Raw genomic sequence first — 72,089 nt, forward strand, 5'->3', positions numbered from 1 at the left:
AATAGCAGAGTTTCTTTAATATTTTACATTAAATTGAATTTCAGATAGTTCCTTTTATATTCAACTGTGCCTATGAAGCTGGGCCTCTCCATGAATCTCTGAAGGGACATGGGGAAGGTGGTTCCTGCTGTTAGCCACCAGCACCACCCCGCTAGGAGGAGCAGGACTTTCTGCCACCCACTGGGTGCCATGCTCCTTCTCCACAGCCTCATCCCTTTCACAGGGTTCCTTCTATATATGCTTCGTGCTCTTGCAGGGCCCAAACTTTCTCAACCGACTTGGTGGTTTGTTACTAAACCTACTGGTCTAACACAAAGGTGGCCTCCTCTGTGAGTCTTGGAATGGTATGGTGGTCTCATTTACATTGGGAAGGGGAGGAGGAAGGCCATGTCAAGTTTAAGAGGATGTAAAAGAGGGGTAATAAACTATTACCACATGCTAGGAGCCAAACCCAAAGCAGCACAGTCTACTACACAGATCAGGGCAACTGGGGAGCCAATGGATGTGTCTTGCACTTCAGGAATTGGGTGGCAATCAGGGAAATCATAGGAGCTAATTAGAGGGATTGTTTTCCAGATCTTCCCTGGGACGGTGTTTAAAGGGTTGTGGTGGACCTGCGGTCCTAGGCTGAGATGGCTTCCGCCCACCAGCTGGGGAGGGGCCGAGTCCACAGACCCTATTTCTTCTACTCCTCTGGCATATTTTTGGAAACAAGCATGAGGCCTGTGTCCTGTGCCAGGATGTTTTGAAGCAATGGTGCTTGGAACCATTTCCTAATGCTTTGGGAGGCAGAATTGGACCCATTCCCCCAAAGTAGGAACTGCAAGAAATTGCAGAGAAAGGGTGTGTCAAAGCTCCACAGGCTCAGCCAAGAGCAGCTAAGCCTGGCATCAGCAGGAAGCCAAGGAGGGGAGAAGAGGACACTGGCTTTGTCCCACAGGTTTTGTCCTGCAGGACTGGAATTGAGAAATAGCAGGAAGTCCAAAAGGCTGCAGAGTCCCCAGATCACTTTATTTGATGGTGGAGTTCCTGGCAATAGTTTCCCTTCCTAATTCTATTATTTTTTGTTTAGTTCATATTTAAATAAACATTTCCCAAGGAGATGCCACTGAACAGCCCCAGAAGCTGCCCTTGGTGTGTGAGGGCTGGGCACTCCCTAGGGAGCAGGCTGCCCAAGCAGTGTTCACAAGTGGAGAGGAAGAACCCTGGTAGGGAACAGAAACAAGGTCCTGTGGACCTTCCTGCTCTCAGGCCCTGAGGGCTCTCACCCCAAGGTCCCTCCCAGCTCACCCTCACCCTGCCCTCAGCCCAGAGCCTGGCCTCTCAGGACTGTACCCTGCCATCTCCCTAAAAGGGTTGCAAATTTAAAGCCCTGAGTGACAACCTCAGGTCCCTGAATCTGAACCCAGTGCTCTTGTTTTTCACAACTGTGTCCATTCCCCTGACAGGCTGGTGGCAGCTAACTGGACCAACTCCCTAATGGACTGGATCATGTGGCATCACCAATAGGTGAAGTTCTTGCTATAAGGCAGCACGAAACCCATTCCTGAGTATTAGACACTCATCCAGGGATACAGAGGTTTCTTCCTGTGCAACCAGGCCAGCTCCAGTCACTGCAGAGCTGAGGGTCCTTCCACCAGACTGCCAGGTTGTCTCCAGTCTATTCCTAACACAAGGACTATAGCAGCAAAACCAGGAATCAGGCTCCTCTGCTGAGGCTCAGGTGACGGATGGGGCACCTCATGTCCACACAGCACCTACAGAATGGGAGTAACACGAGGCTGCTCTTCACCAGGAGACTGTCCTAGTCAGGCCAGGACCAGCTCCCACAGCTCTGCGAAGGGCCATGAGGCAGGTCCAGCCAATGTCAGCCAGTTCTCCAGAGCCAGTGCTGAGATGTGCAGTGGGGCCTACAGCATGAATTGGGGATCAACTCCTGTGAAAGGGAGAGGAAGCAGGAGTGGATAGAGAGCACAAAGCCCACTCCAGCTCTGCAGAGAGCCTGGGAAAACTGTGGCTGGCTGACTTGTCCTCTTTCAGGGGCAAAAGGCCTAGTCTTCATATACAGTCTCACCAGACACAGCTGCCCCTGGAAAGGCACAACCATGGCTCTGTAGGAGATGCTAGTTGGTAGCTGCCAGCTGACCACACACCCCAGCCACTGGGCAGCAGAGGACTCCAGAAAGGCCCATGCCTGGTTCTACCACTGCAGCATTATCCTTGCTCTGCAGGTGAGAGAACAGAGGTAGAAAGATATTGTCCACTGCTCCCAGGTTTGCTCAGCTGGGTAGCAAGAGCCCCAGGACCCCCAGGATCCCCAGAGTGAGCTCTTGCTCCACCCTGTACATCACGCTGTTCTGTGAATGTCACATGATTCAAACAAGACGGTGCCTGAAAAGACTTATCCTCCTGGTGCAGTTCAGCAGTGCTCCTTATAAATATCATTGTCAGTGACCATGCAGGAGAGGGGTAGAAACAACACCACAGAGGACACCGCATAGGAGGGCATCCATTGGCCATTACAGGAGAATCCTTAATCTGCCTACATGCTCCCATATAAAACAAGGTCAGACCTGGCCCCTGAGCCCCAATGTCCAGATGCTCTGGTCCTGTCATGCCCATGGGGACCAGCCTAGTTATATGGTGAGCTAGAAGATTGGTTCCCCAAAGGGAAAAGCACCCCCTGGCAAGGGTTCTGGAGTCCAGACCTGGCACAGCCCTCCCCTGACACCAGCTGTCTCATTAATGTCATAGCCTCCAGGGGCTGTCAGCAGTACCCCAGAAGATGAAGGACATGGGAGCCACACTAGACTTCACCTGCACCCAGTGTTGACACCTGCCTCAGCTGGAACTGAAAGAGCCTGCGCAGGGAAGCCCAAGCCACTGTTGGTGCACTCTGAGAAAGCACAGAGGATGGACTCCGTGCCTCCTGCAGAAGTGCCACCACTCTTGGAGGAAGAGTCTGGAAACCAGGGACTGGTGAACTGATATGGTCACTCAGCTCCGAATTCCTGGCAGGATTCTGGACCAGGGTGAGCAGATGAGCCCTCCAGGTCTGTGAGTAAATGCACTGATGGCCAGGATGGCAGGGCTGTCCTTGCTGATTGCACCAAAGAGGAGGAATGTCATCACTTCAGTCACCTTCATTTATAAAGCAGTAGCTGTGGGGATGGCAAGAGCCGAGCACCTGGATTGGGGTGGTGGTGGAACCAGCTCTACTGCTCTGTGGATCCCAAGTGCATCTTGCCTGTTTAGGAGTTGGGGGTGGGGGCAGCCCCACGGTGCAGCCTGGCTCCATGATCTTACTGCTGTCCCCCATCCTGCAGACACAGCCTTCTCAGGTTGGAATTGTCTTCTCCATTTCACAGACTTGAACATGGAGACTCAGCAATCCTAAGATCTTGAACTTGCTCAATGTTATGCAGTCAAAATTGGTGGAATTGAGAGGATAAAGCTGACCACAAAGCAGAGCCAAGAGGAGCTGCCAAGAGTGAGCAACTGAAGGAGGAGTGGAGACCCACACAGTGAGCCTGGCAGCTGCAGAGAAGGAGAAGCACATCTCCAGCCAGGTGGGACATCCTGAGGACAAGATGTGCCTTAGACTGAGACAAGATGTGCCACCTCCTTCAGCATGTCCACAGGGGTGGGGAGAGAGTTGGCCCTGCTTAAATGACCAGGGAGAGAGAAAAATGAGGCCATTCCTGTATCCATTTTACAAACAAGAAAATAAAGTCAGCAGTCTACCCGAACTTGAGATGGAATTCTGGGTCCAAAACCAAGGTCTTTGTCTCTTGTTAATTAAATTGGAACTATAGGGCAGGGTCCACTTACCTCATGGTGGTATTTTAAGTATTCTGAAAAGTTGCATATGCAAATGAACAGATGGGAGATTGTGAGCTGGGCCCAGCACAGTGATGGGGACTTGTCACTGGTTAAGCAGTGCTAATCAGTGAGGTCATCTCCACCTAGGAGACAGGCCTGATGTGTTGCTGCTGCATGGTTCTTCACTCCCCCTGACCTGTAGATCATTCCAGGCACTTGAGGTATCAAGCTCAGAGGCCAGGCAGCTCGCAGGGCTGTGCTATGGTGCTCAGTTACAGCATGGGGCTCACAAAGAGCCAGCCAGGGTGAGTGACATGAAACCAAATAAAATCCAGCAGGATGCATGAAAAGCTCTGTATCCACCTCAGGCCAGGGGGCCCCTGCAGTGGGAAGTGTGGTCCCAAAGAGCTCCCCTTGGGACTGGCCAAGGTGGCCCTGTGGCCCAAGGGTGCCCAGCATCAGACATTGCATCTGCAGAAACAGCCTACTCCATCCCATCTCCAGCCTGAGTCCTGGCTTCACTTTGGGCCTTACTGGCAAGCAGGAAGTTTGCAGGCCACCATTGGGAGAGGCCAATGGGTGTGAGTGGCTCCCAGGCTAATCACCCACCAGTCAGCACCGAGCACACAGACCCTGTAAGTGTCTATGGTACTGGCCTCGCCTCAGTGCTGGCAAGAAACAAGGAAAAGCACCCAGCACCTGGCCTCTGGGTGGACTTTAAGAAAACACAGCAATGGAGGTAAGAGAGATATGCATGTAAGGGGCTTATTTATTTTAGCTACTCCTTGTTTGTTTAGATATAATTGGGGCCAATTACCTACTTACTTGGCATATTTGAGACTGGAGACATGTTTATCTTGGAGTTGGCTGTCCTGTTGCCTCACCTGCGAGATGGGACTCCTTGGCATTCCTTTCCACTTACACTCATGGACTCTGCACTTTCTAACTGAAACCACCCTGATGAAGGGACAGGGGAAGATGTTGGAATGAGTTGACTCTCAGTTTAAATTCCCTAGGGAGCTCAATCCCTCAGTGACACTTGCAAGATGAAAGGAGACAGAAAGAATGAAGAGCCCACTTCTGCTAAGTCCTAAATAGTAGAAAGAATGAAGAGTTCCAAAACAGTCAGGTGCCTGGCACATGATGTGATAAACACAGGGCTGCCTCTTTCAGCCTGGTCACAACCCACTGTGGCCATTCTTGGCAGTGGCAGCCCCAGGGTATGCAGGACTCTGCACAGACATGGCCACTTGATTTCAAGAACAGTCTTGGGGAAGAAGTGAAATTTGCAACAGCCCTTGGAAGAGAGGTAGGTCCACATGGGGTAGGCATGAGGAAGGGCATGGGAGGACCTGAGAACAGCTGGGCTTTGGAGGCCTGGAAGGATGAGCATTCAGGGAAGGGCCACAACACAGCCCAGAGCCACACAGAACTGGAACCATTGGAGCTAAGAAGAGAAGAGGTTAAATGGGGATTAGGGATGGTCCCCTCTGCTCTGTTCAGTAGACTGACCTTAATCCCATAGACCCTGGGGAGCCATGGAAGGCTTTACAGTAGGAGGAGGGCATGAAGCAATCTCACCTACATACCAAAGGCATGCAGACTGCGGACTTCAGAGACAATTCAGTCAGAAATGAAGACGATTTGCTCACAGAGAGGGTTGTAAATGCTCATGTCCTGTGTCAAATGCCTTGATTTAAAATCCAAAACTCTGAAAGTTGGCAGCCCCAGGACTGTTGCCAGCCAGCGTCAGGGGCACCCTTTCCTTTGAAGCTTCCCCCCATCTTGCTCATAACTCTAACAGCCACACTTGTTGGTGGGCTTTGTCTTCTTTCCCAGACCTTTCACATGGGGGACAGGTTTAAATAAAATAATTCCTCTTGCTTCTTACAGATTAGACTTGATTAAATATTCCACTGATAAAGATAAGCAAATGTCAGCTCTGATATCATAAAAAGAGAAATGAGAGTCCATACAAGCAGCAAAGCAAACACTCCATTTTCATGCTTTATTAGAAACATTTATTGCCATAATGACTACATTATATTAAGCAAGCAGGTGGAAAGATATTCTGCATGTGCTATCTTGAAATATCTTTATTTTGAAGATCTTATCTCTCTAGCATTTAGACAGATGTTTTACTCTCTCTAGGAGAGGGGAGTTCAGGATGCAGAGCTTTAGCTCAGGAAGCAGGTGGGGATCATGGCCTCTGGTGCTTGCCCCACTGGGGCCCGCTGACCCCACCCCTGCTCTGCACAGCCTGAGGGGTACTGGGCAGAGACATCACAACTCACAGACCCTGGCCCACTGCCCCAATGTCCTTCTCCATCTTTTCAACCCCTCTAATTTGATAGTCGTTTAGTTCTGACCTGGAATCTACAGTCAAATGATAAAGAATGGCTAATATTTTTCCTCTAGAAAGTGCACCCCTTTGAAAAACATTGGTGGATTATCTGAAAGAAGAGTTTGTGAAGGCTTCCCTCCTCTGCCAGCAGTTACCTGTGGTGGTGTACCAGCACTGCCATTGACTTGGTCGCTTGGTGCAACACACAATTATTATCTCACAATTTCCATGGGTGTGGATTCACTGTGTCCTCTGCAGGCTGAGTTCTCATCTGCAGGCTCAACTGGGGAAGGGTGAAGCATAAATTTCCTGGTGGCTGAAGGACCAAGGGGCTCAGTTACCAGCTGAATCTGGGTCAGAGGCTGCCTGCCTCCCCACCACACCCCCTCCCCACAAGGTCCTCCCACCAGGATGACTTGCTCTTCAAAGTCAGCAGGGAAGAGAGGCTCCCAGCAAAGCAGACATCCCAGTCTTGTGTGGTGTATTCCCCTGCATAAAATACCCCCTACGTATTCCCAGGGTAGACTGTGTCATGGCCCCACCCCACTCTGAGGAGGGCATCTTCAGACAGGCAAACCCAGGAGGGGGTCTATCTGCCATGCCTGCCTTGACTCTGTTAATGTCCAGTAGAACACCTGGGGCAGGGAGCGTTCATGGTAACCACAGTGGCCTTTCACAGAACTGAGTCCCTTCCAAATTTTGCCAAATGTATAAAAAGACCTATATAGTGAAATAAACCATTTCTTCCTTTAATGTTATAAATTCAGATTTCCCCTCTAGCATATTAAAATTCCCAGTCTGCATGATTTACAATTTTTTAATTTCTGCTTTTCTTTAGCAAACAGAAGTGACTGTATCAGAGATTCTCATCAGGAGACAACGTGGTGTATTTGGACTCCTCCCCACAGCAAATATTTATTGAGCACTTGCCAAAACCTCTGCAGAGTGCCCTGGAAAACAGAACAGAGGGACAGACAGGACAAGGCCTCTGCCTCAAGAGTGGGGAATGATATTGGAACTGAGATGAGTCTAGGCATTGATTGACTCTGCAGCTTCTTAGATTTTGAGCAAGTATCTAGAGACAGAACTTTTGTTCAAAGACCACCCTGCACATACTGAAGGCAAAACCATGTTAGTTTGGAGCAGGTAAGCATACACAGGGACAGCCAGCCCTTCCCCTGTAGGCAGGAAGGAGGTTTAGAAAGAAGACCCCCCATACACCCTAAAGAACCAGAGCCATCATCAAGTATAATTGCAAATACATCATGGAGCCACAGAAACTTAAGAAAGTAGTCAGATTGTTCAAAATATGAGCTATGGAGTGGGGAGAGGAGGAAGTAGCAGGTAAGAAATGTGCTCATGTGAAGGGCTGACCCCATGTGCCAGCATCAGCACCACAGCAAACACGGGCACAATGGAGGTGCTGGAACTGGTGCCACAGGTGTGGGCTGAGATGCTCGGACCAGGCTCAAAGTGGTCCATGTCATGGGCAGCTCCCAGCTCCTGGCCTAGGCAAAATGAAGTGAACATCTCCTATGCAGAAAAATAGGCTCAGTTTTAGGCCACCAGAATTATCAATGAATCACGTCTATCATATTCTAGTTCAGGCCCAAGTTTTCTCTATAAACAAGGAAATTAGTCACCAAGTGGCACAAAAAACCTTACAGGCTTGGTGTCACATAGGTGGGCAAAGGAGTCATAGGAGTGCCTGTCACAGCACACTGAAGTTACAAGCCAACAACCAGAAACAGCACTTCCCTTGTAGGTAAGAAAGGGCTAGAAATACAAAAGGCCCCACACCCAAAGCAACCACTGCTCATCATTAAGCACTTGGGAAAATTTGCCCTACATTCAGGAAACTGGAAAGATGATTCTTAGTGACTCATTTATAAAAAAAAATCATCAAGAAATATTTCAAATTTTGGGGAAATCATGTCATCTAAAAACAAGTGCGATGTAGAAAAGCAGTAAGAAGAAGGAAATGCACAAGCCTGCAGTTCCTGCACATGGGAAAGAGGAAGTACTGCAGAGAGTGTGGAGCAGAGAAGTAAAGCAGAAAGGAAGTGCAGACTTCCAAAGACAGTGCCTTGCAACTAAAGTGAAGCAGACAGAACTCTAGTAATATGTTTTAAATGCAAAAGACACAGCGATATCAGAAATAAAATGGATGCCAGAGTGAAGATTTCAAAAATGTTTACAAGTTATTATTAAACTACTGTAAACCATTTTATGTAACTAAACTTATAAACCTCAAAAGATAAAATAAGAATATTTCTAGAAAAAAAAATCCCTAACCAAAATTGACTTAAGAAATAGAAAGGTTGAAAGCACTTCACTCTCTAAAGATTAAAATGTTTGAAAATATGCTTAAAAAATAATTCTTAAAAAAGTAAACAATTGGGCTGGGGTTGTGCTAAGTGGTAGAGCACTTGCCTAGCAAGTGTGAGGCACTGGGTTTGATCCTCAGCACCACATAAAAAATAAATAAATAAAATAAAGGTATTGTGTCAAAAACCACATTGTATCATTAAATAAATAAATGAAAATTGATAGACAATAGACCCAGATGATTTTCCTGCAAGTCTCACCAAGAAAGAGATCAATTTAGTGTCAGAGGAACTCTACAAGAGAATAGGGACAAGAAAACACTGTTCTACTCACTCAATGAGACTAGAGAGTTTCTAGACCCTGGTCTCTAGTCCAGGATCCAAAAAGGGAAGCCATGGTCAATCGCCCTCATGGGCATGCACACAACTACACAAAACATAGTACCCCAAAGTCAAAGAGATATTTTGCCACAACTCAGATGGGTCCAAGAAAAGGCAGGGTTAATAAAATTTTAAAAATCTGATGATACTGTTTATCATACTACTAAATTTTAATATTGAAATCATGTGAGTATATCAATTGATGCATACAAGTTTGGCAAACTCCAACACAGATTCACTTTTTTTTAGAAAATAAGAGAAGATTTTATTAATGTTTTACTTCTTGACTGGATTAATGATTGATAGAAGAAATATGTAATTGCAAAGTCCTTCTTGCAATCAGAGACATTATAGTAGTAGGCAAAAGTACAGATTCCAGAGTCAGATAAAAATAGGTGTGGATGAAAAATTAATCTTAAGACAGAAAGGAAAATAAGAACTTTTTATTCAATGCCTATCACGTGTAAAGCCTAAGATATTTGCTATGTTTCTATTTATTCATTTAATCCAAAAAATGTGAAATAGATATTAATAATGTCATTTTAGTGGTTAAAATATACCTCAGAGAAGTTAACTTATTTCCTCTAAACCAATTAGTAGTCTAGAAAATAGTCAGACAACACAGATTCACTTTTTAGTCATTTGGTAGGAGATTGTACAAAGTCAAAGCAAATATTAGATGTTAATTATTTTTATTATGGACATTTCTAAACACAGAGAAATATGTATAATAAACTTCCAGGTACAAAACTACTAGATATATTGCAGACTTAAACATAAAGGGCAAAGATAAAAATCTTCCAGTCAGTAGCACAATAGAATATCTCCATGAATTTGACTTCCACGAAGATTTTTAAAGCAAAATGAGTAGAATCAGGACAGTAAGTCTCTCTGCCTGGGCTAAAGCATTGACATGTTGGGAGCCACACCAAGTGTGGATTTTATACACCAAAACCACATTGATGGAGCAGAAAAGCAAGCCACTGAGACCTGAACAAGACTTGAAAATCAACAAAGCATCCATGTCTAGACTGTATGAAGAATTCCTTTGAGTCAAAGAGACAAAGACAGAAAACTAGGCAAGAAATTCGAATGGGCATTTTACAAAAGAATAGTCCAAATAGTAAGGATAGAAAAATTTCTCAATCGCATTGCTGAGCATAAGTTTGAATTAAAGCCCAATAAGGAGCCCACACACCAGGCAAAATGGTCTAAGTTAGAAGAGACAACAATGCCAACTGGGGGTGAGGTTACAGAGGAAGGGGAAGCTCGCACTTTTTGGAGAGGAGAGTCAATTGATTCTTCACTTTGAAAAACTGTTCTGCATTATCTATCAATTAAATACAGACACACTCCTTGATCCAGCCATTTCATCTTGGCAGAGTTCCAACAGAAATGACTGCACATGTGCACCAAAGAATTTATGTACACAAATGTCACAGTAGCAATGTCTGTGCAAACCAAGAGCCCACCAAAGGAACATGCATAAACAAATGGGGCATACTCATTCTGTGGGTGCTTCAGCTTTGAAAAATCAACAAAATGTAGCCAGATTCATAAATTCAATGTGCTATGACTTTGAAAATTAGCTTGGCACAAAGCATGAACAGATACTTTTCAGACGTATGAGTGGCATGCACTAATTGTACAGGTGTGAGATTGTCAATCAGATCTTTCCTGTTAACTTCTCCTCGTATGCTCTTGAATAAAACGTGTTAAATAATGAGTACTTCTATTTAGATGTTCACCCAAAGTCACTGTCAACTAGCTCAATTTGTTTTTCCTTTTTAAATTTTTAACTGTGGTAATATACATGTAACATAAAATTCACCATTTTTTCCTTCCTTTTTTTCCTTCCTTCCTTCCTTCCTTCCTTCCTTCCTTCCTTCCTTCCTTCCTTCCTTCCTTCTTTTCTTTTCTTTTCTTTCTTCTTTCTTCTTTTCTTTCTTTCTTTCTTTCTTTCTTTCTTTCTTTCTTTCTTTTCTTTCTTTCTTTCTTTCTTTCTTTCCTTTCTTTCTTTCTTCTTTTTGAAATTCACCATTTTAATCATTCTTAAGGTGCATAAAGGTCAGTGGCATTAAGTGCACTCAGATTGCTATGCAGCCATCACAGCATCCCATCCCAGACTCTTCATCTGGCAGACCTGAAACTGTCCCCATTGAACATCTCCTCCTCGTTCTCTCCTTCTCCTAGTCCCTGGAAACTACCATCCTACATTCTGTGACTGAATATGACTACTATGGCCTTCGTGTGAGTGACATCATGCAGTATGTGATCTTCTGTGACTGGCTCACTCCACCAACCATCATATCTTGAGATTCATCCCTATTGCAACATGTGGAATGTCCTTCCCTTTCCAGGCTAGGTAATACACACTGTAGATCTGTAGCACATTCTGCTTATTCTCTCATCCTTTGATGGATACTTGAGTTGCTTCCACCTTTTGGTGATTGGGATGCTGCTACTTTGAAGGTGGTTGTACCTGTTTGAGATCCTGTTTTCTACATTATTGCGTGTGCTCACAAGTAGAATTGTTAGATTGTATGGTAATTCTCTTTGATGTTTTGAGAAATCATATTGTTTTCCATAGAAACTAAACAATTTTTGTTTCTTTTGATATAGGGTTGACAATTTCTCAAGAGTGCCATGAGCATCACCATCATCACCATCATCACCACTACCATGACAGGAAACAATTCTTAGTATTTCATTCGCCCTTATCCTTACTTCAATCTTTGCAGTTTGTTCAGCCACATGTAAAATGTCCATCACTTATTTAGAATGGCAACACTTATCAAAAATTTGACTTTCTTTGGACCTATTCCATCATTAATCATCTTTAAATGAGTTGTGCAGAACAGAATTAAAAACTTCCTGTAATAAAACACAGTGTGGTTGAAGAGCTATTTCCAACTGCTTCCCTAACTCTGCTAAAAAATAGTCAGATGCAAAAATCTTGGCAAAATCTAGGCATTATCAGGTAAAAACACTGTCCTATGGTTGCTAAATTCAGTTAGTCCTCAACATGTGCTTTGTATGATTACTGCCTAAAAAAGTTCAGAAAACATTTGCAAAATGAAATTATAGCAAAGAGAGCCTAGAATATGTTGAAAGGAATTTTACCATATTTGTGGAAAAATTAAGAATTAGAAAGCATAAGATCATTTTATAGAACTTTAGTTTCCTTGAAAATGACAACATTGAAGGTCTGAACTGGGGAAGGGGGACTATAAAAACATGATGCCTGCCTACCAGTTGCATAAATGCTGTGTTCACTTGCTGTGTAGCAGGTCCCTCGGCAACTTCGCATTTGTTTTCTGGAATCCTTATGATGGCCTTTCAGATGAGATTATCTCACTTTACAGAGGAGAAAACCAAGGCTATAGGAGGCTCAACAGCCTGCAGAAAGGACTATGCTTCCTTAAAGGCTGGATCAACAGAATATGATCTGCTTATTCAGGCTTCTTTTCTGGATTCTCCCTTCTTAGTTATTTATCCAGAGCAGGTCTAGAGACAGCAAACTTGGTGGATCCTCTAGGCAAAATAAATGCCTTTATTTTGCTGTGATATCAGATGCTATTTTGGCTGGGTATATAATTCTAGGGCTAAAATACTTCGTCCTCAGAATTCTGAGAATATTATTCCAGTGTTTTCTACTTTTTAGTGTTGCTGCTGAGAAGATTCAAGTCAATACAACTCTTGACTATCATCCTTTCTCTCAAAGCTGTTCACCAATTCTCTTTGCCCTTAGGACTCAGAGATTCAACCATAATGAAACAGGATATCCATCTTTTCGCTCAGCTGCTCCATAGTCCACCTTCAATCAGAAGACTGGATGTTCCTTCAGTTCTGACAAATACTCCCCCCTTGCTTCTTGCTTAATGACTCGCCTCTGCTCCCTCTGCTCTCCTGTGCATTGGTTGGGGCTCTCCTGAGACCGTACCTGTCTGACTCTAGCTTCCCACCCTCTGCTCTGTCTGGGCAACATCAATGCTGTGCTATGCTCTGCACTGGGTGGGGAATGGGATTTGGTCAGCCCAGCTCTGGCAGAGGCTGCTCTTCAACAACTACTCTGTGACAGTTTCTGTAGCCCCCAGACCCTCAAGTGCTGCTGGTTTCCATCCAGAGCCTTCTCCTCCTGCTTTTCTGGATCAGGCCTCTTCTTTCAATCCTCCACTCTTTCTGTCTCACTGAGATTGCATTAAATTTCTGGTCCACTATTCTTGTTTCTCTTCCCAGTGATTTCCTGGATTGCGTTTTACATTTTTAGGCTATTTCATGGCATTTGTGGCTGTCTCCTGGTTGTAGAAAGGATGTGCTCAGTCCATCACATGGCCCTTACTTAATTCAGTTGGTGTTTTCACTGTTGATGTATCACAGGGGACAAAGCACCAATGTTCAGTAAGTTACTGCTGAGGCCAGTTCTTTTTATGTGACCCTGCTGAAGCCCTACAGAAACCTGGAGCATTCTAGATGGATAACTCAGTGTCAGGTAGTTCAGGCTTTTATGTCATGCTACATTGACAGCAAATTTTTCATGGATGGGTCAGAAATAAGATGAATTTGCTCCTTTTCCCTGTCCTTTGGAATACAAATCTCAGTAGCACAAGGTGACCTAACCATCCAGGACCATTTCTGGTAACCAAGCAATGGTGCACCATGGAGCTATGACTATAGAATTAAGTTTTTACTTTCAGCACAGTTTTATTTTTCCCTGTGATGTTTAATACAATTTCAGTAGAGTCAAAGATGTGTGTGAAAACTGATGCCATTCACCCTCGTTTATGATTCCAAAGGAGTGTGTGTGTGTGTGTGTGTGGTGTGTATGTATGGATGGATGTGAAGTTTGTAAATTGGATCCCATCAATAAATTTTACCATTACATAATAGTTTTACCATTACATGTTTTGTTTACTGTTAAATCTAATCAGCTTGTCAAATAAACTCTGTCCATTATATTATTGTAATTAGTAAGACCAAAATGTAAGGGTGGCAAACCAAACAATGATTATTTCCAACACTCCGTGGCATTTTGAGGCTGCCTTTGTCTGCTCCGTAGCATGGACCCCTGTCCCCAAAAGGGGATGAGAAGATGATGTTCCCAGAATGTGTGTACCTTTTACAATTCATGTGACTTTTCCATTCAGAGATGGCTTGGACTGGCTCACACTTCTTCAGAGGGTGATTAGTTCTCCATCTGTCCAGTGCCCCACATGGCCGTGACGAGAGACAGGAGAGGGGCCAGGTAAGAAAAGAGCTGGGGTGCCAGCAATCCCATGTTCCCCAGAGGCACATTCTATGCCAGGGCGGCAGTGTCCTGTGGCTGCTGTAACAGAGTACCACAGACCAGGTCATGTGCATGTGCACAGTTAGCCTCCTACAGCTCCAAGGTCAAGTCTGCAATTAGAGCATCTGAATGCTCTGTGAGTGAAGACTGTACTTCTGAGTCACCAGCATTCCTCCACTGCCCCCTCATCACTTCATCTAACTGCTGCCTTGTCCCCTCTGTGGCTACTAGCACAGAGCTTTCTGGCCCCTCTCCCAAAGACCCCCATGACTCACCAGGTGCTCCCTGAAAATGCAGGATGGTCTACCACCTGTACCAGCAAAGTCCCCTCTTCTAGCAAGGGCCATGTTCAGGCACTAAGAGGGACATATCAAGTGTTATTTAACCTAGCCAAGTTAGTTTCCCCTTAACCAAAAAATCCGGGACTTCAAAGTAAAAGCAATACCCCCACCTGCTTCCTCCCTTGGCCAACAGGGCCAGAATTGAGACCCTGGGCCCCAGTCTGAGTGCCCAGCTTTTCAGGACCCCATCCTCACCAGAGACCTTCACTGCTGAGGTCTGAGGAGGACAGAGTTGGGTGGGCCAGGGGGCCACAGAAGGCAGGCCCTGGCATTGTGAGCCTGGTGCACCATGAGGGGCCCACAACACCACAACATGCAGCCGGGGAGTCACAGAGAACACGCTCCCCACAGACAGGGCAGCTGCATCCTGGTTCTGGACAGCAAGGCTGGCCTTCCTAGGTTTCTCCTGAAGGAAGGAGGGGCATGTGGCTTCCCGTTTTGCCACCTGCATCCCATGGCATTGGTGAGCTGGGTTTGTTGGGCCCAGCATGGGGCCACATTCAGGATCTGATTATCCCCCAGTCATGTCCCTCACCTCTGGTGGCATGCTTCATGGAATAGGGAGCAAGGGGTTCCTGCCCTGACTAAAAAAATAGATTATGGAGACAGCCACTTATTTGTCATCTTGCCAAAGGAAGGTGGCTCTGAGATTCTGAGAACTGAGAGGAGGTTCAAATGCACAGCCATGAGGTAACAGCATATATCCCACGCCTTTGCCATTCTGCGCTGATGCTCCAGGAGAATGAGGAACCAGCCCCAAGCTCCTGGACCATAGGATGGGTCCTGGAATCTGGGACCTGCTTACCTAGAGCCAGATAACAACCCAGGAGAAGGGCAAACTGGTTCCAAACCTTAACTACAAATCCACTTTCCATTTCCCTTGTGCTTTATTTTCTTTCTCTTTTCCCTTTTTCTTCTTTTGCACAAAAGTTGATCCTTTACAAGAATGCTTGTTGGACTTGGTTTGTTCTCATGTGTATAGCACATGATGTTTAAGTTCTCCTCCAATGCTCTATGAGTTACGGAGGCGTTAGAAGTGAACACCTGTGTGTGCGAATCACATTATTTGAAGAGGGTAAAATGAAAGGTTTGCGGTCTCTGCCTGTCTTCCAAGAATGCTTAAAATTATGTTCAAAAAATTAAAAATAAATGTAGAAACAGAGAAATGAATGGAGCCCTTCCCCGCACAGACCAGATCAATGTTTGGCGGCTAATGCACACAGCATGCCCATGTCCCTGTGATGGGGAACACAGTGGGCTCCTCCAGCCCTGTGGCAAACTATCCCCAGTGTCCTGACCTCCTTCCTCCAGAGTTGGCACTGTAGCCATGACAAGTGGCCAACTCAGCAATCTGGTGGTGACCCAGAGAGCAGTAGGCTCCGCGGGAGCATCCGTTGAGCTGGTCCTGGCCCCAGTTCAGCCCTCCGTGGCAGGACCTTTGCTACCAGCCATGAGACTCGACATCTCCAGGCAGTCCCCGGCTGAGCCCTGGAGGGGGAGGAGAGGAGGCCCCACTGAGCCTGCTCACTCCCACTCTCCTCCCCAGTTTTTTTTTTTTTTTTATGAATGTACAAATTTGCATTTATAGCACATCTCAGGGCACATTACTTAGTATTCACAATTTATCATAAGTCATTAGCAAACCACAAAAATAAAAACCATTAACCAGATAACACACACAACACTAAGGGATCCTTACAATTAGGTCTTTAGCTGCATTGGACAGTTCATAAATTTGGCCATTCATGGTAGTTTCTGGAATGTGGCCTACAGAGTTCACACTGGTCACTTATCTATGGAAAGCAATCTCTTACTGTGTTCCTTTTAGGGCCAGTGATATTTTACACCTTCCCCCATTTAAAAGAGTCTATTCAATATATAGGTAGTTTAATACAAATTCTGTACCATTTAGTCACTGTAAAGATGGCTACACAATTCTTTATGATCTATATTTTCAACCATTGTTATATCCACCAGATTACACAAAATCAATTTGAAGAGTCTCAACCACTAATCATAAGCCTTCCTAATGAAAATGTCTAAAAAAGGTATCAACTTCATGGTAATTAACAACATAGCAAGTAATGAAAACTGAGAACTTTTGCAATACAATCATCAGCCCTTTCAAAGGTATAACATTTAAGATAGATTAATATAAGGCCTGGTCCATCAATATGAATGACCTTGAAATTGAATTTATATTAGGTAATGGAACCAAAAATCACAAAAGTAAGTGTTTGATTAAAACCCACACCAATTATTCTTTTTTTGTTAATCTCTCATTTTTCCTCCTTTTCTCAAAAAAGGATTGCACTTACTAAAGTCCTAAATTTACAAATATTTCCTTGGGATCTAAAGGATTTGTCATCTAGTCACAAAGTTTGTCATAATTACTCATGACCTCTCATTCCAATTCATTCCAGTTTGAATGACTGCAAATAAAACTTCATGAAGAATTTAAGAAAATGACCCAAACTAACATATTAAAATTGAGATTTTTAGTAAAACTGTAGTTTCCTCAAAAGCACCCATCTCATAATTAATCACATGCCAGGAAAACGCTTTGACTTCAAACTTACAACTTTAAAATGCCCTCTCTTTTACAAAGGTTTTTCATTAAAGAAGAAAAAAAAATTACTATTTCTACCTAATGGATTCAATCCTTCACCAGGTGCATTGGTCCGTGATTAAAAAGTCAAATGTGTAAGATTACATCTTGGAAACTAGCATGTTAAAAATCAAAGAAAGGCTATAACAAAAATTAGAAATGTACATTTGATAAACAACACAGATTTTAAAAGACTGGGGTGAGGGATGGAAAAGTCATGTTTAAAACAGGACTACACACATATCAAAACCCTTGCACTAGATTAACTGCTGCAACTGGTAAGAATGATACAGTAGTATCTGTAGTTCAAACATTCAGGTGTCTGTGAATGAGATTCTTGAGATGATCCAATTTTAACACAGTAAGGACAAATAAATGCGTCTTTAAGGTCAGAACCTAAAGAATACATTTCAAGAGTTTTCATACGTCAACACATGTCTCTGCTTCAGGCCATAAGATCATATTAAAGCTCTGAGGAGTATAATCACATATTTACAAACTAAGAAACGTGTGATGTATTTTTCATTCATAGGTGTACTTGTGTATGGAAAGGAGGGTGGTCTAGAAACCAGCCATTACTTGAAGAGATATAGGGCAATGTACAGAAACAGAGGGGTAAATAAAAGGCTATTTACCAACTTATCAGAAAAAATTCACATCTGGCAGCTAGAAGAGGTAAGATACCTGTCAATTATTACCAAAGGTGAAAAAAATGAACTCAATCTGAATTTCAGGTTTGTCCTTATGTATGAAAATGGGAGCATCTATAAAAACAGATTTTTCTAGGTAGCTTGTGGAATCAGTTTCTTTACTTGGTAGTCCCATCCATGTAAAGTTTCTCAAATGACTAGCTAGCTGAGCTCACATGTGGGGACACAGTACTCTCTAAGAGTTTCTCAAGTGGAAGAAAGACTCCCCACAAGCAAGTCACCTATAAAAGAAGATGAACATTGAATTACAAAAAGCAGAGAAGATGAAAGAATTTCAGTGAGCATTTTTCAAACCAACAGAAGTCTATAACAAAAATAAAAGACTAATTAGAAATGTGAAGTTACGAAAAGAATGTGAAGATACTAAGAAATGAAAAGTTTTAACATCTCATTGTGTTCTTCGACATATCAATTATTTTAAAAACCCACAAAAATAGCTTTGATGGTTTAACACATCTAAAATTAATATCACTCAAATACCCCAGCAAATGCCTAACTGTAAAATGTCTGAAACGTACTCTGTAATTTTTAAATGTACTTTAAAATGTTGTAACAAGTCAGGGTTTTAAAATCTACTATAAGATATGTATTTGTAGTATGTCAAATTTCCCTGTGATGTTTCTTCAAAACCACTAAAAATCCTCATTAAACCATAACTAAACATCAACTGTTGTAGAATGGTATAGCAACATGCAATTTTCACTAAGACCATTAAAAAAGCATCCCTTACATAGAGGGAGTCAATTATTGACATTTACACTTTAACTATAAAATTACTCCTAATTTCAAGAACTACATGTTCTTTAACTACGTTAAAGAAATCTCATACCTTTCTTTCCTATATTAAAAAGACTGATGGAAGGTAAGCACATCTTTCCAAAATATTTTTTGCTTAAACAAACAATAGTATCTTTGAAAAGTCACTGGGAATTCTCACACCTCCTTCTATTAAAAGGCTGAACCAAGTAGGACCTTCAAAGCTGGATTTGACACTTCATTATCTCTTCAGCCTTTCCAGATACACTGGAGATGATTCCTTACAAGGATTCTGTTTTGTGTTGGTTTTTGATAGAGGGCCTTCTGTTTTTTCCAGAACAGAAAACTTGTTAATAATTTCATGTCTCAGCATCAAAACTCACACTGATAAAGCTGCCATAGTGCTCAAAGGACAATCCTTTGGGAGCATACTAGCTACCCCCTCTATATTAAGGTTATGCTGAAATCCATATTTGAATCAAGTGTTGCATCCCTACCCATTTAAGCACTTTAAAAAAAAAAAAAACTGTGACAAGTCCAATTCTCTCATTACACCCTTTTACTTCAGCAATTTAAATCAATTTCATTAAACTAAAACTTATTTAAAAATGAAGGGCTCAACTGAAAAAAAACATAACTTCCCAAAGTTGCAGCCTATTCTGACGCTTGGCCAAGCATTCCTATCCAATATTTAAAATAAGATTTCCATACCTGTCTTCATCACCTTCAACAGGAATAGCTATGTTGCAGACAGAGGTGGCGAGGTTGTTCATAGGTGTTAACTGGAGGGGGTTGGCCAGGGCATCTGCAACAGCAGGCTTCACAACAGGCTTATTTTCAGCAATGAGAGAAAGTGGCGGTTGAGGTAGGGGTTCTGATTTTCTTCTAGTATCCTCAACTTGCCCCACTAAAGGCTGGGTCTGAATCTGAAACTGGCTTAGGTCAGACTGTGGTAGACTAGTTGGAGCACTATGAGTTGCCTGGGATTATGGGCAGCCCAACGTGCTGGATGAAGCAGCTGCTGCTCCTGATGACTGGCATGTGGCTGCTCAGCTGCTGTGATGACTGGGCCAGAGGCCCGGGTACATTTGGCATAGTAACAGAAGTGGCACACTAGGCACGCTGGGAGCGGGCAAAGCTTCAGGCATGTTTGGAACGACAGTGTGAGGGCCACCAGGCATGGCTGACAGCTTACCTCTGCCACCAGTCTGCGGGGGAGGAACCGATTGGGGCTGCCTGGCTCTAGCAGGACCCAGGCCGGGCTGCACCACGCCTCCCACTGCAGCCTGGGTCACGCCAGCCTGCAGACAAGGCGCAGCCAGCCTGCCCTGCGCAGGTCCCGGTCCCGGAGCCACAGCTTCACTGAGCTGAGAAGATGTACCTGCCAGTTGCGTGGCAGCCCAGGCGGTGTTCTGACCGGGGCCCAGGGGAAAGCTGGCCGCGGCGGAAGGGGTCGCTCCGGCGCTGGAGGACGAAGGCTGGGCCAGGGGCTCGGCGGCTGCAAGCCCGACACGTGGTGCTGCAAGTACTCCCTCTGGCCGGAGGGCTGGATCGGCAGCAAATGCCCAGGCGGCATCTGAGGCTGCGGGTATGAGAAGTGCGCGGGGTGCTGCGCTGCAGGGGCACCACCGCCCAGGCCCGGGTGCGGAGGCAAGGGCACCGCGGGCTGCGCCAGGGCTACATTCATCAGCTGCAGAACCTGTGCCCCCGGCGCGGAGGGGCGCCGCCCGGCCTGGCACCTGGGAGCTGGCTTGGCTGTGTGGCTGCCATCATTGGCTGCGGCCCCGCAGCGGCTCAGGCGAAGGGCGGCAGCGGAGCGGAGCTTTGAGCCACAGCCCCACCTACGGGCGGCAGCGGTTGCAGCTGCCCGATGCTAAAGCTCTGCGGCTGGGCCTGGGCGGGCTGGCTCATTTTCTCCCACGCAGGTAGCTGTGACACAGCAGTCAGGGAGCTGTCAGTCCCCGAGTTGGGCCCAGGCGCCCCCTGCATGGAGGCCACCACCACCCCTGACCCTCTGGTGGCGCCCAGGCCGCTGTCCCGCTCAGCGGTCTGGTCGAAAGTATTGCTGTGCCTAATGCAGTCCCCGGACCGGGTCAAGACGCTGCTGTCCGAGTCCCGATCATAGTGCTCCATGCACGTCCATCTGCCGCGGCGTTAGGGCTCCCCGCTCTCGTGGTCCAGGTTGATCACCCGAAAGCGAGAACTTCAAGTGGTGGGGTGCTGAGCTGGGGCTGCCGTCCCTGGTCCGCTGGACAGGCCCGCTGCAGGGGGCCTCCCGGAGCCCCTGAGTGGGGGCCGAGGTGGCGGACGCCGCCAGGGACTGGCGTGCACCCCAGCCACGCTCTGAGATGAAATGGCGCCTCCTCTGTTGGCGGGAGCAGCCGCCGCGCCGCCAGCTGCAGGTCCAGGAGGAGGTTTGGGGAGACAGTCCTGGGGGTTTCCGTGTCCCCGGACATTGTTGAGTGTCTCTTCGGAGGAGCTGCGCTCACAGACCTCCTCGGTGCCCTAATCCGTGGCCCGGGAAACATGGAATATCTCGGAGGAGACGTCCTCGGTGCGAGACTCCTCCGGGTCCTCCAGGCCTTTGGTGTCCTCGGTGTTGCTGGTGGCCACCTGGGCAGTGGTGACACTGGTGATTTGGAAGCAGCTCTTCTTCTTGGTCAGCATCTTGGACATGGTGAAGAAGGCTGGCGGGCAGCGAGCACAGCCAGCTCCTCGAGGATCCCGCTGGAAACCGCGGAGGCAACTTGCGCGGGCCCCAGCAGAAAAAGTCCAGTTTGCGCTGGTCCGCGGCCAGCCGCCTGCGATCACCGGCTGCTGCAAGCAGCCAGGCGAGACATCCTCTGCCGCTTCCTCCTGCGGTCGCACTGCGGGCCCGGCCTCCTGCCTCTCAGGCGGCTCCGCCTTCCTCTTTGGTCTGGCGACCACGGCGCCTCCATTCAGCACGCAGCAGGAGCTAGAGCCCTCGGTGCTGCGCGGCCCGCAGGCCCCCGCGAGCTTGGAGTGGGAAGGCGGTGGCGGTGGTGCGGGAGCGCGTAGGGAGGCGATCCGGGACCGCGGGCGACTGGGCGGCGCGGGCCAGGGCCCGCCCTCCCGATTGGTCTGGCGCTCAGCCCAGGGGCATGTCGCTGTCTCTGGTGGAAGCTGCTCAGGGAGGGAGGCCAGCTTGGTTCTCCCTGACGCGAGCCACCCGCAGGCGGCGGCGGGCCTCCCCGCGCGGCTCTCAAGTGAGGGGCGGCGGGAGGCGGGCAGGCGAGCAGAGGCGACTGGGCTGCCTGAGGGAGAGGCGGTGTGCCCGCTTCAGAGCCCCCAGAAACTGAAATTCAAACTGCTGGAGAGGCGGCTGCAGCTTCCTCCCCATGGCCAAAATGGGGCTCCCCAACTGATTTTGAATGAATAATTAAAAAGATATCACTGCCTCGGCACCCTGTGGTCCCAATGTCTCACCAGGTCTGGAGCAGGCTGTCTCTCTGATCCAGAAAGGGCACCCCAGTACTTCACTGCCACTGTGACTCCGATTGTTGCACCTGGCCCTAGCGCAACATAACTCGGGAGTTGGATTACAAAGTGATTTGTGGTAATGTGAGTGAAGGAAAGGGTTATTCTGACTTCAGGAAGCAGCGCTTCAATTTGGGAATGATGTATGATATGGCGCATCCATGGCCAGCAGAGTGGATGCAAGATGTGCAGCTGGCTGGCCCGCTGTGCCCAGTGGTCTCCTCCTCACCAGACACACAGACATTGGGATCAGTCAGCAGCCACCCTCAGAAAACCACGGCAGGCCCCTAAATTGCATATAAAATATAGCCAGCTAACAGGCATGCTGTTAATTGGCTGAGAGCAAGGGGGAGAAGACAGATTTCCATACTCACAATATCTGCCCCCTCCTCCCTCTCCAGTGCTCCCATCCACTTGCCTTCTTAAAAGCCAGCAAGGAAGCATGGCCACCTTTCTCAAGAAAACTAAAATTCAAGCAGTTATCACATTCTGAAAGGTGAGGGCTCTCAGGCTTAAAAACAAGAGATGAGCTATTTTTACTTTCCTTATTCCAGCTGGAAAATAAAAGAGATTATTATTGGGAGATGGTGTCTTTGGCAGGGGAAAAAGCATGCCCAGTTTTAAGGATTTCAAAAAACACTTTCACATTATGAGATGCTCAGATTTTTGTTTTGTTTTGCTTTCTCAGAAATTCCTTCCAATTCATCCCAAATCCTGATGGTGCCAGGACTTCCAGAGCCTTGGTCTTTGTGCCGTCCACACCCCAGGGGCGAAAAATTTGCTGAATCCTGTCGGATCCAGACACCCAGCACTCACTGAATGCAGCCTAGTCCAAATGGCAGCCAGAGTCAGAGCCAGGACCAGCCCCAGGCACAGGTCAGGGTTCATCTCCAGGTTGAAGGCAGCAGCCCCATCACACCATGCAGCACAGCGATTTAAAACAGCAAAACGGTGCCAAATCATTAGCAGATGAAACTCCCAGATTCCAACTCTATAATTAGGAGATGAAATTAGCTGCGTATGGATTTCAGAAAGAGAGGAGACTGAAATGTTTTACAGTGTAGATAAAAAGTCATTGAGTCCCTCATGTTAAACATTTCCTGGTGTCAGAAACAGGGTGGATGACACAGAAACTATAAATCCAGTCAGTAAGTGCTAAAATCACTTTAGCCTGCCATCCTGACAAAATTCAATTAAGTTTAATGGAGGACTTCTGTAGACACCGGCCTGGGTCTACAGGCTTTTGCTCAGCATGTCTCCCGGAAGGGAGATGGCCACCATTGTGTATGTTTGAGCCTTAAGTACCTGCTTCTGAAAAGCAGGCTCTGCATCAGCCTGGCGTGCGTGACCCCAGTTCCACCTGCCATGTGTGCACAGGACTGCTACACATCGGTGGCTGGGGAATCAGCAAGTGCCCTGTGCCTCAGGACATTCACAGCGACCAATGAATCAAAACTGGGACTTCAAGGCTCATTTCCTGCCCCTGTAGGTGTCAGGTAGTTCTTGGTCTGCTCCCTGGCAACGTGTGATTCACCAATTATTTCCTAAATGGCAAGTGAGGCATTTTGTGCTAATAAAAGTCCTGGCCTGATTTTTGAAACCACTTGCCCAAGAGGAAGGCACAGATGATGCACACGGGTGGTACTTCACTGTACCTGAAATGACAAGGGCTGTGTTTGTTCACTGGGGGGAAAAGCGCAGGAGTTTACTCCAGTTGTCTGCCAGCTCTTTAAATGGGAGCCTTGGATAGAAAACTGAACTAGATCTGGAGCCCTGCTCTCTGGGGCGAGCTGAAGGGCTGCGGAGGAGCCCTCCTGGGCAGGGGTGGGGCAGAGGCGCCCAGCCCAGAGCCAGGCCAGGTGCTGTTGTGGGAAACCTGCTGTCCTCCCTGGGAAGGTGTGTGCAGACACAGGTCCACAGGTCTAGCTCAACCCTGGCCCTCCCCAGATGTCCCTGCTCTGTGCTTAGGCTTCAGTGCCTCTGGCCTTGGCAAATACCTTTTCCCTGCTTGTCCCATGTAACAGTCTGAATTAAGTCCCTCTACCAGACCACGACCTTTATGAGCTTGCACCAGTCTGCCTTATGCCCCAGTGGCCCTCTCCGCTTATGGGTGGACAGTGGCATTGCCAGCTATTTCTTTCCTGACATCTCTGCTTTGAAAACAGAGGGTGACATGATTTTTTCTTTCTCAGTGCTTCCCAGAAGTAGTAGTCCCTGCCCAAATGTATAGGGCAGCACCAGATCACAGGAGGATCCTGACTGGTCATTGCTGGGACACCAATCCTAGAAGTCCCAGGCAGCATGTCTAAGAATAATGTCAGTACACTGCAGACCCTACAGGTACCTATGGGCAAGGTGGGTATTTTGGGATCCAGATGGCATGGATAATTCTGTGCGTCCTCCTTGCAGGAGACATGGAACAGCCATGGCAGCAGTGACTCCCGCTTATGAAGACAGGCCAGAGGAGCACCCTAATTACACAAGCATGACATGAACAAGGCCACATGAGCCACAGTAAAATATAAAAACATTCAGAGGATGGGAAGCCAAGCACAGGACATGAAGCCCGTCGGAGTGGTGGTGGAGAGTGATCCCGAAGGCTGAGGCAAAGTAATCACTGATCCTTATTTCCATTGAATTCTTAAGGTTCTTTATCAAGAAGGAGGGGAAAATCAGAGCTTGAATAATTTAAATTAAAACATGTCTAAGGGTGTTATGTGAGAAAATTTCTGTAGCATGGTCCCCAACACATTTTGCAAGAAATGTTTTTGAAAATTATCTGGGCACTTGTAAAAAGTGAATGCTTTTTTACTTACAAGGTTTATGTCACTTGGTGAAATTTTAAGGTAATCAAATATTCAACTGGACTGTGTGCTGGATGTAAAATAAAATTATTCTTTGAAAATCAGACCACAGGCCACTTACTGTTTTTTTTTTTTTAACAGATGGTTGAACTATCATGTGTTATAGGACTTAACATGTAAATTGCAGTAGAACTTATACTTTCTGATTCAAATCCTCAAAGACTGCCATTTAAGTCAAATATATGAGTAAAATTTTGCTTCTGTGCTATAATAATGCAATGAGATTGTCAAAAAGCTGCCCGTAACTAGAGTAATTATTAACCCAATAATGTATTTTTAGTTATATAATCAAAGGTGTAAAAATTACTGAGGTCAAGGTCTTCTTATAAAAATGAAGTTTTAAACACCAGCTTTTAATTTCAAAGGTGACAATGCTAAATCTAACCCATTAGGGGAATTTCTCACACAGCCAAGTAGTATAAGCTCAAGAGAAAGATTGCTGCTCATATTTCAGATCATTACTAAGAAATAGCAGAAAAGCACTATTTTTTCTCCAAAATGGTCTTGAACTAATTTTTAACATTGTCTGAAATTGAACAATCTTCCATAAGCCCGACTTGATCTACGGGCTAAGACAAAATCCATGAAGCAAATCCCGTGGAAACCATACACCACCTAGGTAAGCAGGTGGGAGGTTGTGGGTGGGCATTTCTGGGGCCAAGGGCTATTGTTTTCTTTTTTGTGCTACAGGGAACTCTGAAGGAGTGCCTTTATGCCGCCTGGTAGCAGGCATAGAGGCTTTCCCTTTTGCTGTCATCCCAGATGTTAAAGCCTGTTGGTAATACAGAAATTTCAATTTTCAATAATATCTGCTAAGCAGGTCAAGCAGCCCACAAGCTCCTGAGTTCGGCTGCTTAGGGCCCTAGTCCTCATGGACTTCCTTGGACAAAGGCTCCACACTTGCACTGGTGACACAGAAGTCTCTGCATCTCTTGACTCTGGCTGCTGATACCCAAGGCAAAATGGAGAGCACCATTTTGTTCTTGCAGCTATGTGGTGGGAATTTATTCCCCTCCACCCTGCATCCGCCCTCTTCTTGGAGGTCAGTAGGATCCACAGAGTTTTCATCTGTCATTATGGGGAATTTGAAATTTGTTCAATGGCTTCCAGAAGAGCAGAGACCATCCAAAATAAAAGTTACTCACATAGTTCTCATCAACCCCATGACTCAACCTCCTGTGGTATCCTACATATTCACTGACATCCCCTACAAAGAAACAGGATGGAGTTGTCTTTTAGTTTATGCCTGCTTTCTGGAAAGCACATGACTGGGCAGAGAGATGGACAGAGGAGAGAAAGGCACCAAGAGAAGGACTGAGTTCACAGCAATAGAAAGCCAGAACCTAAATATCTGAAAGCCACCTCACAGCAGAGCATTGAAAGAATGAACTGGTGGCCTTTGGAAACAACAGCTGAAGCCTCCAATGCACATGGCCACCAAGGCACATGGGCCAGCACCCTTCCTTAAAGTCCTGGTCACTCCCTGGTCATAGCTGCCATCCCCTCCCTACCGCCAGTCACAGCACCACTCTCGGATCTATGCCCGCCCATCCTGGATCAGCGTTGCTAGGCCTGGGTACGCTCAAGGAGCCTTCATACTTCACCCAGAGACAGTGTGGCAGTTGGGGATGCCGCTCCCTGTTCAGTTCCCGCCTGCCTCCCTAGCAGCTGCAATTCTTCTGTGACACTTGAGTCTCCCCATGTCATGGCTCTTTCATCATTATCCAAGGTGATCAGTCATCTCCATGCCACCACCGGTCTTTTCAATACAGTGCCAACTGCATTAGGGAAAGCTGTCAGTCCCGCGCCCCTCCATTTACACTGAGTCTCATTAACACCTCTCTTTCCTCTGGCTACATGCCACTATGACTTAAGGAGACTGTTGTTACTAAACATGAGAAAAAAACTAAAAAGATGTTAGAATACAGTTGTGTGTCTGCCTTATTCCAGCTCACACATAGCAAGCAATTTCAAGTTAAAATAACTCCCAGCAGGCTGTAGAGAACTTTTAGCCTGGACATTTCAATTTTGGTCAGATTCATGTCTGAGTCCCGGGCACAGAGCTCTGGGGGAATCACTCAGTCAGTGAATGTTTAAAATAAGTTCCTGCAACAACCAATAGCTCTGAATTCTCTAATCAACCAGAGGAACCTGGTTGACTACCATGAACATCGTAAGGGCAGCTGAGGACCTAACAGAGCCTGTGTGTCCAGGACAAGGTATTTTTCCTTGAACGGGTTCCACAGGTAGACAGAGGTGGTATCCCCTGTAGGGCCACCTGCTTACTTCCATTTCAAGGATAGCCCTATGCTTTTGAAGGACATTGTCTTTTACCCATTTCCCAAATGCCTCTTAGAAAACCCACCCAGAGGGGAGACACACCCAAGCCTCCCACAAGGTTGAGGGCAATACCTGGACCTGACATGGACGCATCAGACACGAAGAGGTGTAAGGGCAACTAAGAGGTGCCAGGGTCTGGTTGTTACAGGAAGTCATCATCCAATCAAGTCCCCAAAGTAGCAAGCGCCTCACTAGGGTGTCCTCTGGTGTAGAGCCTCACAGGACCTCAGAGTTGCGTGCACTTGACTTTTTACTTGCTGCTCTGTGGCCCAGGATGGAGTTCATGCTGACCCTTGCACAGTCTTCCTGCTCAGGTCTCTTGGAGGGAAAGATGCATCTGGCCAGCAGAGTGAGCAGCACCAGGCACCAGCCATGGTCTAAGCCCATCATGGCATCAGGACAGGATTTGGTATGCAGGCCCGGGCATGCAGCCACGTGCCATGTATGCTGCATACAGTGAAAGCCTCCATGCGTGGAGCCAGTCGCATGCTGGATAGATCTGCATGTCTTGAATGAGCCCACAAATACCCAGCCTGGTGATAACCAGTCAGCTGCCAAACAAAGAAAGTGCATCCCTCATCCTCAGGGTTCCCCTGGCTCCTATACATACATGACCCACTGATGGCCATGACTTCCTAGACTGATTGACCCTTCTTTCTCCCTCAGTAGACTGTTGGCCACCTGCCAGCCATCGTGTAACTTCAGGGCCCAGCACAGAGGCGCATGAAAAAGACTAAGAGTCTTTTTCAAGAGTACAGCTTCCAAGGGACCAGCGTCGTTGAGAGAGACACGTTCACATTGATCACCTGCTGATCCTGCAGTAGTTCAGGATTGGGCACCTGAAAAATTAGGAAGGCTTGCAGGAGGGAAACTGAGGCTGCCTGAGGAGTTCCCTGGGAGGGAATTGACTCCCACTGCAGGAGTCCTGGCCACTCTCAAACGCTGGCCACACCAAGTGTGCATTTCATTTATGTGGTCTAATGGTCTGTTACCCTAAACAAGCAGAGCAAACCACCCTCCGACATATGGAAATTTTTAAAATGCTCAAAGGCTCGAGTGAAAAACTCTGTACATGAAACTCAACATCTTTATTGTGGGTTTTCAGAAATGTCCAAAGTCAACTCTGATATTTTAGTGTGACCTACTTCTTGTGCTCATAGTGGGGCTTCCTGTGGGTGTGGAGACTCTGGGGCACTCAAGAGTGAAGAGACTTCAGTGACAAAGGAACCAGTGAGCCCTCTGTGTCTCTGTCCCATGCCATGGTGAGGCCGCCCCCAGGCCTACCCTGTGGCCATGCCAGGACTCCCACAGCAGGACTCCGTGCTGGCTTAGGAAGCCAGAGGCTTCTGCAGGATGGTGCTCACCAGTGGTCTGCAGCTCACACCTGAGTGCTCAGGTGAGGAAGGCCGCTGGACATTTTGCCTGAATATTTTTAATATTGGTTTTCTATATCTGTATGTCAAATGATTTAGTTTAGATGTAGCAAATTAGAATATATTGAGGAAAATCATTTTTTTAAATGTGACTGGGGAGAATGCTATATCTTTCCACAAATTAATGTTATGAAGACCTCACACTCAATGTGACATATTGGTAGTTGGGACCTTGGGCTCTGATTAGGGTTGGGTGAGATCATGAGGATGGGGTTCTTGTGACGGGATTAATGCCTCATAAATGAGATGTGACGTGGTTGCTCTGCCACTCTGTGCCATGCCAAGTGAAGCTGCATCAGAAGGCAGCCATCATTAAGCCAAGAGAGGGCCCTTGGCACCCCTGCTGGCCCCAGGCTTCGGGCCCCCAGCTGCCACAATCAGGAATGGGCTTCCATTGTTCCAGTCAGCTACCTGACTCCATAGGAGGACATTTTCCCTGGGGAGCCCAAAATCAATTTTGTCCTTGAAATTAGTAAATTCAAAACTGATTTTACAAAGGATAGAAAGAAAAGAGAGGAAGAAGAAAGAATACGATGGAAAAAAGTGACTGAGAAACAATTTACACCAAGGAAGAAGTTGAGATATTAAATGCCAACCCTCAACAAAAACTGATTTTTAGAACCAACTAATATACTCCTAAAATATTTCTATGTAATTGAAATCATTTTCATAAATGCTTGTATGAATGGCATGGCTATAATAAGCATCTTTTCTGGGCTAGATTACACCATCATACCAAGTTAGAGTCCTAATTATCAGGTTTTTCTGGGAATAATTGCGTGAGTGCACTTGTACTAAGATATATTTAATTTCCTTTTATATAGCACCTTTCAGTGCATGCGTGCCTTATTTCAGGTGCTGTAATGAGTAATGGATTAGACACCAGCAGGGCAGCATCTCCTCAGACAAATGGAGATGGCATCACAGCCTCAGCAACAGCTGACACTGGAAAGCCAGGTTTGTGAGGGTGCTCGATCCTGTTCTGCGGGATGGGCAGTACTGGCCTGCCCTTCCTAAAGACTGCACTATGCAGATTTAGTGGTCAAGGACCAGGGAAGTTGAAGGCACCAGCATGTGGCATCAGCATGCCCACTGGTGGAGATATGTGAGAGAAGCTGCACTCACCTCCTGTCCAAGGGACCATGGCAGCCTGGCAGGCAGAGAGGGCAGCTGGAGAGGATGGAGCTGTCCACACCTGTGCCCCAATAGGCAGGTAGTTGACCACTTATGGCCCCAAGCACAGGTTGAGTGTTTATTAGGAAATTTGATGACAGAAGATTTTAGGTACACAGGGACTGAGACTCAGAGCCCTATCCCCAAGCAGATAGATGGTCCCTAAGCATCCCTAAGAGCCAGAATTTACACATATTTAAGGTGATGATCTGCCCAAGTTTGCTTGGACAGAAGATTCTCAGGAGGCCCCATAGGACCCCTGGCCGGACTGACTGAGCCCCATCTCCAGGATCCCTCAGCCTGACTGATCACTCCCTGCCTCTGAGGCCCTCACATCAACTGACTGCTCCCTGCTGCCAGGACCACCAGACAAACTGACTACGCCCTATCACCGGGACCCCAGACTGATTGCACCCGGCCTCTAGGATCCCACAACCACACCAAACACACCGGAACTCTAGTCCCCCTGCGGGCCAACTGCATCTCATCTCCAGGACCTCCAGCTGACCACGTCCACCCCTGAGATGCAGCTCCCCATTTGCCAACACATTTTGAAGCCAGAGCGGCCCACTCGGATAATCCTGGAAGCCAGAGCTCCGATCTTTGGGTGGGGAAAATCACATCCTGCAATGCCTGCTGGAGGCTTGAAGTTCATTTTCAGGTACCTATCATGCATCAGGCTACTGAATACTGGGAGGTTTCATTAGCATACGACTGTTATACAGTAGATTTTCTTTTTTCTTCTCTTTTAAAAAAATTTCAGTTTTTATTTCTTTACATTTCTTGCTTTCTTTTCCTTTTGTTTAACTGTTCCCTCAGAGTCTCTTTCTCCCTTTTTTGCATGCTAACATCAGATTTCTTTGGATTTGACTCTCACCATATTTTCTAGAACTTCTGTATATTCTTTTCTTATCCCATTAACAGCCACATTCTACATCCCTCTGCATCATCTTTGGCCTCCATTAGAAACTGAAGACCTTATTGCAAACCTGCTTGATTTACCGAAGATAATATTTGAACTCATTTTGTTTATTATGACAATTTTGTTATTGTCCCCAAAGGGGTTATTTGGTCTAGGATTGCATACTGTCTGTTTTGGGCACTGCTAATATTGATCTCCCCTTAAAGAAAGGGTTTTGGAAACCTATAGGGCCACTATAAGCTATAGGGGGAAATCTGTAATACCCCAGATCTGCACTGCTAGAGGGGAAGATACATGGACAACATGAAAATACAAGGGAGGAAAATGATCCAAACAAATCTAGATTCTACAGTAATAGAATCCAATGACAGTATGTTACAAGAAATGTCAGAAAAGGACTTCAGATTATACATGATTATACATGAAGCAAAGGATGAGATAAGAGAGCAAATGCAGGCAATGAATGATAATACCAGTAAGCTGAAAGAGCACCTGCAGGAAGCAAAAGATCATTTCAACAAAGAGATAGAGATTAAAAAAAAAAAAAAAAAAAAAACTGGAAATCCTTGAAATGAAGGAGACAATAAACCAAATTAAAAACTCAATGGAAAGCATCACCAACAGACTAGACCACTTGGAAGACAGAACTTCAGACAATAAAGACAAAATATTTAATCATGAAAATAAAGTCACCCAAACAGAGAAGATGGTAAGAAATCATGAACAGAATCTCCAAGAACTATGGGCATCATGAAAAGACCGAATTTAAGAATTATTGGGATTTAGGAAGGCACAAAAATACAAACCAAAGGAATGAACAATCTATTCAATGAAATAATATCAGAAAATTTCCCAAACCAGAAGAATGAAATGGAAAATCAAATACAAGAGGCTTACAGAACACCAAATGCACAGAATCACAACAAAACTACACCAAGGCACATTAAAATGAAAATGCCTAGCATTCATAATAATGATAGGATTTTGAAGGCCGCGAGAGAAACGCATCAGATTACATATAGGGGGAGATGAATACGGATAGCAGCAGACTTCTCAACCCAGACTCTGAAAGCTATAAGGGCCTAGAACAAAATATTTCAAGCTCTGAAAGAACATGGTTGCCAAAAAAGAATCCTATACCCAGCAAAACTAACAATCAGATTTGAAGATGAAATAAAATCCTTCCATGACAAACAAAAGTTAAAAGAATTTACAAATAAAAAGCCTGCACTACAGAATGTTCTCAACACAATATTCCATGAGGAGGAAATGAAAAACAACAATGTACGTCGCAAAGGGAGGAACTACCCTAGAGTAAAACCACTCAAAGGAGAAACCAAGCCAACTTAAAAACCAAAAATAAGCCAAATGACTGCGAATACAAATAATTTCTCAATAATAACCCTGAATGTTAATGGCCTAAACTCATCAATCAAAAGACATAGACTGGCAGAATGGATTAAAAAGAAAGACCCAACAATATGCTGCGTGGAAGAGACTCATCTCATAGAAAAAGACATCCACAGACTAAAGGTGAAAGGATGGGAAAAAAACTACCACGCACATGGACCCAGTAAAAAAGCGGGGGTTTCCATCCTTATATCAGATAAAGTGGACTTCAAGCCAAAGTTAATCAGAAGGGATAAAGAAGGACATTTCATACTGTTTAAGGGAACCATAAATCAGGAAGACATAAAGATAGTAAATATTTATGCCCCAAACAATGGTGCATCCTTGTACATCAAACAACCCATCTCAATTTCAAGAATCACATAGACCAGAACACAATAATTCTGGGCGACTTTAACACACCACTGTCACCACTAGATAGATCTTCCAAACAAAATCCAACCAAAGAAACCATAGAACTCAATAACACAATCAATAACCTAGAATTAATAGACATATATGGAATATTCCATCCACAATTGAGAGGATTCACTTTCTTCTCAGCAGCACATGGAACCTTCTTGAAAATAGACCATGTGTTATGCCACAAACCAGCCCTTAGGAACTGCAAAAAAATATAGATACTGCCTTGTGTTCTATCAGATCATAATGGACTGAGAGTAGAAATCAATGACAAAATAAAAAAAAGGGAAATTACTCCAACACTTGGAGATTAAATAATATGCTATTGAATGAAACATGGATAACAAAAAAACATCAGGAAGAAGATTAAAAAATTCTTAGAGGTCAATGAGAATGATGACACAACATATCAAAATCTCTGGGACACTATGAAAGCAGTCCTAAGAGGAAAATTCATTGCATGGAGCACATTCCAGAAAAGAATGGAAAGTCAAAAACTAAATGACCAAACATTACAGCTCAAAGCCCTAGAAAAAGAAGAAAAGAATAACAGCAAAAGTAGTAGAAGACAGGAAATAGTTAAAATCAGAGCTGAAATCAATGAAATTGACACCAAAGAAACTATTCAAAAAATTGCCAAAACAAAAAGTTGGTTCTTTGAGAAAGTAAACAAAATAGACAAACGCTTAGCCACACTAACAAAGATAAGGAGAGAGAAGACTCAAATTACTAAAATACGTGATGCAAAAGGAAATATCATGACAGACACCACTGAGATACAGAATATAATCACACGCTACTTTGAAAATCTGTATTCCAACAAAATAGAAACAACCGAAGACATCGACAAATTTCTAGAGACATATGCTCCTCCCAAACTGAACCAGGAGGACATACATGATTTAAACAGATCAATATCAAGCAATGAAATAGAAGAAGCCATTAAAAATCTACCATCCAAGAAAAGCCCAGGACCAGACGGATTCTCAGCCGAGTTATACAAGACCTTCAAAGAAGGACTCATTCCAATACTTCTCAAAGTATTCCAGGAAATAGAAAATTAGGGTACCCTACCGAACTCATTCTATGAAGCTAATATCACCCTCACAGCCAAACCAGGAAAAGACACATCAAGGAAAGAAAATTTTAGACCAATATCCTTGATGAATACAGATGCTAAGATCCTTAACAAAATATTGGCAAACTGTATCCATAAACATATTAAGAAAATTGTGCACCACGATCAAGTGGGGTTCATTCCTGGAATGCAAGGATGATTTAACATACGTAAATCAGTCAACGTAAACCATCATGTCAATAGACTTAAGAATAAGAATCATATGGTTATTTCAATTGATGCAGAAAAAGCATTTGACAATATACAACACCCCTTCATGCTGAAAAACTACAAAAAATAGGGATAGTAGGAACATACCTGAATATTGTAAAGGCTATTTATGCTAAGACCATGGCCAACATCATTCTTAATTGAGAAAAACTGAAACCATTCCCTTTAAAAACAGGAACAAGACAGGCATGTCCTCTTTCATCACTTCTATTCAACATTGTCCTCGAAACTCTAGCCAGAGCAATTAGGCAGACTAAGGAAATTAAAGGGATATGAATAGGAAAAGAGGAACTTAAGCTGTCACTATTTGCGGATGATATGATTCTATATTTAGAGGATCCAAAAACCTCCTCCAGAAAACTTCTAGACCTCATCAATGAATTCAGCAAAATAGCAGGCTATAAAATCAACACACATAAATCTAAAGCATTTTCATATGCAAACGACGAAACAGCTGAAACGGAATTGAGGAAAACAATACCATTTGCAATAGCCTTAAGAAAAAATAAAACACTTGGGCATCAATCTAATCAAAGTGGTAAAAGATGTCTACAATGAAAACTACAAAACATTGAAGAGGAAATGAAGGAAGACCTTAGAAGATGGAAAGATCTCCCATGTTCTTAGATAGGTAGAATTAATATTGTCAAAATGGCCATACTACCAAAAGTGCTATACAGATTCAATGCAATTCCAATTAAAATCCCAATGACGTACCTCCCAGAAATAGAGCAAGTAATCATGAAATTCATCTGGAAGAATAAGAAACCCAGAATAGCTAAAGCAATCCTTGGCAGGAAGAACATAACGGGGGTATCGCAATACCAGAACTTCAACTATATTACAAAGCAATAGTAACAAAAATAGCATGGTATTGGCACCAAAATAGACGGGTAGATCAATGGTACAGAATAGAGGACACGTACACAAACCCAAATAAATACATTTTTCTCATACTAGACAAAGGTGCCAAAAATATGCAATGGAGAAAAGATAGCCTCTTCAACAAATGGTGCTGGGAAAACTGGAAATCCATATGCAACAGAATGAAACTAAACCCCTATCTCTCACCCTGCACAAAACTCAACTCATAATGGATCATGGACCTTGAAATCAGACCAGAGACCCTGCATCTTATAGAAGAAAAAGTAGGTCCAAATCTTCACCTTGTTGGCTTAGGATCAGACTTCGTTAACAGGACTCCCATAGCACAAGAATTATAAGCAAGAAGCAATAACTGGGATAGATTCAACCTCAATAGCTTTCTCTCAGCAAACGAAACTATCAGCAATGCAAAGAGAGAGCCTACAGAGTGGGAGAATATCTTTGCCACTCATACTTCAGAGAGAGCACTAATCTCCAGAATATATAAAGAACTCAAAAAACTCTACACCAAGAATACAAGTAACCCAATCAACAAATGGGCTAAGGATATGAACAGACACTTCACAGAAGTAGATCTACAAGCAGTCAACAAACATAGGAAAAAATGTTCACCATCTCTAGTAATAAGAGAAATGCAAATCAAAACTACAATAAGATTCCATCTCACCCCAATTAGAATGGTGATTATCAAGAATATAAGCAACAATAGGTGTTGACGAGGATGTGGGGAAAAAGGTACACTCATACATTGCTGGTGGGACTGCAAATTAGTGCAGCCACTCTGGAAAGCAATGTGGAGATTCCTTAGAAATCTTGGAATGGACCTACCATTTGACCCAGCTATCCCACTCCTCGGCCTATACCCAAAGGACTTAAAATCAGCATACTACAGTGATACAGCCACATCAATGTTCATCACTACTCAATTAACAATAGCCAGACTATGGAATGAACCTAGATGCCCTTCAATTGATGAATGGATAAAGAAACTGTCATGGATAAAGAAACTGCATTTCATGTTGCTCCAGGACTCAGGAGTCAAAAGAGAAGATATTGAGAGTCTTTGGACCAACTCAAAGCAGCCAGGTGAGTCTCTCCCATTGGGGAAGCTTCCTGGATGGGGCGGTAGTCCCGGAACGCAGGGAACTTTGTGAAGTAGAGCTGCCGGCGAGATGCCCCTCCCCACGCTGGAGCAGTGAACTCGGACAACTGGGAGCATCGGAGAGGAGGCCGCTCAGCACAACGCTGGGACTCGGAGCAACCACTGGGGCTCCAGCGGCTGCCCAGGGGAGGAGCAGCGAGGATAGCTGTTTGGACTCAGAGTGACCACTTCTGAACACTCCTGCCCTGAGGAGGAGGAGGAGGAGTGTCGCTGCTTGGATTCGGAGTGACTACACCAGAGCTACAGGAAGTTGCCAGAGGAGAAGTGGCGTGGTGAGCTCTTTGGACTCAGACCACTTCTGAACACCGGGACCTGCCCAGAGGAGTAGGAGGAGGAGGAGCGGGGCCGCTTGGATTAGAAGTGACTGCACCAGTGCTACAGGCGGTTGCCAGAGGAGAAGCGGCGCTGCGAGCTGTTTGGACTCAGACCACTTCTGAACACCGGTGCCTGCCCGGAGGAGTAGGAGGAGGAGGAGAAGGAGTGCGGCAGGTCATTTGGATTTGCAGTGACTGCATTAGAGCTCCAAGCAGCTGCTCAGAAGAGAAGGTCAGTGGTGAGTTGTTTGGACTTAAAGCAACTGCTCCTGAACACAGGGGTGCTGCCTGCAGGAGGAGCGTGGTGGGTCGCGTGGTCTCGATTGCCGCAGCAGAGGTCCAGGCGGCTGCCCAGAGGAGGCGTGCAGAGGGTCACATGGATTCAGAGCCACTCAGAGCGACCGCTCCTGAACAAACGGGGGGGTTACCTGGAGGAGGAGGAAAACAGGGAGCGTCACTTCGACTCGGAGTGATTGCCTAGGGCTATGGGCGGTTGGTGGGAGGAGGAGGCACACAGTGAGTTGCTCGGACTCCTAGTGACCTCACCGGAATACTGGGTGGCTGTCTGGAGGAAGAGGCGTGCAGCGGGTCTCTGGGATGCAGAGCGATTGTACGGGGCCCCAGGTGGCTGCTCAGAGGAGGGGCCGCATAGCCAGGCGATTAAGTGCAGAACAGGGTCCCAGGATCTAGGAGGCTTCTTGGTGGAAGAGCCGCACAGAGATGCGCTTAGGGCGGAGCGAAGGTTCCAGGCCAGCGGGCAGATTCTCTGAGGAGGGGCAGCCTAAGGAGATTCATCTGTGAAGGGTGAGGCTCCCAAGCCCAGGAGGTAGGGCCGGGCCCCTGGGAACTTTACAGAGGAAGGCAGCCCAGCCCAGGCGGTAGCTGTAAATTGAGGGGAACCTCTAGGAGGGAAACTGACCAGCGAGACCTCCCCACCGCGTGAGTCTTCCCTGGCGGGTGATGTTTCCCCACAAGGACGGTAAAACCAGAGACACAGGCCCAAACAGGCCTTGCCTCAGCCCGCAGCCTAGTTCCCCTTTAGACGACCATTGGTCAACAAGTGGAGGCACCTCTGCCCACTAGCAGGAAATATACCCCACCTGAAGGCCACTACTCCTAGAGAGGCAGCTTCTTTGTGGCGCAACACATTATCAACTTCCTCCAAGACTTCAGCCTACTGAAGGCTAAGAGGGGATATATATAGAAATCGTCAAGGACATTGTAAGTCAATAGAGGAAATCTGCAATATCTCAGCGGTCCACTCATACCTGAATAATATGAGAAAACAAGGAAAGAAAATGCTGCAAACAAATCTAGATGTTACATCAATAAAATCCAATGACATCATGGCAGAAGAAATGACAGAAAAGGAGTTCAGAATGTACATAAATAAAATGATCAGGGAAGCAAACGATGAGATGAAAGAGCAAATGCACGCACTGAATGATGAGATGAAAGAGCAAATGCAGGCATTGAATGATCGCACCAATCGACAGTTAAAAGAGCAAATACAGGAAGCAAAAGATCATTTCAATAATGAGTTAGAGATATTTAAAAAAAACCAAACAGAAATCCTTGACATGAAGGAAACAATAAACCAAATTAAGAACTCCATAGAAAGCATATCCAGTAGGATAGAACACCTGGAAGACAGAACCTCAGAAATTGAAGACAAAATATTTAACCTTGAAAACAAAGTTGAACAAACAGAGAAGATGGTAAGAAATCATGAACAGAATCTACAAAAACTGTGGGATATCATGAAAAGGCCAAATTGAAGAATTATTGGGATTGAGGAAGGCCTAGAGAAACAAACCAAAGGAATGAACAATCTATTCAATGAAATAATATCAGAAAATTTCCTAAATCTGAAGAATGAAATGGAAAATCAAGTTCAAGAGGCTTATAGGACTCCAAATACAAAAAATTACAACAGACTCACACCAAGGCACATTATAATGAAAATACCGAACATATAAAATAAAGACAGAATTTTAAAGGATGTGAGAGCAAAGAACCAAATTACATTCAGGGGGAAACCAATACGCATATCAGCAGATTTTTCAATCCAGACGCTAAAAACTAGAAGGGCCTGGAACAACATTTTTCAAGCCCTGAAAGAAAATGGATGCCAACCAAGAATCTTATACCCAGCAAAACTTACCTTCAAATTTGATGATGAAATAAAATCCTTCCAAGATAAACAAAAGCTAAAAGAATTTACAAAAAGAAAGCCAGCATTACAGAACATTCTCAGCAAAATATTCCATGAGGAAGAGATGAAAAACAAAGAAGCAAATCAGCAAAGGGAGGAATTATCCTAAAGGAATTGTCAAATAAAGGAGGAACCAAGTTGTGTCAAATAAATGAATAAATAAAATTTAAAAATTATCCATATGACTGGGAAACCAAATCATATCTCAATAATAACCCTGAATGTTAATGGCCTGAATTCATCAATCAAAAGACATAGACTGGCAGATTGGATTAAAAAGAAGGATCCAACAATATGTTGCCTACAAGAGACTCACCTCATAGAAAAAGATACCCATATAGACTAAAGGTGAAAGGATGGGGAAAAACATACCATGCACATGGACTCAGCAAAAAAGCTGGAGTATCCATCCTCATTTCCGATAATGTGGACTTCAAGCCAAAGTTAGTCAGAAGGGATAAAGAAGGTCATTTCATACTGCTTAATGGAAGCATAAATCAGCAAGATATAACAATCATAAACATCTATGCCCCAAACAGTGGCTCATCCACGTACATCAAACAAATCCTTTTCAATTTCAAAAACCAAATAGACCATAACACAATAATACTAGGTGATTTTAACATGCCTCTCTCACCCCTTGACAGACCTTCCAGACAAAAATTGAACAAAGAAACCATAGATCTCAATAACACAATCAATAATTTAGACTTAACGGACATTTATAGAATATACCATCCAACCAAGAGCGAATACACTTTCTTCTCAGCAGCACATGGATCCTTCTCTAAAATAGACCATATATTATGCCACAAAGCTAATGTTAGCAAATACAAAAAGATAGAGACACTGCCTTGTGTTCTATCAGATCATAATGGATTGAAGTTAGAAATAAATGAAAGAGTAAAACACAGAAACTATTCCAACATCTGGAGATTAAACAATATGCTATTATATGATGAATGGATAACAGAAGATATTAGGAAGGAAATTAAAAAATTCTTAGAGGTAAATGAGAACAAAGAAACATCATATCAAAATCTCTGGGACACTATGAAAGCAGTACTTAGAGGGAAATTTATTTCCTGGAGCGCATTTAATGAAAGAAGTAAAACTCAACAAATAAATGACCTAACACTACAGCTCAAAGCCCTCGAAAAAGAAGAACAGAACAGCACCAAAAGTAGTAGAAGACAGGAAATAGTTAAACTCAGAGCTGAAATCAATGAAATTGAAACAAAAGAAACAATACAAAAAATTGACAAAATAAATAGTTGGTTCTTCGAAAAAATAAACAAAATTGATAAACCTTTAGCCACACTAACAAAGAGAAGAGGACAGAAAACCCAAATCACTAAAATTCGGAATGAACAAGGAAATATCACAACAGACAGGATTGAAATACAAAACATAATTAGAAGCTATTTTGAAAATGTATACTCCAACAAAATAGAAAATTTCGAAGACATCAACAGGTTTCTAGAGACATATGAATTGCCTAAACTGAACGAGGAGGAAATACACAATTTAAATAGACCAATTTCAAGTACTGAAATAGAAGAAGTCATCAAAAGCCTACCAACAAAGAAAAGTCTGGGACCAGATGGGTTCTCAGCCGAGTTCTACAAAACCTTTAAAGAAGAGCTCATTCCAATACTTCTCAAAGTATTCCATAAAATAGAAGAGGAGGGAACCCTCCCAAACTCATTCTATGAAGCCAATATCACACTGATACCTAAACCAGACAGAGACTCATCAAGGAAAGAAAATTTCAGACCAATATCCTTAATGAACATCGACACAAAAATTCTCAACAAAATTTTAGCAAATCGCATACAAAAACATATTAAAAAGATAGTGCACCATGATCAAGTGGGTTTCATCCCAGGGATGCAAGGTTGGTTCAACATGAGGAAATCAATAAACATAATTCACCATATTAATAGACTTAAAGTCAAGGACCACATGATTATTTCAATAGATGCAGAAAAAGCATTTGATAAAATACAGCACCCCTTCATGCTCAAAACACTAGAAAAAATAGGGATAGTGGGAACATTCCTTAACATTGTAGAGGCCATTTATGCTAAGCCCATGGCTAATATCATTCTAAATGGTGAAAAACTGAAAGCATTCCCCCTAAAAACTGGAACAAGGCAGGGATGCCCTCTTTCACCACTTCTATTCAACATCATTCTTGAGACTCTGGCCAGAGCAATTAGACAAACCAAAGAAATTAAAGGGTTACGAATTGGAAAAGAAGAACTCAAACTATCCCTGTTCACTGATGACATGATTATATATTTAGAGGAACCTGGAAATTCCACCAGAAAACTCTTAGAACTCATAAGTGAATTCACTGAAGTAGCAGGTTACAAGATCAATGCCCATAAATTCAACGAATTTTTATACATAAGTGATGAATCTTCAGAAAGAGAAATTAGGAAAACTACCCCATTCACAATAGCTTCGAAAAAAATAAAATACTTGGGAATCAATCTCACAAAAGAGGTGAAAGACCTCTACAATGAGAACTATACAACACTAAAGAAAGAAATTAAAGAACACCTTAGAAGATGGAAAGATCTTCCATGTTCTTGGATAGGAAGAATTAATATTGTCAAAATGGCCATACTACCTAAAGTGCTATACAAATTCAATGCAATTCCAATTAAAATCCCAATGTCGTACCTTAGAGAAATAGAGCAAGCAATTATGAAATTCATTTGGAAGAATAAGAAACCCAGAATAGCTAAAGCAATCCTTAGCAGGAAGAGTGAAACAGGGGGTATTGCAATACCAGATCTTCAACCCTACTACAAAGCAATAGTAACAAAAACGGCATGGTATTGGTACCTAAATAGAAAGGTAGATCAATGGTACAGAATAGAGGACACGGACACAAACCCAAATAAATACAATTTTCTCATACTAGACAAAGGGGCCAAAAATATGCAATGGAGAAAAGATAGCCTCTTCAACAAATGGTGCTGGGAGAATTGGAAATCCATATGCAACAGAATGAAACTAAACCCATATCTCTCACCATGCACGAAACTAAACTCAAAATGGATTAAGGACCTCGGAATCAGACCAGAGACCCTGCAGATTATAGAAGAAAAAATTAGGTCCAGATCTTCAACATGTCAGCTTCGGACCAGACTTCCTTAACAGGACTCCCATAGCACAAGAAATAAAAGCAAGAATCAATAACTGGGATAGATTCAATCTAAAAAGCTTTCTCTCAGCAAAGGAAACTATCAGCAATGGGAAGAAAGAGCCTACAGAGTGGAAGAATATCTTTGCCAATCATACTTCAGATAGAGCACTAATCTCCAAAATCTATAAAGAACTCAAAAAAACTCTACTCCAAAATACAAATAATCTAGTCGACAAATGGGCTAAGGAAATGAATAGACACTGCACAGAAGAAGATCTCTAAGCAATCAACAAACATATGGAAAAATGTTCAACATCTCTAGTAATAAGAGAAATGCAAATCAAAACCACCCTAAGATTCCATCTCATCCCAATTAGAATGGTGATAATCAAGAATACAAGCAACAACAGGTGTTGATGAGGATGTGGGGAGAAAGGTACACTCATACATTGCTGGTGGGGCTGCAAATTAGTGCAGCCACTCTGGAAAGCAGTGTGGAGGTTCCTTAGAAAACTTGGAATGGAACCACCATTTGACCCAGCTATCCCACTCCTTGGCCTATACCCAAAGGACTTAAAATCTGCATACTACAGAGATACAGCCACATCAATGTTCATAGCTGCTCAATTCACAATAGCCAGACTGTGGAACCAACCTAGATGCCCTTCAATTGATGAGTGGATAAAGAAACTGTGGTATATATATACAATGGAATATTACTCAGCCATAAAGAATGATAAAATTATGGCATTTGAGAATATCATGCTAAGTGAGATAAGCCAATCTCAAAAAGCCAAAGGACGAATGATATCGCTAATAAGTGGATGATGACACATAATGGGGGGAGGGAGGGGTTTGTGTTAGGGTTAGAGTTAGGGTTAGGGAGGGGGGCACGTATGGAGGAAGCAAGGACTGCATAGAGGGAAAAGAGGGGTGGGAGGGGTGAGGGGAAGGGAAAAATAACAGAATGAATCAAACAACATTACTCTATGTAAATTTATGATTACACAAATGGTATGCCTTTACACCATGTACAAACAGAGAAACAACATGTATCCCACTTGTTTACAATAAAAGAAAATACAAAAAAAAGAAAAAAAATCACTCTTTAACTTTTATAGCTATTTTTTCTTTAATTGATAATTTCCTATACAAAGAAAACTTCCAATATCTTAACTTTTGTGTTGAAAAATAATAACTCTCCTTCTTTAAAATGAGAATGACTTGTTTTCTGACTCGTTGACTTACAGAATTTTATTGTATGTGTCAACTAGAATGATCAATAACTCTTTGGCAGTTTCAGGCAGGGAGGGTGTGTGCTGGCCAAGAGGTGTCTTTGGCGAGCCAAGGGAAGTTCCAAGTGAAAGGTTTCTGCTGTCCTGCTCTCCTCTGGCAGCATCATACTGGAGCCCAGCAGCTTGCTTATGCATATCCAGCTTCCCTAGGAGGTGGCCCAGGTGACAGCAAGTCAGAGGCTCCTGTGACTATGACAGCAGTGTCTGCTTCAGTCCCAGCTGGTCCCAGGCCCTGGCCCTGGCTGGCCCATCTACAGTGGTGCATATAAGCTGCAGAAAGTTGTGGACAGTAGAGTTACTACTATGATTCAGGCTACCCTATGCAAGCCCAGGCAAGAATGTGTAGCAATAAAGTTATCAAGTTGGAAAAATGACAGACCAGTGTGAATGAATCATTAAAAGAAATTCAAGCCATGTGTCAGTGCAGCCATCCCAATGTAGTGACCTATTACACCTCTTTTGTGGTAAAAGATGAACTTTGGCTGGTCATGAAATTGCTAAGTGAAGGCTCATTGTTGGACATCATCAGATACATTGTCAACCAAAGACAGCTCAAGAACAGAGTTCTGGAAGATGCAGTAATTCTTAAAGTGGTTTTAGAAGGCTTAGACTATCTACACAGAAGTGGTAAGATTCACAGGGATTTGAAATTGGTAATATTCCTATGGGTGAGGATGGTTTGGCAAAAGTAGCAGTTTTGGGGGTAAGTGCATTCTCAGCAACAGGGGGTGATGTTACAAGTATGAAGTAAGAAAAATGTCTTGGCATGCCTTGTTGGATGACACCTGAAGTCATGAAACTGGTAAGAGTCTACAACTTCAAGACTGACATGTGAAGTTTGGGAATTACAACATTGTAATAATATCAAGAGAAGCACCTTATCACAAATACCCTTCCATGAAAGTGTTAATGCTGACTTTGCAAAATAATGCACCCACTTTAGAAACCCAAGTAGAAGATAAATGATGGAAACTTACAGCAAGTCCTTAGAAAATTACTTCCACTGTGCCTTCAAAAAATTCCTTGCAAAAGGCCCACAGCAGAACTTTGAAAATACAAACACTTCCAGAAATCCAACAACAGAGTACCTGATTGAGAGTCTCCTTACCAGATTTCAGACATAACCCAAAGAACCAAGAAGGTAAGAGTAGTTCCATTGTCAAGTGGACACCTCCATAAAACTAAAGGTAGGAACTGGGAGTGGAGTGACAACAAGGTGGATTAGAAAAGTGAAGAGGGGAAAATAGCTACTTCTCAAGAAAACTCATGAAAACTATGAAAATCCAGAGGTCTTGGTGAATATCAGCAGCATCCCCCATCAAATAGAGTCACCCTCTGTGCACAGATCTTGGGGCCAACCCCAATGTGTGTGAAGACTACAGAGAAGCTTCTTGTGCTGTGCCCCTTGTTTTAAATTGAGAAACTCCAGGAAGGGACTTAATAATATATGATTTGAGTTTTCTCCAAGAAGAGATATGGTCAATGGTATATCGCAGGAGCTCTTCTCTGCTGGCCTGGTTGATAGTGCTGATGTAGTTATAGAGGCTGCTAACTTACAGCAGATTGTTAATGATGCCAAAGCTTTAAAAATATTGACATTTAAGTTGGATTCTGGCTGTGAAGGGTCAGAGATTCCTGATGAAGTGAAGCTGAATGGGTTTGCTGAACTCAGTGTGATCTGATGTATGTCCCTGGCTTTCACCATGATCTGTCATGCCAGCCTCCATACCCACTCCCTGTTCACTTCTTCCCACCCACTCACTTCCATGTCCCATCAAAATCAGAAGATTATGAAGAGGCTAGTTTCAATAAAGTGGGAGAAAAATTAATTTTTAAAACTTTCAACACTCCGAGATCTGCTTTATTCTCTAGCAAATTACTCTAAGACCAAGAAAATGCTACAGCTGCCTGAGTGTTGCTGACTTTTCCAGAAGCTATTTAATATTCTTAGAAGTCAATTCTGATAGCCTTTGAATTGAAATAATCTGAAATACACTCAGGTGTTTCTATTTACTGATAACAAAAGGAATTTTCTATCAGAAACCTCTTTCTCTGTTCATTGTTGTTATTTCTGTTATAATAATTCAATTGTCTATCTGACAATACTGCCTCTTTCATGTTGTATTTCAAAATTAATACACTTATAAAGTTAAGATTTGTTAGCCAAACTAGAATTCTAGTTATAAAACTGACTGTAAATATTATTTTTCATTTATTTATGCATTACACACCTTACCTATGAGAAAAATGTATTTGATTATATATGCTTCTTGCAGTTAATCTCTTGTTAGTTAAACAAAATATTCAGGTCTATCTGTGGAGTATTTGTAAATTCTACTTCTTGAAATGACTGAATTACGAACTTGATGCTTATTCTTTTGATTTGTTTGCCTAAAAACCAATCCACAATCTTATGGTTTCTTGGGAGAGGGGAGTGCCTTGCAAACTTCCACTTGAAGAATGTGTCTGAGTCTGATTTCCTCTGGAATAGTCTCAGATCTAAAATTTTCTCTACATAAGGTGGCATATGTAAATTATGCTTCATTGCAACATTAGGATGTTATTAAAAATGTCGCCATTCTGTTAGGTTGCTAACTATATCCATCTCTGATTTGGTTCTCCTGAGGAGATAGTATTTATTATTCTAAAGGTAATGAGCTTGAAAATACCAGAACCTGAATTTTACTTGAAAGTGTGATGAATACTTAAGTGTAGTGAAAATAATAGGGGTTGTGCAATGACGAAAAGGTAAAATGCTGCCAAGTTTCAAGAATAAATACTTTTAACACACATAACCTTCTGCTTGACTATATATTCTGAAACTAGTGTAGTTTAGAATTTTCACAATCGAAGTATGAACTTTCAGGGAGGTGGTCTCCCAGGATGGCACTATGGCTCTTTTCCAGTGAACCCTAGATATGGCAACACTGTAATATTATTTTTATATTACTAAGAAAATATTTATAATTGCCTTAGCATACTTATTAAGGTGTTCAAAAGCCATTTGCATACAATTAAATGTAATTCATTCCATTATATTGCTTGCATATTGATTATTCAAAGATAACTACAAAGGTAAAAGGAAAATAAAAGCTCAATGAAAAAATTTTGTTCCGCACTTATTGAGAGATGTTTGTATGCTTAGGGAGAAAATTGCACTAGAGTGAACAAAGGAAAACAGGGAAGAAGAACATCTGTGACCTCTGATAAATTATCTGATCCATGGAAGAGCAATTAGTGATCTGGAACATACATCTTACCATAAGATGATCCTGTAGCTCTTTTATTTTCATAAGTGATGTATCACCACATGTCTTCAGAGAGCTGATGGTAGGGACTTATTTCCCACTCATGTCTGGCTAAGCAAAGAGAAATTCTCCAGGCCTGGTAATAGATCTGAGCTGCTACCCACTATCACTGTGGGAGGAGAGCACTCAGAGAACAGATCTTGCTGGGTGAAGTTAATGGTCTCCAAGTTTTTGTCCACCTCAAATTCATATGTTGAGATCCTAACCCACAGGGTGTTGATACTAGAAGGGGGCAGTGGGATATGATTATGTGACCTATGGGATTGGTGTCCTCACAAAACAGGGTTATGAGTGCACATGGGAACACTTCCACCATGTAGGACCCAGTGAGGAGGCACTGGGAACCAGGAAATTGCCCCTTACCAAAGACTGAATGTTCTGGTACCCTGATCTTGGACTACCCAGTCTAAGACACTATAAGAAACTGAATCTGTATTGTTTGAAAACTATTCAGCATATATTTTCTGTAGCATCCCAAATTGTCTACGACAGGTATTCAAAAGGCAATATTCTAGGGTTCAATTTCTCTTTCAACAGCTCCACAGGGTAAACTGCTTGGGTAATTTATGTTCTAAGATTTTAATTATGTCATATATATATATATTTTTTTTTTTTTTTTTTTTTTTTTTTTTTTTTTTTGCGGTGCTGGGGTTCGAACCCAGGGAGCACTCTACCAACTGAGCTATCTCCCCAGCCCCTCATATATTTTTTAAACAAACGATCTTAAATTTTGAACCAACAGCAGTTATACTTTAAAAGACTCCAGTCATTTCAGTTCTTGAGTCTTTAAAATTTTATTATGTGATTTATTTTATATGTGAAATTCCGCTTTTGTGGGTTTATGGTCTAATTATCTTTGCTTTTCTAAGTCACTTATGACTTAGTTCCAGTTGTAAATGTGATGTTGCTGTCATGCTCTAATTTTTCTTATTCTTTATGCTCTATTTACTTATACTTTTTATATCCACTTAATATTCAGAATTATTTTGGGGGGAGAGATTATAAATATATGATTTAATCTGTAATATTTAAGTAGGAGTTATAAGGATTTACTTCTTCAGAGTAATCCTAATTGAGAAGAGTGTTATCTGGAATATGGAAGAAGAATAGTAAAAGCCAAGATAATACAATATTAATAATTTAAATATACTGTTATATACCATTTAACAATTTAGCAAATTCATTTTACTTAGTCCTGAAAGTATTTCCAAATAATAGTTGTGATTACTCTGAGACAGTCATTATTTTTTTTTTAATTGTAAACAAATGGGATACATGTTGTTTCTCTGTTTGTACATTGCGTAAAGGCATACCATTTGTGTAATCATAAATTTACATAGAGCAATGTTGTTTGATTCATTCTGTTATTTTTTTCCCTTCCCCCCACCCCTCCCACCCCTCTTTACCCTCTATACAGTAGTTCCTTCCTCCATACTTGCCCCCCTCCCTAACCCTAACTCTAACCCTTCCCTCCCCCCCATTATGTGTCAACCTCCACTTATTAGCGATATCATTCGTCCTTTGGCTTTTTGAGATTGGCTTATCTCACTTAGCATGATATTCTCCAATTTCATCCATTTGCCTGCAAATGTCATAATTTTATCATTCTTTATGGCTGAGTAATGTTCCATAGTATATATATACCACAGTTTCTTTATCCACTCATCAATTGAAGGGCATCTAGGTTGGTTCCACAGTCTGGCTATTGTGAATTGAGCAGCTATGAACATTGATGTGGCTGTGTTTCTGTAGTATGCAGATTTTAAGTCCTTTGGGTATAGGCCAAGGAGTGGGATAGCTGGGTCAAATGGTGGTTCCATTCCAAGTTTTCTAAGGAATCTCCACACTGCTTTCCATAGTGGCTGCACTAATTTGCAGCCCCACCAGCACTGTATGAGTGTACCTTTCTCCCCACATCCTCGCCAACACCTGTTGTTGCTCGTATTCTTGATAATCGCCATTCTAATTGGGGTGAGATGGAATTTTAGGGTGGTTTTGATTTGCATTTCTCTTATTACTAGAGATGTTGAACATTTTTCCATATGTTTGTTGATTGCTTGTAGATCTTCTTCTGTGAAGTGTCTATTCATTTCCTTAGCCCATTTGTTGACTGGAATGTTTGAATTCTTGGAGTAGAGTTTTTTGAGTTCTTTATAGATTCTAGAGATTAGTGCTCTATCTGAAGTATGATTGGCAAAGATATTCTCCCACTCTGTAGGCTCTTTCTTCGCGTTGCTGATAGTTTCCTTTGCTGAGAGAAAGCTTTTTAGTTTGAATCTATCCCAGTGGTTGATTCTAGCTTTTATTTCTTGTGCTATGGGAGTCCTGTTAAGGAAGTCTGGTCCTAGACCAACAAGGTGAAGATTTGGACCTACTTTTTCTTCTATAATCTGCAGGGTCTCTGGTCTGATTCCGAGGTCCTTAATCCATTTTGAATTTAGTTTCGTGCATGGTGAGAGATATGGGTTTAGTTTCATTCTGTTGCATATGGATTTCCAATTCTCCCAGCACCATTTGTTGAAGAGGCTATCTTTTCTCCATTGCATATTTTTGGCCCCTTTGTCTAGTATGAGAAAATTGTATTTATTTGGGTTTGTGTCCGTGTCCTCTATTCTGTACCATTGATCTACCTTTCTATTTTGGTACCAATACCATGCCGTTTTTGTTACTATTGCTTTGTAGTAGAGTTGAAGATCTGGTATTGCAATACCCCCTGTTTCACTCTTCCTGCTAAGGATTGCTTTAGCTATTCTGGGTTTCTTATTCCTCCAGATGAATTTCATAATTGCCTGCTCTATTTCTGTAAGGTACGTCATTGGGATTTTAATTGGAATTGCATTGAATTTGTATAGCACTTTAGGTAGTATGGCCATTTTGACAATATTAATTCTTCCTATCCAAGAACATGGAAGATCTTTCCATCTTCTAAGGTGTTCTTTAATTTCTTTCTTTAGTGTTGTATAGTTCTCATTGTAGAGGTCTTTCACCTCTTTTGTGAGATTGATTCCCAAGTATTTTATTTTTTTCGAGGCTATTGTGAATGGGGTAGTTTTCCTAATTTCTCTTTCTGAAGATTCATCACTTATGTATAAAAATGCGTTGGATTTATGGGCATTGATCTTGTAACCTGCTACTTTACTGAAATCACTTATGAGTTCTAAGAGTTTTCTGGTGGAATTTCCAGGTTCCTCTAAATATATAATCATGTCATCAGCGAACAGGGATAGTTTGAGTTCTTCTTTTCCAATTTGTATCCCTTTAATTTCTTTGGTTTGTCTAATTGCTCTGGCCAGAGTCTCAAGAACGATGTTGAATAGAAGTGGTGAAAGAGGGCATCCCTGCCTTGTTCCAGTTTTTAGGGGGAATGCTTTCAGTTTTTCACCATTTAGAATGATATTAGCCATGGGCTTAGCATAAATGGCCTTTACAATGTTAAGGAATGTTCCCACTATCCCTATTTTTTCTAGTGTTTTGAGCATGAAGGGGTGCTGTATTTTATCAAATGCTTTTTTCTGCATCTATTGAAATAATCATGTGATTCTTGACTTTAAGTCTATTAATATGGTGAATTACGTTTATTGATTTCCTGATGTTGAACCAACCTTGCATCCCTGGGATGAAACCCACTTGATCATGGTGCACTATCTTTTTAATATGTTTTTGTATGCGATTTGCTAAAATTTTGTTGAGAATTTTTGCGTCAATGTTCATTAAGGATATTGGTCTGAAATTTTCTTTCCTTGATGAGTCTCTGTCTGGTTTAGGTATCAGTGTGATATTGGCTTCATAGAATGAGTTTGGGAGGGTTCCCTCCTCTTCTATTTTATGGAATACTTTGAGAAGTATTGGAATGAGCTCTTCCTTAAAGGTTTTGTAGAACTCGGCTGAGAATCCATCTGGTCCCGGACTTTTCTTTGTTGGTAGGCTTTTGATGACTTCTTCTATTTCAGTACTTGAAATTGGTCTATTTAAATTGTTTATGTCCTCTTCATTCAGTTTAGGCAATTCATATGTCTCTAGAAACCTGTTGATGTCTTCGAAATTTTCTATTTTGTTGGAGTATACATTTTCAAAATAGCTTCTAATTATGTTTTGTATTTCCATCCTGTCTGTTGTGATATTTCCTTGTTCATTCCGAATTTTAGTGATTTGGGTTTTCTGTCGTCTTCTCTTTGTTAGTGTGGCTAAAGGTTTATCAATTTTGTTTATTTTTTCGAAGAACCAACTATTTATTTTGTCAATTTTTTGTATTGTTTCTTTTGTTTCAATTTCATTGATTTCAGCTCTGAGTTTAACTATTTCCTGTCTTCTACTACTTTTGGTGCTGTTCTGTTCTTCTTTTTCTAAGGCTTTGAGCTGTAGTGTTAGGTTGTTTATTTGTTGAGTTTTACTTCTTTTATTAAATGCGCTCCATGAAATAAATTTCCCTCTAAGTACTGCTTTCATAGTGTCCCAGAGATTTTGATATGATGTTTCTTTGTTCTCATTTACCTCTAAGAATTTTTTAATTTCCTTCCTAATATCTTCTGTTATCCATTCATCATATAATAGCATATTGTTTAATCTCCAGATGTTGGAATAGTTTCTGTGTTTTACTCTTTCATTTATTTCTAACTTCAATCCATTATGATCTGATAGAATACATGCTAGTGTCTCTATCTTCTTGTATTTGCTAACATTAGCTTTGTGGCATAATATATGGTCTATTTTAGAGAAGGATCCATGTGCTGCTGAGAAGAAAGTGTATTCACTCTTGGTTGGATGGAATATTCTATAAATGTCCGTTAAGTCTAAATTATTGATTGTGTTGTTGAGATCTATGGTTTCTTTGCTCAATTTTTGTCTGGAAGATCTGTCCAGTGGTGAGAGCGGCGTGTTAAAATCACCTAGTATTATTGTGTTGTGGTCTATTTGGTTTCTGAAATTGAGAAGGATTTGTTTGACATACATAGATGAGCCACTGTTTGGGGCATAGATGTTTATGATTGTTATATCTTGCTGATTTATGCTTCCCTTAAGCAGTATGAAATGACCTTCTTTATCCCTTCTGACTAACTTTGGCTTGAAGTCCACATTATCGGAAATGAGGATGGATACTCCAGCTTTTTTGCTGAGTCCATGTGCATGGTATGTTTTTCCCCATCCTTTCACCTTTAATCTATGGGTATCTTTTTCTATGAGGTGAGTCTCTTGCAGGCAACATATTGTTGGATCTTTCTTTTTAATCCAGTCTGCCAGTCTATGTCTTTTGATTGATGAATTCAGGCCATTAACATTCAGGGTTATTATAGAGAAATGATTTGGTTTCCCGGTCATTTGGTTCATTTTTTAAATTTTGTTTATTTATTTGTTTGACACAACTTGTTTCCTCCTTTATTTGACAATTCCTTTAGGATAATTCCTCCCTTTGCTGATTTGTTTCTTTGTTTTTCATCTCTTCCTCATGGAATATTTTGTTGAGAATGTTCTGTAATGCTGGCTTTCTTTTTGTAAATTCTTTTAGCTTTTGTTTATCATGGAAGGATTTTATTTCATCGTCAAATTTGAAGGTAAGTTTTGCTGGGTATAAGATTCTTGGTTGGCATCCATTTTCTTTCAGGGCTTGAAAAATGTTGTTCCAGGACCTTCTAGCTTTTAGGGTCTGGATTGAAAAATCTGCTGATATGCGTATTGGTTTCCCCCTGAATGTAATTTGGTTCTTTTCTCTCACCGCCTTTAAAATTCTGTCTTTATTTTGTATGTTAGGTATTTTCATTATAATGTGCCTTGGTGTGGGTCTGTTGTAATTTTGTGTATTTGGAGTCCTGTAAGCCTCTTGAACTTGATTTTCCATTTCATTCTTCAGATTTGGGAAATTTTCTGATATTATTTCATTGAATAGGTTGTTCATTCCTTTGGCTTGTTTCTCTAGGCCTTCCTCAATCCCAATAATTCTTAAATTTGGCCTTTTCATGATATCCCATAGTTCTTGTAGATTCTGTTCATGATTTCTTACCATCTTCTCTGTTTGTTCAGCTTTGTTTTCAAGGTTAAATATTTTGTCTTCAATGTCTGAGGTTCTGTCTTCCAGGTGTTCTATCCTATTGGATATGCTTTCTATGGAGTTCTTAATTTGGTTTATTGTTTCCTTCATGTCAAGGATTTCTGTTTGGTTTTTTTTCAATATCTCTAACTCTTTATTGAAATGATCTTTTGCTTCCTGTATTTGCTCTTTTAACTGTCGATTGGTGCGATCAATCAATGCTTGCATTTGCTCTTTCATCTCATCATTCAATGCTTGCATTTGCTCTTTCATCTCCTCGTTTGCTTCTCTGATCATTTTAATTATGTACATTCTGAACTCCTTTTCTGTCATTTCTTCTGCCATGCTGTCATTGGGTTTTATTGATGTAACATCTAGATTTGTTTGAAGCATTTTCTTTCCTTGTTTTCTCATGTTGTTCAGATATCAGTGGACCGCTGAGATATTGCAGATTTCCTCTGTTGATTTACAATGACCCTGAAGATTTCTATATATATCCCCTCTTAGCCTTCAGTAGGCTGAAGTCTTGGAGGAGGTTGATAATGCGGTGCTCCACAAGGAAGCTGCCTCTCTAGGAGTGGTGGCCTTCAGGTGGGGTATATTCCCTGCTAGTGGGCAGAGGTGCCTCCACTTGTTGACCAATGGTCATCCAAAGGGGACCTAGGCTGTGGGCTGAGGTAAGGCCTGTTTGGGCCTGAGTCTCTGGTTTTACCGTCCTTGTGGGAAACCTCACCCAGCAGGGAAGACTCACGCGGTGGGGAGGTCTCGCTGGTCAGTTTCCTCCTAGAGGTTCCCCTCAATTTACAGCTACTGCCTGGGCTGGGCTGCCTTCCTCTGCAAAGTTTCCAGGGGCCCGGCCCTACCTCCTGGGCCTGGGAGCCTCACCCTTCGCAGATGAATCTCCTTAGGCTGCCCCTCCTCAGAGAATTTGCCCATAGGCCTGGAACCTTCGCTCCGCCCTAAGCCTGTCTCTGTGCGGCTCTTCCACCCAGAAGCCTCCTAGATCCTGGGACCCTGTTCTGCACCTAATCGCCTGGCTGCGTGGCCCCTCCTCTGAGCAGCCACCTGTGGCCCCGAACAATCGCTCTGAGTCCCAGAGACCCGCCACAGGCCTCTTCCTCCAGACAGCCGCCCAGTATGCCGGTGCGGTCACTAGGAGTCCAAGAAACTCACTTCGTGCCTCCTCCTCCCACCAACCACCCGTAGCCCGGGGCAATCAATCACTCCGAGTCGAAGTGACCCTGCCCGTTCCTCCTCCTTCTCCAGATAACCCCCCGGGTGTTCAGGAACAGTCCCTCTGAGTGGCTCTGAATCCACGTGACCCGCTGCACGGGTCCTCTGGGCACCGCCCGGAGCTCTGGTGTGGTCCCTCAAGACCAAGCGTCCCACCACGCTTCTCCTCCAGGCAGCCCCCCTGTGTTCAGGAGCTGTCACTTTAAGACCAAACAACTCACCACTCGCCTTCTCCTCTGAGCAGCCGCCTGGAGCGCTAATGCAGTCACTGCGAGTCCAAAGGACCCGCCGCGCTCCTTCTCCTCCTTCTCCTACTCCTCCGGGCAGGCCCCGGGGTTCAGAAGTGGTCAGAGTCCAAACAGCTCGCCACGCAGCCCCTTCTCTGACAACCGCCTGTAGTTCCCGTATAGTCACCCGAATCCAAGCGGCCGCTCCTCTTCCTCCTTGTCCTCAGGGCAGGCCCCGGTGTTCAGAAGCGTCGTTCTGATTCCAAACAGCTCGCCGCGCGGCTTCTCCTCTGGAAACCGCCTGCAGCTCTGGCGCAGTCTCTCCGAATCCAAGTGGCCACGCTCCTCTCCTCCTCCTCAGGGCAGGCCCCGGTGTCCTGAGTCCACACAGTTCTCCCCGCCACTCCTCCCCCGGGCAGCCGCTGGAGCCCCAGTGGCTGCTCGGAGTCCCAGCGCTGTGCCGAGCGGCCTCCTCTATGGCGCTCCAGCGGGGGGAGGGGCGTCTCGCCGGCAGTTCTACTTTACAAAGTTTCCTGCGTTCCGGGACCCCCGTCCCATCCGGGATGCCCCCCCAGGGGGTGAGAGTCACCCGGCTACTTTGAGTTGGTCCCAAGCGTCTCAATATCTCCTCTCTTGAATCCTGAGTTCTGGAGCAACACGTAATGCAGCCACCCTCTAGGCCGCCATCTTGAAAAACCCGACAGTCATTATTAATATGACTATTCAGTTGAATGTTTTGTAAAGTGGAGATAATAACAAGTACATAAGTTCTTGTGAATATGAAATACATAAGTATACTCTGAAATTTGAGTTTTGATTTTAAGATTTATATAAATTTATAAATCAATTTCACATTAATACAATACACAAAAATATAGAATAGTGCCTGCATAATTTGCATTTGTGGGAGATCTAAAAATATTATCTTTTCAAAGATGTTCCCATCCTAATCTCAAGAACTGGAGAAGATTCATTGTTATATGACCAGCGGAAATTAAGATTGTAGGTAGGATTAAGGTTGTCAGTCACATGCTAAATAGATCACCCTAGAACAGCCAGGTCAACTCAGTGTAATTGCAAGGCCTTTTCAAACTTGAGTGATTGAAGCAGATTCTAGAGAAAACATGACAGAAATCAAAGATGAAGTCATGCAAAGTGAAGCCTCAGTCTGTTTCTCCTACTTTAAATGATCAACAGAAGCCACAGGTCAAGAATGCCATCAAGTCCTAGAAGACAGAAAAAGCAAGCCATGGAATTCTTGCTTCAGCCTCTCAGTTGTGTTTTAATCTACTAAATTAGTAATAATTTTTGCAATGGCAATCAGAAACATGAGTCCTCAAAAAGTATTACTTTTCATAATCCCAATTGTAAAGATGAATAAAATATTTCTAGGATCATATTGTAAACCTTAGAATTAGAATATAAATGCACATTGTGAAAATTAATGACTATTCTTTACTTTTAATCACAACATTGAAGTTTTTAATGCTTGCAATACTACCAGAAAAAAAATTAAAGGCCCTTGTCCCCTGCCCGCAGTAGCTTCAACTTAGCCTGAGAGGAACAAAGTGCTGTGGGAGCCAGAGACTTGGTGGTGGCTACATGGATCTACTCTGCCTCCTGGTCATCCTCCTTTTTCCTGTTCAGGACTTGCCTGTGTGCATGTTTTCTTACAAAGGACAATTTAGGATCCATTGATTGATTCCTAGCGCTCCCCCTTTGCTCTTTGTTCCTTACCCCTTTGCCTCTATCCCAGGTGCTTCGCCCTCCCCGCGCTAGCATCAGAATGCAAGACTTGCTAGCCACTTTGTGCTTTTGGTCTTGGCTTAGCCCCTGCAGCCTCTTCTCTGCCAACTGTCCCATCACTGAGTTCTCCTCACCCGGATGCCTCCATGTTGCAGTGGACAGGCATTAGCGCTGGCATCCCCACCCCTCCAAGGAGCCCCACACAACTGTTGCAGCTGCAGGAGGAGGACCTCCATGTGTTCAATAACCCACTAGCCCTGTACATCTACAATGTGTGAAGTCTGGAGACAGAACAGCAGGCTGCAGCTGCAGGTGACTGAGTGGAAAGAGGTGCACAGTTGCTAGTTCAAGGGACTCAAGGCACTATAAGAAACCCAGCTGGCCCATGCATCAGAGGCACTAGAGGATGCAACACAAGAGTTGGCCGAGCTGCAGATCAAATTGGGTAAATGCAAGACCAAGCATGACTAGCTTCTCCTCAATTATGCTAACAAAGAATCTGATCTTAATTGAACCTAGATCAAGCTTTGAGAATGTGGAGCAGCACTGAACTCTAAAGATGCAACTCTAGCTACTGCACTTGGTGTTTGAAACAAGTTTGGAGGGAGATTTAGAGGACCTGAAGAATCAACTTGCCCAGTTTGAAGCCTCATTAGCTGTTGCCAAAAATACAGAAGAAGAAACTTCACTTAAAGTGGATTTGGAGAATCATTTTCAGAGCCTTTCTGAGGATTTGGAGTTTCATAAAAACATGTATGAAGAGGAGATTAATGAGACAAGAAAGCATGAAACACACTTGGTAAAAGTGGATTCTGGATGTCAGATGGAGTAGGTGTACAAGTAGGCTCAAGTCCTTCATGAGGTGAGAAAGCAACATGATGCCCAATTGAGTCTGTACAAGGAAGAGGTGGAGCAGATTTACCATGCCAAACTTGAGAATCCCAGACTGTCCGCGGAGATGAATACTGCTACTGTCAACAGTGCCAGGGAAGAAATGATCGAAAGTCCTGTGAGAATTGAAAGACTTTCATCTCAATTTTCTATTCTACAGAAGTCTAGATAGAGAGTGTTTGAAAAGAATTCAAGAGTTTGAGGGCTTTCTTGCAAAGAGAGAGAACACTCATTGCAGGCGACAAAGAGAGAGCGATGGGGAATAAGGGATAAGGGATCAGATGCAGCAACAGCTGATTGATTATGAACAACTTCTTGATGTTAAACTTGATATCCGTGCCTATGGGAAACTCCTAAAAGGCAAAGAAGAGCTGTTGAAGCTCTCTACGAATCCTTCTTCCCATGTGTCAGTGCCCTGTGAATCCTCAAGGTGTAGTGTGTGCACAAGTATAGGAGAGCAGAAGGCAGTTCACGTGGAAGAATCAGAGGTCAGAAGTAGTATCAGCATCTTTCATTCCACCTCAGCCACTGGGAATACATGCATTGAAGAGATTGAGGTTGATGGGAAATTTATTCAATTGAAAGACTCTTGTGAAGAGGATCAACCAATGGCAGGCAGAGATGATCAGGAAAATTGTAGACACATTGATCCTCACAATATACTTCAAGATATGTGCTGAAGGCAGGTCAGACTGTTTCAATGGGGGCTGCAAATGCTGGTGTCATGGCCAGTTCTCCCACTGACCTCTTCTTCAAAAGCCAGAATTCTTGGGCACTGGTGAAGATGTGTAGGTTATATTAAAAAATTTGCAGGGAGAGGAGGTTATACAAAGAAGTACAATCTTTTAAACAACCATACCTGAAGAGGAAGGAAGAGGAAGAATTAAGTGGAGTGATTATTTAGGAAGAATGATTCCACCATCAGGGAGCCCAAAGATCACCCAACAGAAGCTGTGCAATTATGTAAACTTCTCAAGTCAACTGTCTTCCTTAAGATAAAGATGTATGATAATTCTTAAGGATATACAGTGCAGAGCCTTCTCAAAAGCAGAGACTATTTTCATATTTCTTTTACATAAATTTTTAAGCTGTGAATCTGATGTCCTCAATTTCCTTTTTGACACTGAAATTTTGTAAAATTAATCATATCCATACACTTTTTTGTAAGATGTGAATTATTGACACTATTAACTGTGTGCTGTGTGGAAAGGGTCACTCACAATTTTTGGCTTTAAAAGAACATGTATTTTCTTTTCTTTTTCATTTTTAAATTTCTTTGAGAATGTGAGGGAAGGATAAATAAATCACTGTTTGGCATAATTTGGAGATTGCTCCATACAGATTAGCTATCTGCTCTTGATTGTTTTCTGCTATAAAAAACACTGCTGTGAGGGAATGGGGAAAGCAGTTTTTAATCTATTGAAATTCTGTACTGAATTTTATTGTAATAAGCATTCAAAGTAACTTTTTTTAAATGGAAAAGAGACATTTAGTAAGATGGTTGATGTTAATCTAATCATCATGTAAACACTCTCGATAAAGTATTCCACAAAACTTGATTTTATGGTTACTTCTCTTAGATTCTTAATTCCTGAGGGGAATGGGGATGGGGTGGTGAGCTGGAGGGAGGGGCTTCTCTACTAAAATGCATCAGTAACATGTTTAAATTTTTAGGTGACATTAACAAATAAAAAGGCTGCTTTAATATTAAACCTCCCAAAATTAAAGAGAAAAATAACTCAACTTTCTATACAGTTTTTATATAATTATCCTCTACTATACTTACATAAATCATTCAAGTATCAAACATTTCTAATTATGAGTCAAAAGAAAGTGTAGGTTAAATTCTAAACTCTCCTTAGTTTTTGTAAATGAAATCTATGATAAATTATATAATATATACAGTATGTTTTTATGGTACCCAAGAATATTTTTTTTTATTATTTCATTACAAATAAGAATATTTGCATTCTAATTCCTGACTAGCTTAACTACCTTTATGTCACATAAAATTGCAACAGAAACCAACTGTATACATTCAAATAACCCCATTTTAGGAGGTTTATCTAAACCTATTCAAGTACGTTTAGATTTCTAAATTCATACTGTAATTCACTGTGCACAGTGTATACTAAATAAGTTTAGGCTGTTTTAGGAATCACTTTTTGTTGTTTTTGTAAGGTGAGAAAGACAAAATTTGGAATTTCTATTTATTTAACACCAATTCACTGCAATATAGTCAAACATGACAAAAGTTTAAGTACTTAGAAAATAAAATATTTCAGAGAAAATAATTTAAGTATACTTCATAAGTATTAAACTTTTGTTGAATAAAAAAAATACTATATTTCAAATTCCACATACACAAGTAGTATTCATTAAGTTGATCATTTGTAGGAGTAGAATTATTTCATAAAAAATAATATTAAGTAAATATTGTGCAACTTAGTAAAATGAATTTTATGTGCATATTTTTGGTGATTATATTTGATTATAACTACACTAAAGATAAACCAATAGACCTGATTATATAGAAACACATTAAAATTATTTCTAGACAAATACCTAGGGACCATATCCCATTAGCACTGTGAAAATTATCAATCTAATCAATCATTTTTTTTGTCTTCTTTAACAATCTGAAAGAATTGTGTGTATTCTACTTTTTCCCAGAGACAAAAACTATGAAACAAAACTTGGTAAAATAAATTTATTTAAAATAGGTATTTAAATAACAAGTAAATACACAAATAGCAAATAAAATTATTATTTCCCAAACTTAATTAAAATTCTTGTATTTCACATAGTAACATAGTGATCTGCTACATCCTAGTAGGAACACAATTTAAAATAATTTCTAACAGATATATGGCCCATTTTACTGCATTAACTTTGAAACAGTTTATTGCATTTATTTTTCAATGTGTTTTGGCATGAGACCAAATCTTTGTTAGCTTTCTTATAGTCAAATATATTTCATATATGAGAAATATTGATAGATAACCAATGAATAAAATAGTACTTTGTGGACTTGGTGAGAAAAATAGAGAAAGGTTGTAAATTTTGTGTTAAAAGAATAATGGCAAATGATTTCATTGTAAAATAAAAGCTTAGGAAATGGAATTACTTATGAACAAATCAAATATTATGATTAACATATTATGTGGTACATCTAAATCTGAACCAAAAGAAAAATATGCAACTACTGTAGACAGAAAGAACATATTTTAAAAGAGGAGAAGAATAATCCAGTTTTAATACATCAAATTCAATTTTTAAAAAAATCTGGGGAGCTTAACTACTGAGCCACAACCCCAGAATTTTCCATTTTTTAAAAATTTTGTGACAGAATCTTGCTAAGTTGTTTGGGGCCTCACAAAGTTACTGAGGCTGGTCTCCAAATTGCTGTCTCCCTGCTTCTGCCCACCATGTCTCTGGGTTTGGTTTACATAACTAAAAAATATTTCTAAAGCATTTGAGAGTCAAGAAAAGCAAAATTCTGATTTTATATCATAGATGATTTCAGTAAGAACAGCAGACAAAAAATCATTTTTGTGAGCAAGTTATGTTTAAACATTATAGATAAAATACACAGTAGCTATAAAAAGTTTTTGAGCAACCCTGGGGAATGAAACATTTTATTTCATAAAATATTCATAAATCTTAATGATACAGTTGCCCCTATCTTATTGAGAGAGGTTTATAACATACTTGGGTTTTTTTGTGTGCTCACCACTGCACCCAGCCCCATTTTGATTGGCACTTAAGTTGTGTTCAATACAGAGGATATTTTCTAAATAATTAAGTTTTATAAATTTTACATATTTGAGCACTTTTATGTTGACATAAATGCTTGTTATTAAAAATACTTACAATGCCACCCTAAACAATGAAAATAATTATCATCACAAAAAATAATATTGAGCATTTCAGAGGGGAGGGGAAGAATAGCTGTGCTGGGGGATGTGGCACTGGATAATAATGCTCAGGAACTCACATGTGGGAGATGTGATAGAAGACTTTACAACTAGGTCAGAAGGAAAATATTCCAGAATTGGAGGGCTGCTGGCCTAATAGTTTCTTGACCTCTTGTGTCTGGTGTTTTGTTAGTGAAATTTATGTTGCTGCCAGGAAAGGTGGCTCTCTTTGAAAGGATGGGATGGAAGATTTAATCACCATCTATATAATGTTCTATATCCTTTGGCTTGCTAAGTGACAACTGAACTGCCTCCTCTTTCTGAAAATTTACAGTGACCAATAATGGCTCAATTTCTTCCTGTATGAATGGTGCTGGTGTTGGGCCATCCTCTAGTTTTGAGGTCTATTCTTTCTCCATCACAGGGAATTTGGTAATATGCTGCTCAAATGCAAACAAGTAAATTGGAGGTAGTTCTGAAACTTGAGGTGGTGCTAGAGCTGCAGGATAAAACACCCCCAGCATGACTCCTTTTCCCAATTCACACTAAAACCCTGCCTGTGAGAGCAGCCCAACCACTCTCCCCACAACATGACATCTTCCCAGACTAGGGTCCACCAGCTGCAGGATGTCAGGCTTGTCTGACTTGGGACCAAATGCACAGATGCCAGTGATACCAGCACAGGTTCCTCTGCACACACCTTCAGTAATCTACCCCAGGCCCCATCATCAGAGGGCTCAGACTCACTTGGATCTGTGTTCTCCAGGTGAATAAGGAGTCTCTGGACTTCACTGGAAGGTCACTTCTGATTTTGGCCTGGTGAGCAACAGGAAGGTCCTGAGAAGAATCAGGTTGTCCAGCTCCTGAAGACTCAAAAAATATGAATAGAGGTATAGCCACATTTCAGTGATAAAGCAGAGGATGCTGTGGAGTTTGGAGTGAGATAGGGAGCCACGGATGGCTGGGCATCTCCTTTAGCTGAAACCTCCCAACTCCCTGCATGGTGGACTTTCCAAACAGTGACCAAGAAGTTCACTTTCAGCAGAGCAAATGGAGTAAATTTGTGAGGCACATGTGTGGGTTGAGGGCTTTCCACACTTGTTGTCCAGTCTCTATAGAGAAAAGTGTGGGCAATCCTGGCTGAGATTTCCTAGCTGTGCTGGGAAAGGATACTCCCAGGGCATGGTTCTGAGGTCCCAGTCACTACTCTGTTCCTTGGGTACCCAAAATTCCACCACAGTGTGCCATGTTCCTTCTACAGTGTAAGCCCCACACATCTGTCCTCTTCTGGGAATCACATAGGGTGGAACCTGGGGTTTGCCCAGCCATTCTAAAAAAAAGCTCTCCAGATGATTACTTTCGAGACAAGAGTTCTCCCTCCTGTTCCAAAGACCACTCATTTCTTTCCTTGAAGTTACTCCTCCTCAATATCTGAATGAAGGTATCTATACCTAGGGAAGTCCCATAGGCTGTCACCTCTAACATCCTGTGCCCCTCACCTGCCTAGATGCCTGGTAGGGTTGACTAACTTCCTGATAATCACAGAAGCTCAGGAGAACTGGGAGGTTTGTATGCCCTACTTTCTAAATGATAGGTTAAGTGCATACCAATGATAGGTGCTGCACATACATTTGATGCATGAATGTACCTGACCACCAACTGCCTAGGACCAGAAAACCCTCAGTTCACCCCAGGGTTCCCTTTTCTTGCTACATGCAGGTCAGGAACCCTCCCAGATGCAATCCACATATTTCTTTTCAAATGTGGGGTTGCTTTTCCTGAGGTCTCAGACTAGTGAGGACTGAGACAGAGAACTTCCTTACTAGCAGGGGACAGAAACACAGTGGAAGACCAGAGCCCTTGCCAATCTGCTCCACAGAACCAAGGCAGGCAAACACTCTTAGGGCTTGGTTTTCTTTATACTTTGACAGGGTTCTCCTCTGAAAACTATTTTCTCGAGTTGACTGAGGTTCACAGTGATGCTTCGCATTCCCAGCACCAAGCCAGGAGATGGCCATGTTTCAATGCTTGGAGGAAATACACACCTTTTACACAGCAATTGCAGCTCCTTGTGGGGATGGGCCACATTTTGGTAGGAATATAAAAATTCATGCACATAGGAGGTGTTCTCCTTCTACAGGGCAGGTACCAGTCCAATCTTGAGCTCCTGCTGGATGAGCATTCTGAAGGTTTCCACTACAAAGGACACATCACTGATGAACCTTAGTCATCTCCTCCCTAGGTTGAGGGACCAACAAGGGATATTTCAACATGTAAACTGTAGATGGGACATTTCAATAAGGAAACAGTAGACATCTGCAAAATGACTCCCTGCCAAACACTCAAGTGAAAACAAAACTAAAAATGTTTTTCTCCTTATTCTCAGGGGATGTCACACACACACACACACACACACACACACACACACACACACACACACACAAACCTGGAACCTGGTGAGGGTCTGGGGCTATTGAACAAGGAATCTGAGTGGTGGGCTAGACTACAGTCATGTGCAGTCCCCCGTCCTGTCTCACCTCTGTTCTCCTTGGGTAAAATCACCAGAGTCAGGACCCAGTGCTGACCCAGCACCTCCATATTAGAGAAAAGCCCATACTAAGGGATTTTCTTTAACCTGAGGATACACAGATCACTAGTCAAACAGAACTCATCACTGTGGGCTTACTGTCTCAACACCAGTGAGCAGACTTGGACTCTATGCAGACTGTGGATACCTAGCTACTAGGGTTTCAAGTTCTATGCATTCCATTGCCAAGGAAGTGAGGTCACACAAGATGGTTCCAAAGGCACCCAGGGAGGCAGGCTGCTCCCATTCAAATAACATGCAAAAGTGGACAGAGCTATACCAACACACCCTGGATCAGGTCCTCAGAGATGTCTTGGTATAGCCAGCTCCCCTGGTTTGGGACAGAATTTGGTTCAGATCCATCCCCTTCTTCTGGTTTTGTGTGTGACTCTGAAGAAGTTGTTGTGCCTTGCAGAGCCTCCTTGGGATCTAAACATGTTCTCTAGTGATCATTCCTATGCCTGCTTAGAGGTTGTCAGTAGGTGTATATGCCCATACATACATGTACTTCCTGAAAAATCCTAATTCTAAAGCCATATGTCTACAATGTACAAATATACAGATGACACAACATAGGAAGTTCAGGGAGAAAGGATGACATGCAAATCGACCATAACCTGAGTCCTACAATGAGAGAGGAAAAGTCAGTCAACTGCTCTCTTAGCCATGGTTCCCACTCAATCACTGGAAGGTTGATCTGACTAATTTTCAGAGATAGACTCTCCTTTGTCATAGACCTGCCAATAAATTCCTGTAAAATTTACAATTTTCCCAAGGTTGCTTCTCATTGTATGATGTGTGTACACTGCAAGGGATCCCAAACACTACAGAATCCTGGTGCCCACAGTGTCTAGCTCCCTTCCCTCTAAGGCATCCACATCAGCATCTGGTTTGTATAAAACAGAAATCAGCAAGCCTCATGGGATATCACTTCTGAGTCTGAGTCATGGGAAGTCTCATTTCTGTCTGGATCCATAGCCCCACAACAGAAGGAACTGATGGGATCATAGGAATTTGTGAAAAAAGTTGGTGTGGCAGCATGCAGAGACCCAGGGATACCAAGAAATGGCATGGAGCTGGCATTTCCATGCTTCCATTTCTAAGTGCCTCACCTAGGAGAAAAATATTTGGGTTATAAAATTCACTGATACACAAAATATATCAAGAAACAAGGATGGTGTGACGTGATCAGAGTTGCTCCAATAGCATGATCATAACCATGGGAGTGGATTTTGCTTTCTTCACATCTTTATGGAAAGGCTACATTGCTTCTTTCAGGGTGGCAGCAAGCCACTTCCTTTTGTTTTTATTGCAGTTCAAGATACACAAGTTACTCCTATGTTTTCAACTAAAATTTGGATATAAAGTCTCAGTAGTATGAACAAAGCATCTCAGGGGGCAATATTGACTCAAGATCTGAGGTGACCAGGGCAGACAGAAGGACATACAATACACTTTGGTGGACTGGAAAGCGAACAGGGGACCACTCCTTGCAGGGGACACTTATTAACCTAATGCAAGTCTAATGAGCTCCCTGTGCTCACTGTTGAATGGAACATAAGGAGCTGATGTCTTTCCCTTGTCCTAAGGAACCTCAAGAATTAGCTAGCCATCCAAGGAGATTCACCACTATCTTCCTTGTGCACACAGAGTTAAGTGGTTTCTCATTACCATCCAACCAAAGGTGAGAGTCAGATGATGCTAAGTTCTTTTAACAGATGCTGAGTTTTAAAAAACATTGTTTATGCTTTCCTGAAAATACCAGTAGATTCATTTGCTACAAAATGCCATAAGAAAAGGGGAGAAGATGACTTAAGAAATCTTAGGAAATAAAAAGAATTCAACCTCCAAATGATGTAAATGCACTTGCATCTTCTGAGGTCTTTCCAGTTGCTTATATCAGACAGCAGATTTCATATGGGATGATTTTGTCCTCCTGGCACATGACCTAACAGGAAAGCCTTTCCTTACACCACAGTAGCTTCACCTAAGCAACTGGCTTTACACACCTACACATTTTGAATGTTAGCACTAGATGATGTCTCAAGATAAATAGGTCCTCTCATCAACAAATATGAAAACAAGATAATGTTCTACTAGAATCAAAAATGTAGAAACCAAGCTGACCTGACAAAATATTTATTAAAATCTAAGCAAGTTATGTTATTGACCAAAAAACATATCCGGAAGCATTTCTAAAAGACACTATCCTTATTCTCCCTTGAATAGCTTATATTCAACAGAAAGATGCCTCTTCCTTAGTGACTGTTGATGTATGCCACTTCACATGGGAATTTGTTCAAATGTAAATGAAATGTTTTAAATCATTAAGCCAAACCACAAATTTCTACAAAACCATTTATAAGAAGGGAAAGTGGCCTCCTCCCCCCAACTCTATACAATGTGGCTGAGAAACATTCCAACAAATCCAAAAACAGACTGAAAAGTTTTCATAATGGTTGTGACTGGTTATGCAATGATACACAGAAACCAGCTTTTTAAACACTTACAATTGCTCCTGAGCCACCAGAGAAGCGACTAAGGTATTTATTTATTCACCACATATTAACTCATTTCCACAAGGAAAAATAAAATCTTTCTAATGCTAAACACAATAGATGGAGGGAATAAAGTGTCAAGGAGCAGTTCTTGTCATCACTTCTGGGTTTTCCAACTCACATTGAGGTTGACTTCAATCCTGCCCATGTATACCAGGGCACTTAATTTACATACAGTCAGGGAGCATTTCCCAAAAGGCTACTAATTCCAATAGATTAATGCAGGTGCTCCTTTGCTTTCATGACATTAACACGTTGTGAACATCCTTTTTTTTTTTTTAAAGAACAGGCTGATAAAGACATCACATTAGCTGTTTCACATGAATACTGATACCTATCATTTACTGGAAGCTGTCCCATTCCCAGGGTTACCTACATTTAAAAGGCAAGGCCACAGGGGAAGCACGGAGGACTCCCACCTCAGCTTTCTGATGAAAACATTAATTGTGCTTGTGCTTCAATCTTAAGCCTGCTACTTTCCCAAACACCTTCTATTGCATGATTCTACAAGAGGAAGAAATGCTGAAAAGTACTGAGAAGCTGGAAGACCTGAAGAGGGTCAGTATGTCAAGTGACTAGATCCTCTTTCAGACTGACCTATTTGGAATGATTTGGAAGAAAACAAATCCTAGAAAAATAAGTCACTTGATAACAAATTTGCAGTTTCATATTTGAAAGCACTATTGACAAAAGCTATAGTTACCAGTCAAGACCTGCATTCCTGATGCATGTCATTATAGAAAGATTTATCCCAGTCTTAGTAAGCAAGAAAAGGGTTGTGGCTGAATTTGGACCATAGAAAACACTCAGTGACCCATAATGGCATAGGCCCATGGGAGAGGTAGGAAAAATGTGGGTAAATTAAATGCTCAGTTCAGTACTATTTAAGAAAACTGTTAGATTAATTCAAATATAACCCCCAACACTTGGCAATAATAATCCTTTTATGAATGAATCTCCTTCCTCCTGGCCATCACTAACAAAAATACCAACCATCTAATATCTGGATAAAACAAAAAGCCCAGCACGGTGTCTTAGCAGACACCTCTAAACTAAGCACTGGAAAGGCTGAAGCAGGATGACCTGAAGTTCAAAACTAGCTTCAGAAAATTAGGGAGGCCTTCAACAATTCAGTTAAAACCTGTCTTTCAATAAAAATATGGAAAAAAGGCTGAGGATGTGACTCAGTGGTTAAAAACTCCGGGGTTCAACATCTAGAATATAAAAAAAAAATAAATACATGAATCAATCAATCAGTAAATAAAAGGTTTGTCAAATTTTCAGTCCTTGATCCCAGGTTCCTGAAGTTGGGAGAAGCTGAGGGCACATCTCCATGCCTTTGCTCATGCAGAGTCACCTGCTATGTCCCATCCTACATGTTCCAGCTGCTACCTGCTACTCAGGTTTCAAGGTCCATCCAAGTCATCACCTTCAACTAGAAGCTTCCTAGACTATTCACTCCCCAAATGGGAACCATGTGGTACCCCCTCTATCTTCTAGTAACACCTCTTTCTGACACATGTTATAAGAACTGAAATTGTCACCCAATCACGCAGTGTTTCTCCGGTGTCTTCTGAATGCACAGTGAGCTACAAACACAAACTAAACCATGATAACATATAAACAGTGACAATCTGAGGCCAGCTTGCCACAGTGAAAAACTTGGTTTTATGAGAACAAATAACAAAGAAACCAGACCTGACATGGTAGCAGAGAGGTTGAAGAGGGCTTCCTGGAGGTGATGACTCAAGATCTGAAAAAGAGGTGGAAATTAATTCTCAGGTCTCAGATTCAACAACTCTAAAGCATTGAGAGTCCTTTCTACACCTATAGACCCAACTTGGAACAGATGTAAGGACAAGGTGCAGGACAAAGCACTATATGGAAACAGCTGGCAGCTTTGAGACTTTTAACTTGTTATAGGCAAGGAAAGTAGGTGGTAAGAACTGGGAGGGACTGGAGTAAGGCCAGTGGTGGTGATGAAGACAGGAGTATTTTGGGCAGTTGAACTCATAGACAACCGGATCTGGAGGATGGAGGAGGGAGATATTATGCCACCCTGCCAGACCTGTCCCTTTCATGGTGTGGCCCAATCTTCCTTTCCTGACAAATCCCATCCCTCTCCCTCCCTGCACCCTGCTCACAGGTGTCTTTCCTTCTGCCTGGCCCACAGGATTCCCACCACCTGATTTTCCTCATGCAGTCCTCTTTGCTTGATCCCCTCACACTTCTGTCTCTCTCCAACTCTGGATGAATTCCCCAGTCACAGCATCTCCTCACTCATCTCTGAGCCTCCAGCTTGAGTTGGTGGGGTCCCTCATCTTCCAAGCTCCCAGCATCATGCCTCTACTGCATGGTTATGTGCATCAGGTTCTGGAACCAATTTCCAGAATTCTATTCCCATCTCTTGCAGGCATGACCTTGGGTAACTCAAAATTCATATCCTTTCCTTGGACCTTACATTTATCACCAGTGTAAAGGGTGATATTAATTACTTACTGCATCATAGGCATAATAAGATGATCAGCTGACCATCTGTATTCTAGGGTTCTATGTCTGCAGATTCAATTAACCACATGGAAAATACTTTTAAAAATTGTTTATTTTTGGGCTGGGGATATAGCTCAGTTGGTAGAGTGCTCGCCGTGCAAGCACTAAGGCTTTGGGTTCAAATCCCCAGCACCGCAAAAAAAGAAAAAAAAATTATTTTCTCATCCTTCCTCCCTATACAACATAACAATTATTCATCTAGCACTTGCATTGTATTAGATATTATATGGTACAGTAAGTTATCTAGGAAGGATTTGGGACAGGCCTAGGTTATATGTAAATACTCTGCTCTTTTATATAAAGGAAGTGAGCATCCAAGGATTTTGGCCTTGCAGGGGGTCCTGGAACTTATCTCCCATGATAGGAGAGATCACAGTCCCTTTCCAGCACTGAATACAATAGATGGTGCACAGTAAATTTTTACACATTTTTTGGTAGCACCACCCATCTACTAAAGTGTTCAATGTATTTCTGTTCCCATACTCAAGGACATGATTTCTTCAATGCTTCATGGTAAATCAGATGGGTAACTCCACCATTTTATATGATGAGTCATGTTCAGATGAAATAGTTTGCCGCAAAAATCAACAACGTAGCGTGGAAGGGTGGGAATTTAATCCCAGACTTATGGGTCTCACACCAAGCATGGAACACAGTATGTTTGATTATTCACTCACTCTACAGAGCCCTAAGGGTGCTTCTTAGAAGTGGGTACTTCCAGAGCAAGTCCAAAGATTCACAACTATGCAATCTAGATGTCTCTGTTACTATTCCCAAGTTCTCAATGAGGCTACTGACCTGGGGAGGCAAAGCTCATCAGGCCCCTGAGGAGACTGCACTTTGCATCTGTGGAACCCCAGGTTGTTCCAAGTTTCTTTGTTCAGATGGCCAATGCACATTCTCCCTCAGCTCACTGCAGCTGAACATCATAGTGATGGCCAATTCCTGCTCCCAGAACCAGGGCCCAGCAGCATTTGCCAGCTCCACTTCAGCCTTGGGCCTCCAATTTCACAATAAAGATCTCCCAGAAACACCTGGAACTTCCCAACTCTCCAGCCCCAAGCAAGTTTTGCAAGGGGAACTGTCCTAACAAAAACAAATCTCAAGTTTCAGAGCTAATTATTAAGTGAAGAGGCTCATCTGCAAAGGCTAAAGACTATATGACCCAGAAAGATGGCACACAGGAGAATAGAAAACTAAAGAGACAGGAGAAAGCTCAGTGGTCACCAGGGAATGGCAGGGGAAGGATGAATAGGTGGCATGCTGGCAGCATGTGAGGTATTGGAAATGCTGTGTGAGAGGACAAAAGTGGGTATAGGTCATTCTACAACTGTCCAAGACTACAGAAAGTGCATCAGGAAAAGTGAAGATGCAGGGAAACCACAGACTCCAGGTGACAATGACATGAGTTTCTGAATTGTAAAAAATATGACTCTGTGGACATTGATGGTGAAGATTATGCAAGTGCAGGGGTCTAGGCATTTGGGAAATCTCTGCACCTTCCCCTTAATTTTGCTGTGAACCAAAAACTGCTCTAAAAATTGTCTAAAAATGAAAGAGAGGAAAATGATGCTTTGGTCACTTTGCTCTGTGGGAGGTGGTGGGCAAGCAGCCAGAGCTGTGGGCAAACAGACACAGCGCCTCCTTCCAAACCAGCCTCTTCACATGCTTAGTGCAGCCTGGCCTGCAAGGGGCTTTAGGGTCTTTGCAGAAGAAGGGTCTGATGGTGACACCTCAGAAGACCTCCCTGCCACCTCCCCAGGAGGCCATTGTGTAGCACTCGGTGTAAGGAGGCCCCACCTCTCCCTGTTTGTCCCTAACCTGTTCCTTTCTTCTCCTGTGCTTTCCCCAAAAGCTGCCAGCTGCTTCCTGCCTGAGCGCCTTAGTTCAGTCATTTTCAGTTCTTGGTCCACCAGCTCCTTTCCATCAACAAGCCACCAGCTCCCATGACAACTCCTCTGAGAAGCCCACCCTGACAACTGTCCCACAGGCCAACGCTGAGCCTCTGTACCCTTTACTCTTTCCTCAACAATTTCTTCATATATTCTATTTCTTCATCTCTTTCCTTGTGCCCTCTCAGTTCTTCCTTCTAGACCATGAGCTTCAGGAAGATGGGGCCATTGTGGTGCTCATTGTGGTCACGCCAGGTACCCCAGTATTGGGAAGGAGAGTTGGGTAGCTGTGGAAATACAACAGAGTGAGCACACAATGAGAAATGTGTAGTTTGCCACCTGAAGAGAGCCCTCACCAGAACCTGCCCTCCTGGTTCTTGGATCTTGGCCTTCCAGGCTGCAGACCTGTGAGAAATAAGTTTGTTGTGCAAAGATCACCCAGTTGATGGTTCTTTGTTACAGATGTATCCACTTATTCAGACACAGGAAATCTGAACCAAGTTTCGGTACTGTACAGTGGACACTTGGAAGTAACCAGGAAGCTGAGAATGCTCTCTCCAGTCAGCAAGTAGAATGTTTGCACAATTGCAGGGTCCACACACCCAGATCCAGTGGACACCTGGCACACAGTAACACTTCAGGCAGTACTGAGGACCAGATACTGGAACAGAGGTGAGAGCATTCACCTCTACTGCAAAAGGTTGAGCTACAAATGCAGCTGTATTCACCCCTTCAATTTGCACATCTGTTGCTTTCCTGCTTGGCTTCCATCTCCCTAACTCACCATTTCATGTGGACTCTCTTTGGCAACCCTTCCTTTCTTTCACAGTGTGATTCCAGCCCTCCAGTCTTGACCACTTAGAGCAATCCATTGTCCTGATGATGCAGAGGAACGATGACCCAGGCTGACCCAGGCTGACCCAGGTTGGCCCAGTCACACTGAATCTTGTGACTTTCAATATAATCATTAGGCAGGGGAAACTCTTTTTCTGCAAGGCCAAGCCAGCAGATTGTGACCCTAAAGCTGCTAGATAACATGCCACCTCTCCACAGAGACAGCATGAGCAGAAGAGGGCATTGCAGAGATGGAGAGAGGCAGTGTCCTGGTGATATCACTGCAACACTTGGATAGAGATGTACCTGAATCTGTTGTGTTCAGTCCAACCTTCCCAGACACCTGAACCAAGAAATCCATTTTTCATCATTTTTCTTTCTCCTTTCATTTTATGTTTGTTTATTGTTCTAGCTAATTTTATTAGGATTTATCCAACTTGAAACTATGGAAGATGGACCTGTTCTGCTGCTTCACAATTGTGTGGCCTTGGTTCAGTCCCTTAAACCTCTGAGCTTAAATTTGTTAGTAGAGATGAGTTGCTATCTCTACCTACACTACAGGAAGGCTGCTTGTGGATTAAAGAAAATAAGGCAAAGCACTTAGGATTGATGTTTGATGAATGGATGTTACTATAATTCTAACTTACTAATTAAGCATAATTTACTGAAAAATAATTACTGGGAAATGTCTTCAAAACCCAAGTATCACTGAGTGACTCCTAGGGCCTCAGCTACCTGATTTTCCGTGGGGCCTCAGTGTGGAAACAACTACTGCATCCTTAATGAACAATCACCATCGGAGTGCCTGCAACATCAGGTACAGTAGAAGCATCAAAACATTGATCTGCCCTCTTCTAAAATCTGAACACCAACACCAAGGGGTTCAGGGAAACTCCATTTGAGGCCAGAAGCCTCCCACCAAAGGGCTTTCTCCCTTTGGACATCAAGAAACACCAGTTCCTCTCATTCTGTAGCACAACTCTAGGGGCTGCAGAACCCCAAGCCCAGGACTTAGCCAAGGCAATCAAGTTCCTGCTCTGACAGCATCTGCAAGATCATCTGTGACCAGAGGGCAGGAAAGCATCTCCCTACAAGTGAGTCCATCTTGCTCCCAATGGGGTGACTTGAGCAAAATTTCCTGTATACAGATGGCCCAGCTGTGACAGCTCAATCACACCACTGCATTGGGCAAAGAGACTATCATCTCAGAGGTTTATGTGCTACTAAATGGGTGGAACCACAATTCAAACACAGGACTGTGTGATTCCAGCGTCTGGCCCTTTGCTCAAATCCATACTCCCAGCATATGGAGACTGTTTACAACTGT

General features: G+C 42.8%; 3 pseudogenes across 3 annotated transcripts; 2 read left to right on the plus strand and 1 right to left on the minus strand.

The window, feature by feature from the left end:
- Window positions 1–19,256: 19,256 nt before the first annotated feature.
- Window positions 19,257–21,314, minus strand: LOC306652182 (TSC22 domain family protein 2-like; annotated as a pseudogene). Its single transcript has one exon. The product of its transcript is annotated as a TSC22 domain family protein 2-like (transcript).
- Window positions 21,315–21,698: 384 nt separating this feature from the next.
- On the plus strand, window positions 21,699–44,735 carry LOC306652183 (STE20/SPS1-related proline-alanine-rich protein kinase-like; annotated as a pseudogene). Its single transcript has 3 exons — window positions 21,699–21,803; window positions 43,375–43,799; window positions 43,901–44,735. The product of its transcript is annotated as an STE20/SPS1-related proline-alanine-rich protein kinase-like (transcript).
- Window positions 44,736–56,284: 11,549 nt separating this feature from the next.
- Window positions 56,285–57,328, plus strand: LOC306652184 (lamin-B1-like; annotated as a pseudogene). Its single transcript has one exon. The product of its transcript is annotated as a lamin-B1-like (transcript).
- The last annotated feature ends 14,761 nt before the right edge of the window (window positions 57,329–72,089 follow it).

The sequence above is a fragment of the Sciurus vulgaris genome, assembly GCF_902686455.1.
Source record: "Sciurus vulgaris genome assembly, contig: HiC_scaffold_138_arrow_ctg1, whole genome shotgun sequence".
NCBI classification, from domain to species: domain Eukaryota; kingdom Metazoa; phylum Chordata; class Mammalia; order Rodentia; family Sciuridae; genus Sciurus; species Sciurus vulgaris.